General features: G+C 42.9%; 3 protein-coding genes across 5 annotated transcripts; 1 reads left to right on the top strand and 2 right to left on the bottom strand.

Moving 5' to 3' along the window:
• Positions 1 to 547: 547 nt before the first annotated feature.
• On the bottom strand, positions 548 to 14,648 carry TRAM1 (translocation associated membrane protein 1). Of its 2 annotated transcripts, none has more exons than XM_035125818.3 (11): positions 14,425 to 14,648; positions 11,559 to 11,622; positions 10,604 to 10,725; positions 10,328 to 10,444; positions 10,110 to 10,168; positions 9,709 to 9,793; positions 7,995 to 8,065; positions 7,369 to 7,473; positions 4,991 to 5,134; positions 2,969 to 3,126; positions 548 to 1,142 (listed from the first exon to the last, which is right to left on the bottom strand). In XM_035125818.3, exons 1-11 carry the CDS (start codon positions 14,545 to 14,547, stop codon positions 1,069 to 1,071), a joined length of 1,122 nt encoding a protein of 373 aa, XP_034981709.1. In that variant the 5' UTR covers positions 14,548 to 14,648; the 3' UTR covers positions 548 to 1,068. The 2 variants fall into 2 exon arrangements, with proteins under 2 accessions (XP_034981709.1, XP_088531725.1); XM_088675599.1 differs by lacking the exon at positions 14,425 to 14,648 and adding an exon at positions 13,706 to 13,904.
• Positions 14,649 to 16,460: 1,812 nt separating this feature from the next.
• Positions 16,461 to 27,880, bottom strand: LACTB2 (lactamase beta 2). Its single transcript, XM_035126069.3, has 7 exons — positions 27,746 to 27,880; positions 26,106 to 26,269; positions 23,798 to 23,924; positions 23,165 to 23,343; positions 20,890 to 21,038; positions 18,451 to 18,538; positions 16,461 to 16,706 (listed from the first exon to the last, which is right to left on the bottom strand). The coding sequence occupies exons 1-7, from the start codon at positions 27,865 to 27,867 to the stop codon at positions 16,663 to 16,665; spliced, it is 873 nt and encodes a 290-aa protein (XP_034981960.1). The 5' UTR covers positions 27,868 to 27,880; the 3' UTR covers positions 16,461 to 16,662.
• Positions 27,881 to 33,626: 5,746 nt separating this feature from the next.
• On the top strand, positions 33,627 to 47,513 carry XKR9 (XK related 9). 2 transcript variants are annotated; one of them, XM_035126018.3, is made up of 4 exons: positions 33,627 to 33,765; positions 36,434 to 36,945; positions 44,758 to 44,981; positions 46,795 to 47,513. In XM_035126018.3, the coding sequence occupies exons 2-4, from the start codon at positions 36,686 to 36,688 to the stop codon at positions 47,490 to 47,492; spliced, it is 1,182 nt and encodes a 393-aa protein (XP_034981909.3). In that variant the 5' UTR covers positions 33,627 to 33,765; positions 36,434 to 36,685; the 3' UTR covers positions 47,493 to 47,513. The 2 variants fall into 2 exon arrangements, with proteins under 2 accessions (XP_034981909.3, XP_088531726.1); XM_088675600.1 differs by lacking the exon at positions 36,434 to 36,945 and having other exon boundaries at positions 33,661 to 33,765.
• The last annotated feature ends 23,672 nt before the right edge of the window (positions 47,514 to 71,185 follow it).

Raw genomic sequence — 71,185 nt, forward strand, 5'->3', positions numbered from 1 at the left:
ATGTGGCTGGGGCTAAAAGGGTGTGTGAAAGCATGTCTCAGCATGCTTTCAGGTGCACACTTGAATATGGCTTGGCAGAACGAGATACGATGCCCTGGTTGGCGTGTAGGCACCAGGAAAAGGGTTTTGTAGCTGCTTTGCTCCTCGTCCTGGTAAGTTTGGCTTAGTGCATTGTCCAAACCCAGTCTTGTGGTTTAGCTTCTCCCTGACAAACCACAAGCCATAAAACAAACTTGTGGTTAGTCAGGAAAGAGATAAATCATGAGTCTGGATTTGGATGAGACAAGAAACCAAACTATGACTTAGCTCACCATGGCCCAGCAGAAAAACCACCAGGGAAGATGAACAAAGCAGCTGTGGTATCTTCATAGGGAGCCTTCAAATTCAGGAATTTGTGAATGTAAACCAGGAGGATGCCAAGTGAGCTGTTCAGCAGCAATCAATATGTACTCGCAGTGTTTTGTCACTGGCTATCCATGCATGCTGATGGAAGTTCTGATGGCAACAAAACTCACAGTATACTTGACAATATACATACACAGCAACATTTCAATCAGTCCAACTGTGTTTTAATAAGGGATTTTCTTGAATCATGGTAGAGATTGTCTACAAAGTAACAAGTATTATTTTGGTAGTTTACAAATTCTGTTCGGAACTGTAAAATCAAAATATACACCTAAGTGTTAAGAGAATATCTTAAAAAAAAATATGGCATTACTATTTTACTTAAATGTTCAATTTTTCCTTAAACAGGAATTTCATATTGTCTTTTTTTTTGGAATGGACTAGATTCATCACCGTAAAGCTGGAAGGAATGGCAGATTGTATCACTGATTTTTGGCAAGTGGATTCCAATCAACACTCACAACATTTTCAAAGATACTAAAAAAATAATGTGGCCCCCTTTTTCAGTTTAAAAAGCTGCACAAACGTTATGGTAGCAATAACAAAAAAGTATTAATTTTATTTTTTTTGTTAACTGTAGGAACTCGGGTGCTGAAGGACTTTCCAAAGTAAAAAGCAGTTCTCTTTGGGGATATTAGTCAATTAACTTAATAAAGTTCTGTTTTAAGAGGATTTTTCTTTCCTGCTGCGAGGCGAGTCTGCTCCATTTGAGGTTAATGTTCCATTTATTCCATTTTCTAAAAATAAGACAATATACATTGTTAAGCTCTTTTCTAGGTAACATATCTAGAAAGCATTAAAAAATATATAATTCATTTAGTAGAAAGCCAAACTTAAAGCAATACAAGACTAGCCCTGCTGAATCAGACCAAAGGTCAATTTTGTATAGCATCCCATATCCCACAGCAGCTTTAGAAGAAATGGTAAAATTATATCCAGACAACTTTATATTATAACCAGATTTTCAAAAATAACATTCACCATACAAGTTAGGTGGGGGGAACCTTTGACTCACCATATATTTTTGGACTACACATCCCATCATCCCTAGTTATTGGTATTGCTTGTTGGGGCTTTTGGGACTTGCTACAGTCCAGCAACAACTGGTAGGCCAAAGTTTCCTTACACCCGATACAGATATATGTTAATAGCGCCCAGAGTGGCTTAGGACAAATAGCTACAATAGTATTCTATGCTTGGCAGAAAGGCCACACTATCTGAAAAACACCATTGAGGGCTGCTGCCAAGAATTAGAGCATTGGCCTAGAAGTGGGTAGACTTGGAGAAGTGTTTCCCAAACTTGAGTGTCCAGTTGTTTTTCGACTACAATTCCCACCACCCCTGACCACTGGTCCTGCTAGCTAGGGATGCTGGGAGTTGTAGCCCCAAAACAGCTGGAGACCCAAGTTTGGGAAACACTGACTTAAGAGGCTCAAATCCCCCCATTCAGTCATGAAGCTTGCTGGGTGATCTTGGGCCTGTCACCAACTCTCACCATATCCTACTTTGCAATTGTGAAGAGGAAAGGAATTGGATCCCTGCACACTACCTTGAGCTCCTTGTAGAAAAGGGGAAATATAAAACTTAATAAAAAAAATCTAGATTTCCAAATAGGTAAAGCCCTGTAATTTATGTCATTTACAGAAGATCCAGCAGGCAATGAATGCCTGGTTGGGGGGGGGCGCTTTGACTACCCCTTTCCTGCCCTTCTTAACTTTTCATCCCAGGTCAGCTTACAATGCAATTAAAAATCCCAAACAGTAAAACGCACCAGTAACAATAATATATACAATAAATTTAAAAAGTCAACAAATGAAACTAGGTAACAACTCCATATGTCTAATTTTCAGCACTTTCATGACTGCATGCAACCCAAGAATCTAAAAGTAATAAAAAAAGGAATTGGGGCTTAATCAGTTCAGTGCCATTCTGTGATCCGCCCTGAGATCTTACGACGAAGGGCAGGAATCCAATAAATAAATAACTTAGCCAGAATTCTGACACCAGAAATTTCTTGCTTTATTTGCAGAGACCCCTGCTGTTTTCGTCCTTTATGCGCAGATACAAGATGCAGTACATTAAGATCACCACTCAAGTCTGCGGATTGTCTCTACACTCTGCAACTGTGATCACTAACCCAGGGCAAAAAGATAAATGAAAAGAGACAAGAGCTTCTTCCAGAGACAGAATACTATTAAAGATGATGTGTGTGACCCTCCCCCCCTCCAAAACCATACATTTAAAGCATTATTTCACACCACTTTTCACAGTCATGGCTTCCCCCAAGGAACCATGGGAGCCATAGTTTTGTAAAGGGTGCTGAGAGTTCTTAGGAGAACATTAACAAATGACAGTTCCCAGGATTCTTTCTGGGAAGCCAATTTTATCTCCCAATGAATCTGTATCGCCAATATTTGGTTACGTAAGAAATCAGTACCGCTGCCCTTGAATTCAGGGAACGTGGTATTGGCTTAAGTGTCACTTGCAACGAGGTTCCTCAATGCCTTGTGGGACTTGTTTCATTTCCCCCTCCTCCAAAAGGGCAAAGGACTGAAATACAAACCTCTTTCTTTTTTGGAAGGCTTGCTTTTAGTTGTTGCAAACTTCTTTTTCACTGGTTGGGGAGGTGAAGAATGTTCTCTCCACCTTCTCAGCTGGAAATTGATGAACTTCCACATCATAAAGGCCTGTGTGAAACAGATAGATGCCAGTACGCTGATTCTACAAAGAGAAGACAGATTACTAGGATTCCTGAAGTTCCGAAAATGACAAGCATTAGGAAAACTGTTCCCACTAGGCAGGATGTTTCTTGGCCATTTATCAAGCCTTTTATTTCCTTGTTATCTGGGAAAGTACATAAAAAGCCCAGAGAGATTAGGTTTAATGGAAGCATAGCAAAGCTCCAGGAATTTAACAAGGTAATAACACAATAGGAATGCATAGACTGAAAAGCATGTTCTGAAATTGGCAAATTCTCTCGTTCCCATGCAATAATTAAACTACACTTGGCTGTGAGTCCTGGAAGACCTGCTCCCTGCCTTGCAGGCCATTTCCCACTTGGCCTGGGAGGGCAAGGACCCTGACTGATTCCAGCTACAAAAGCTGAGGCTGCTGAACAGACTCTTGGTCTTGGGGTTTGTCTGTGGGGTTTTGTTGTGAGCTGCCTGGAGCACGGTTCGAACTGTGGAAAGGCAACATACAAATAAAAGTTCTGTATGTATTTTGGCAAAGAAGATAACATCCAATTCTCTAACCAGGAGGGCAACACTTTTTGCCTTCTGAGGGCAACATCTCCCTGTACGTTTTGTACTTTGATCTAGATGAAGATATTTCACACTTAGTTATCAGTGACATACGCTATGTGGCTAGATAAACAGCAGCCCATGATCTGCAGCTCACTGAAACAACATCCTTCCAGGAACTATAAATATAGTCACGGTACTGTGTAACTAGAAGCTGAAATTCATATTGAAACTGAGCCAAAATTCTTTGTGGAATGGATTCGACACTTTCTGGGGTCATCATCACAGTTAGACCCTAAACATCTACCCTAAATGTGAAGGAGTGGCACCAACAATGTCAGGTGGTCAACATGCTCAAGTGTTTAAATTTAAGAAGGATTTATCATTGAACTACAAAAAGAAACTTTTCCTGAAAAGACAGGCAGTGCACACCACACAGTTTTAACAGCATGTTTTACATCACATTTTATTCTGCAAAACATGTACACAAGGAAAGGTCTTATTTACTATTTTTCTAGTTATACACCTCAGCTAATTACCTAAATTCACCCTCAACATACCCTAATCCTGCATAGAGAGAGGTAAATTTCATCTATTTTACTATTTTAACTTTTGTATGTTTTCAAGTATGTTTGTGAATTTTTCTTCATTTTAATGTTTTATCTTTTTGTAAACCACTTTGAGTTTTTTTTATAATAAAGCTTAATAATTATTATAATAATATAAAGTTCATGAAATAAATTAAAAATAACTTTTTGACAGGAGCCAAATATGACCCTCCAGATCTCTGTACTCTGTCTTTGGGACACCTCTTCATCCCTCACCAACAACACTGCCCTGTGTCCTCTTCATTTTTGCCTAGCTGGCATGTGTCCCTAAACTACGAAAACAATTATTGCTTGCCTTGACAGAAGGTGAGAGATGGGGCAGATGGGGTGTAGAACACACAAATTAAGAGCCTCGGCCATGGCCCCACCCACTTGTGGCTCTAATCCCACCCACTTTTGGTCTCTTGCCTTGCCCACCAATGGGATGCAGCTTCTGGAAGGTTTCCCACCCCTGCCTTCCCCTGGTTTATGCAAATGCTGATTAGCTGGGAATTGTACAAGTTCTAGGTAAAGCCAGTTCATACAAAACCAGACTACTCAAACAAGTCTCATCCACATGAAGCTATGACTTTAAAGCACCACAAAAGCATGAAGATAGAAGCCTGCCAGCTGTTCATCTGATGCAGCCTCTTCTTTCAAACAGAAGCCCACCAGATGCTTTTAGGAAAGTGGTCCCCAAGCAACTCATGAAGTTTCACTGCCTCAAACTATAAAGCTGTGCCTGTCGTCTCATACCTGATGGGCAGCACATTAAAGTTCCCGGTACTAAAATCCAATGTTTGGTCTTCTGCTCTAGCAAGGCCAAATCCAACAGTAAGGACAGAAAGAATCAGGGTCAGAAGTCTTCCCAAAACAAAAAGGACGGCCCAGATTGAAAACCTAGAGGAAGGAGACCAGGTATGAACATATTATTACTGCACCTCAGTAGAATTCCATTCATTGTACTACTAAAAGCAATTATTTCAGAGGCAGATAAGATTAACATACGTATTGAATATTAAGGTGTCATGGGCCAAAAGTACTTGACTTCACACATAATAATAAATAATAATAATAATAATATATTATTTTTACCCCGCCCATCTGGCTGGGTTTGCCAGCCACTCTGGGCGGCTTCCAACAGAAAAATACAACACAATAATCAATCAAACATTAAAAGCCTCCCTAAACAGGGCTGCCTTCAGATGTCTTCTAAAAATCTGGTAGCTGTTTTTCTCTTTGACATCTGATGGGAGGGCGTTCCACAGGGCGGGCGCCATTACCGAGAAGGCCCTCTGCCTGGTTCCCTGTAACTTGGCTTCTCACAACATAAATTTTAGAACACCGTTTAGCCAGAACACTGTCCCTTCTCACACATCCAGGAAGGCATTCTAGAGGATACAATGTCATGGGTCTCTTCTGACATACCGTGTTTCTCCTAAAATAAGACACGTCTTATATTCATTTTTCCTATAAAAAACCACATCGCGGCTTATTTTCGGGGATGTCTTATTTTTTAATTAAGCATGGTACAGCATTGTTACCTTAACTATGGTACGGGGCTTTCTTGCGCTGCCCGCTGAGCCCACTGCTGGGTCCCTGGGCTTGACGCGGCGTGGTGCGGTGCGGCTGGGGCTGCTGCCGGCTCCTGCTGGCTGCTGTGGCTTTCTTGCGCCGCCCGCTGAGCCCACTGCTGGGTCCCTGGGCTTGATGCGGTGCGGCGCGGCTGCTGCCGGCTGCTGCGTCTTCGCGCGCCACCCGCTGAGCCCACTGCTGGGTCCTGGGGCTTGACGCGGCGCAGCGCGGCGTTGCTGGGGCTGCTGCCGGCTGCTGCGTCTTCGCGCGCCGCCCGCTGAGCCCACTGCTGGGTCCCGGGGCTTGACGCGGTGCGGCGCGGCGTTGCTGGGGCTGCTGCCGGCTCCTGCCGGCTGCTGCGTCTTCGCGCGCCGCCCGCTGAGCCCACTGCTGGGTCCCGGGGCTTGACGCGGTGCGGCGCGGCGTTGCTGGGGCTGCTGCCGGCTGCTGCGTCTTCGCGCGCCGCCCGCTGAGCCCACTGCTGGGTCCCGGGGCTTGACGCGATGCGGTGCGGCGCGGCTGGGGCTGCTGCCGGCGGCTGCGGCTTTGCGCGCCGCTCGCTGAGCCCACTGCTGGGTCCCGGGGCTTGACGCGGTGCGGCGCGACGCGGCTGGGGCTGCTGCCGGCTCCTGCCGGCTGCTGCGGCTTCGCGCACCACCCGCTGCCGGGTCCTGGGGCCCGTTCAGTCGGAGCTCGGCGCGTCGCTGTGCTGGGGCTCCCGCTGGGCTGGGGCGCGGTGCGCGCTGCTGTATTTGCCGGCTCCCGCTGGGTCGGGTAGGTACCGGTACCCCCCCCCAACATGTCTTATTTTTGGGGGATGTCTTATATTTTTTTGCCTTTAAAAGATCGTGCCATGGCTTATTTTAGAGGCACGTCTTATTTTAGGAGAAACACGGTATGTCTTCCATCTCTGAGGGCTCAGAAAAATGTGTGAAGCCATCTAAGCTTCAAATAGCTTCTAGATTAAGGAATTGTTTAATGTGGATATATATCTATAAACAGGTCAAGACCCTTCTTCAAAACTAATGAAGCTATTCCAGGTGGGGGGGAGTTTTTGTATGTGCATCTGAATGCACACCAATCTCAAGAAGTAATTGGTAACTGTTTTGTGCATAGGAATTCTGTGGTTGTACTTGAACAGCAAGTTGTCTTTATGCCAGAGGGGAAAGGAAGGAATATATCTGGCTAAGCTGCACTGATCCTTGAGTGCAGAAGGTGGCAAGGGAGTGAGAAATGCCTGGAACATGGTGTCAGAAGTGAAGAAAATGTAAGAGAAAGAGGAGTGGGGTGCACCTGACCAAGAGCTATACAGGTAAGTCAGGCCAAAGTCTGTGTACCTGAAGTAATCAGCCAGATATTTGCTTGCAGACTTATTTTTATCTTAAACAGAGAACTTAACAAAACTATCCCTGTTATTATAATATGTTATTTTAATGTACAGAAGAACAGGCAGCATTCGGTGAAGCAGCCCAATGTTAACTGTGCATGTTCAAGCATTAATCAGAAGTTGTATTTCCAGACATATTTTTAAAGGTTGGAAGTTACCGTAAAGTACTTACCCTTTCTGATATTTTTCGTCACTGAAGTAAAACAGTCTGGAGATGTGGAACAGAAACTCCACAAAGTAATGTAGCACAAGAAGAACAAGGCCAAGGTGGGTCAAACTGTAAGAACAAAAATGAAAGGAAATAAGTTTCTAGTTGGTAGAGGGACACAAGGTCTTTGATTAAACCCACTCATTTGAGCATTCAAAGTGAACTATGGACTTACAGCATCATTCCAGTGAGTGCTCAATTTCAAAGGGAGGGGAGAAATGCAATATATATATATATATATATATATATATTAATCTACTTTGGATATTGACATAAAGTTTCTGTGTGCATTCAAGATAAATTCAACAGTTCAGGTATGAGCTTGTCTCCTGCAGTCTGGTCAGGAAAGATGGAATAAACAAGTTATTGCAGGAAAAAACCTTTCCCTTTGAGGGAAACACCTGATTGCTAAACATCTACTGGACTTCTACAGTCATTTTCCAGGGTACAATGTAAAATATGTTGGATTGCAGTATCAGAACACTTGATACGGTGTTTCACTATCAAATTAGTTATTATTTAATTTAGCCCCTGCCCCCCAATCCCCTCTAACGGGCTCTGTATGGCAGCAAAACAAGTAAGCCACTTACTTTAACAGATAAGCTCCAGCGATATGGAAAAGGTAGAGTCCAATGTAAACAAGCTGGCGAGGAATGTCTTCCTATGAAAAAGCCACAGCTTTATCAATTCTGCAGGGAATTCTCATAATTTAAATACATTCACCAGTTTCTGAACATTACCCAATCAGGACAGGCATTTCTTGTCTTGTACTATTCTGTTTCTAATAGCTGATCCTGGAGTTTGTTCGTACCCTGAAATCTTACTCAAATTTTTAAAATAAATGCTCTGCTTGATTTATTTCACAAATACTTAAAAGACATACAAACAAGTTTCTATTTGTGCAAAAATAAGAAAAATGTAAAAGATTTGCATAGTAGTAATATTTCTACAATATGCAATCCTCAGTTCCCCACGTCTAGGTTTCAAATTGTAACAGGCCAGAAACTTCGCCACCTAAGAAGCAATAAATGTACTGTGCTAGTGTTGCTCCAACTATTCACTAGACGTTGCAACACTACTCTTGGTCAAATGGTAAAAACCACACACTGATATAATGTGGCCATTCAAGACCTTATTCACTGTTTGCTAACCTGCCATCTTTCAGAACATAATGACCAAATTACTCTTATTATCATTCAAACCATGAACTGTTCAACCAAGCAGAAAATTAATTTTTGTTAGCAGGAAATGAGAAAGATCTCACTGTATTTGTCCTGGTAGCTGCTAATAAGGCTGATTACAATGCTGAAAGTTGTAAACCTTTATACCGCGCAGCTGTTCTGCATCGAGATCATCATAAACCAGAGCTGACAGCTACTGCAATATGCAGAGAGGGGGAAATGACTGCGGTTGCTTTAAAAAAGGAAATGAAAGCTTCAGGTGCCCTCCTCATGACTATGCTGGAGGCTGGGTGTGTGCTGTTGCCGCTGCTGCCCTTGCAGGCTAAAGCTTGGTTTTGTGCTGGGTCTCAGCAACACAGCCTTCAGAGGTTTGCAGTTCAGCAACTACCGTATTTTTCCATGTATAAGACGCACCCATGTATGAGACGCCCCCTACTTTTGGGGACCCCAAATTTAGAAAATGGGCATATGCACTATCCGTGTTTAAGACGCCCCCAGATTTTTAACCTTATTTTAAAGTAAAAAAACCTAGTCTTATACACGGAAAAGTACGGTAGGTTTCCCAGGTGCAGTTTAGTGCTCCTAACTAACAAGAGACTCCCAGGCATATCTATTCACTTGTCCCACTAAGTTCACTGGCACTTATTCCTAGATAAATGTGTATAGCAGCAAGGAAGCTTGGGCTCTCTAGATGCTGGTGAACTCCCATTAGCCCTAGCAAACATGGCCAAAGGTTTTCAACACCTGCTGTATAGGGTTCCAGCCTAATCATTAGAAATACAGGGTGATTCATAATGAAGTATACAGTTTCCATTCACTATAAATGGAAACAGTATATTTTATTATGAATCAACCTGTATATCCAGGTAAAAGCAAAGTCCCTTGGAGAAGTAACTCACAGAAATCTTCCCTACCTCTCAGAAGACCCAAGTACAGTGTGGGAGAATGCTACAAATGTTGACATTAAGATATACAGAACTAGGCAACAAGCTTGCTTAAAGCATTGCCATGAGCAAACAGTTTGCTTTTAGAAGAATTTACTTTTTCTTTCCTACCAGCCAATTAAGATTTACACACACACACACACACACGCTTCTGAACATGAAACTAAAGGTGGACTTACTTTTTTTGTCTTCTGGAAATAGAGTTCTGGGAAAGCATGCAACCAGTATGCCAGTTGGGAGATGTAAAAAAATTTCATTTGGAACCTACAATACAGCATGGAAAAGGTCAAAGATAATGAAATAGCTCTCGAATAAGACCTTGTTTAAATTAGGTGTTACAATGGAGTCATATCTGAAATGTTTTCTAAGGAGATTAAGAACTAATGGTAGGATGGAAACTACCGGTCACACATTTATGAAAGAACAACATGCTTGGAATTGGCAACAGAAGACCAGGAAGAAGAAAAGAAGAAAAGAACTTGAAATACCTGCAATCAAGTTGCTGGTTGATTTAACACCCTGGGACAAGTTAAAGAAACTATATGACATATGCCCCACCCCGCAGCACTGATAAACTCACGGCAATGATGTATGTGGATAGTCCCGCCAGAGTGATGTTGGGTCAGCTACATAATTCTCCTGAAAATAAGAAATAAACATGTCAAATACCCTTTATGGTTAAGACTAAACTGTAACTACATGTCTACGGAGAAGTCAGTCCCATCTGAGAGTAATGGGGCTCACTCCTACTAAGTGATACAGAATTGCAGCTCGAGTATGTACAAGTGAGATACTCACAGAGACAAGAATGCTTGTTCCCCAAACACAGGAGAAAAGGTAGAACGCACTGAGTTGTCCAGATTCATTGAACTTGCTGTGCTTTGTTTTGGAAAAGTGCATTCGCCTGTTAATTTTCTATAAGAAAAGGAATCCGTGTTATTGATCTGCATAACAGCTTCCATAAGAAGTTATCTGTCACGCGAAGCCAAATCCAAGACTCATGTTGACAACACATCCATACACTCAATCAAATACCACTGTAGCAATCTTCAATATTGTCCTGACAATACTTACATCTAACACATATTCTTGAATGATAGCATGTATGATTATTGCAACCAGCATGTAGAAGAAAACCGTAGCCAAATCTTTGATGCCATAGTGATACAATGTGACTGTTTCTGTAGATTGTTTCTCTAAGAGAAGAAAAGACAGCAACATTAAATATACACTTATTTTACGAACCCGCTCCTAATTTGAAATTGGAACTGAAGAAATTAAAGAGTTATTTCAAGTTTAATGAAGACTGCAAGGACTAGTTTGTTATTTACTTCTCTGCTAACACAGCATTAGTTAATGCAAGTAAAAGTCTAAATTACAATATATGCAGTACGTTAAAATGTTGGAACAAATCGTGCCTTCATTATTTCAGTCACCAGATTCAAAATCTTATTTATCTTTAAGAGCAGCACAGCTCCATCCAGAGCTAAGCTCATACTGACAATAGGCAGGGTAAGACAATGCAAAACTGTGGTTTGGTGCTAGAGTAACAAGGGATGGAGGACTGTTGCATTTGTGTGCCCCTCTTCCTCCGGCATTCATGATTCCCTCCCTGGGTTTGTGATCTCTGATCCATTGTTTCTGATCCTGGTTTGCAGGGAGTAAGTGTAAACCATGTTGCTGGAGGAAAGACAAACTAGGATTTGCTGCAAATCAGGAAGGAAGGGATGAAATAATGGTATGTGATGAGTGGGGAAGGAAGGGGAAATTCTACAGCATTTCAAGACTCATCATACATGTTGCACCAAGCCATGGCTTGGTGGTACAGTACATTCAAACCAGCCAATAGGTCACAACGCAAACATCATTACTGGTGTTTCTCATTCTTCTGCTGTTCCACTAGTACAGTGTTTGCTAGTCTAGCAAGTTTTAGGACTAGCCTATCAGATGATATGGCAATGTATTAGCAGTGAATCAGTATTCATTTTCTATCTAGGACAAATGGATAAGATATTTTTTAGAGCTTTACCTGTGGCAGGAATGGTAACATTGTACTGAAGTGTAACAAAGACAACAGCTGCTTTTGCTGTAACCTGAAATGAAACAAAACCCAATTAAATAAAATTATTTCTACAAAGAACACACCAAGGATATGATTCTAAACATACTAACAGCACAACCCTAACCATGTCTACTCAGAAGCAAGGAAAATAACATTATTGTTACTATTATTGCTTATTTGTGTAGCTGAAGCCATTACAAAAGAAACATCAAACTAGAACATAGGAGGAGCGTCTCCACCCCCACTGTTCTACCTGAACACTGAGGTCCAGCACCGAGGGCCTTCTGGCGGTTCCCTCGCTACAAGAAGCCAAGTTACAGGGAACCAGGCAGAGGGCCTTCTCGGTAGTGGCACCCACCCTGTGGAACGCCCTCCCACCAGAGGTCAAAGAGAACAACAATTACCAGACCTTTAGAAGGCATCTTAAGGCAGCTCTGTTTAGGGAAGCTTTTAATGTTTGATGGATTTCTGTAATTTAATGTTTTGTTGGAAGCCGCCCAGAGAGGCCTTCAGGTATACTGGACCGAGGCTGTTTAGGGTTTTAAAGGTCAGCACCAACACTTGTGGCTGTCCAAATAACTCAAGTAAATGCACTGTTTAGAACACATAACTGCACATGCCACTTTTAAAACAGCTGTTCCCAAAAAAATGGCCTCAGGACATCACTTATGGGCAAGCTGGTATGGAAAGGACAGAAACTGCTGCAATCTTTAGCTTCAAGAAATAAAAATGCTAGACACATTATTATTTACCAATGTAATGCATGGAAAACCAACGACAACTATTTTAGAGAGGCGTTTGCATACATGCTGTTCAGATAAAGTTAAGTTCCCATGTGCAATTCTAATTCTGCTCCTTATAAAAGTGCATCTGCTCCTCGTGCTACTTTCCTCCAAAGTGTCATCAGAACTAGGGGCAGCAGTTTCTGAAGCAGGTTTTCAACAGAGCCTTAAAGTTATATGACTCAAATACTTCACAAAGAAGCACTACCATTTAAAACTGCTCTGGAGCTAGTCACTCGACTGCTTAAGTCTTCCATACCCTCATTAAGCTCTGGGGTTACTAAGTTCAGTTTCATGTTTTATTGCTGTATGCTTTAATATGTTTTTTTAATGATATATTTATAAAAATAAATATTTTTATAAGTCAGTTATTTAACTATTTCAAGGACAGCTTCCACTTCCCAGGTTCTAACCCAGAGCCATGGCATGCACACACCTTGACACGTGTCGCATCCCCTATCTGGAGGGGCGCCAGGCAACCCCATCTGGCTGCGACCAACAACTGCAAGCGACCGCCACGCTCGGAAGGCGGGCCGCGGGGTTCTCTCTATGTACACGTCACCGTCCAGCTCACCTTCCCTGGTGCCAAGAGGAGGGGGAGGAGCCGCTTCCCGCAGCGCCTCATGGGGCCTGTAGTTCTGCCCGTTGCACACAAAGGACTGCGCGCCCTCTCCCCTCCCTCTAGCCCAGGCAACCGGAGGCAAATCTCTCTCTACGCGCTCCCCGCTCCACACCCCCTGCCAGCACCTCCCGTCTCCAAAAACGTAGATTCTCCCCGCCCTCCCCATAGTGCTCCAGCTCTGAGTGCCACGTAACCTTGCCGAGACCAGGAACTACTCAGCAGGCAGCCAGGCAAGCGCACAACCCGGTCAGAGAGGCGTGCACGGCGGAGGCTCTTTCGCCATCTCCCCCCCCCCCAACCATACACTCCGAAAACCCCGTTTACACTGCGGCGATTGCTCCGCTTCGGAAACACTGGAGGCAGCAAAGGCGGTGTGCCTACTTCCCCTCTCCGACAGCGGGATGCTATGTGCAGGCTTACTCATGAGTAAGCCCCACTGTGCTCCGTGTGGATTACTCCCTGGTTAGGATGCTCAGCGCTGCAGGTCTGCATTTCAGCAAGACGGAGCTGAAGTGGGTGTGGGACATACCCGGCTCTCCAAAAGCGTGGTGGTGGGCGTCTGGGAGAAACGAGTGTGTATATTGGGGGGGGGGGCAGGAGAGACAGATGTCAGGCCCAGCAGACTTTGACTGAGGACGGAGACAGCCACATCTGCCGTGGAAGGATGGCTGCTCCTGCTCGCAGGATGTTGCACCGCTCGGGCTACCTACCAGCTGCTCCTCCGCGCAAACCCACAACAGCAACTGCTGACGCGGACACAAGGCGCATCCGCTTGCCTCGCTGGTGCCCCCCCGCGCCGCGCCCGCCTAGACACAAGGACCTGCTGACTTCCTACCACCCCACACTCTCCGTCTGCCAAGGCGAAAGGCTCGAGGAAGGACCGAAAAGCCTGCCAGATGTTTATCGGGGCGGGGTGGGTGGGTGGGTGGGGGAAGCCGCTGTCTTAACCACACAACTCCACCACCCACGCCACGCAGGATCCTGGTGCTTTTTAAGACCCACACAGCGCTGGGGAGGTTTGCGGTCAGGGAGGAACTCCAGCTCCCCACGACAATGTTCCTGGCAGCATTTGGACGAGGATGAATGGGTTTGTGGATGTACGTATACACTTAGTATACACACAATCGCCACACCACTCCCCTCCTCCCTCTCTTCACACACACACACAACACACACTGCGTACAACTGAAAAGGAAAGAGGAAGCGGGAGTGATCAAGCACTGCCTGCGCGCGACGGCAGGGACTAGAAGCTTGACCCCGTTGGAAACCAGTCTCTTTCTCCACCCCGCGCTTGCTTGCTGAGGCCAGGGAGAAGCGGACTTCGCTCCCTAACAAGGCGCCTGCTTGACCGTAGGAAGGAGCCAGCTTCCCTCCGCGTCCCCCCATCCCTCCTGGGCGCCCTGGTCCTCCTTCCTCCCCGCCCGCTCACCTCGAACATGAGCCCCAGCAGGAAGACCATAGCCATGCAGGAGACAATGTCCGCGTGGTTCTGCACGACGAACTCGTGGCTGAGCACGGGCGGGTTCTTGCTACTCTTCTTGCGGATCGCCATGGCGGGCAGAGCGCAGCGCGGCCACCAGCCCTTCCTTCCTCGGCCCCTGCTCCAGCCGCCGCTAGCCTATAGCCTAGCCCAGCCCCGCTCGCGCTCTCTGCGGCGGGGCCCCGAGGAAGGGGAGGACGCCTAGACAGCCGCTCCGCCCAACTTCGCCTTCGCCTCCTCCTCGGCTCCCTGACCCTCCCCCCACCGCCGCCTTCCGAGCCTCCAGCAGCTCAGCATTCGAAACCGCGACTCGTCGTTTCTTATCTCTCCGCCCGCAGAGAAGGGGCCTCGGCTCCATACCGGGAGGCGGCGGCAACCTGCGAGAGCGCCACCTTCTGCTCCGGAGGCCCCAGATCCGGAATTGGACGTGGATTGGATTAACGAGACGGCGGAGTGGGAGGTTGACCCCCCTCCCCGCCCCTTTTAGAAAGGGCGCCCGACCAATCACAGAGGCCGGCTCAGAGTCCTAGAGGTACGAAGGGGGGGGGGGAAAGAGAGAAGAAAAGTCTATAGTGATAAAAGTCTCGGGTCGCATGTAGAAAGGTGAGCTTAGGAGTTGCTTGGGTTCTCTGTTACTGAAAGAGCACAGTTGTCTGCAGCAGCCCTCGAGAACTATTTGTGTGTGTATGTGTGAGAGAGGACGGACTTTGTGCCCTTTTTAGATCTGAACGTTCTGCTTCTTAAGTACAAATGTGTGGATTTCTGTATCCCAGCTTTCTATATCTCAACTGCATCGGGCAAGGCAGGGTCGTCACTCAGGAACAGAATATCAGCTTTTGAATGCGTCCAAGTTCAGCTTGAAACCCTGCAGAGGTTTCAGATATCTAGATTTTGACACTTTGCGTCCCATTCACTTTCCCTTAAGATTTTACAGCTAAGAAACTTATGGCTTCGGCTTGCTTACCTCAAGTGGCACATCTGGAACAGACAAGCTGCTCAGTGCATCCGATTCCTCCTGTGTACAAAAGCAGGTGTTCCAACCCACCTGCACCCTCTCCATCACTTCACATAGCTGATAAGAAGCTTGCACACCTGGGCTAGTCCCCAGCAAGCTTTCCCCAAACCAACACTACTTGTATTCAACCGAGTTTGAAATGATATGGAACTATTACCACCATGTTGTTGTTGTTTAGTCGTTTAGTCGTGTCCGACTCTTCATGACCCCATGGACCAGAGCACGCCAGCCACTCCTGTCTTGCACTGCCTCCCGCAGTTTGGTCAAACTCATGTTCGTAGCTTCGAGAACACTGTCCAACCATCTCATCCTCTGTCGTCCCCTTCTCCTAATGCCCTCAATCTTTCCCAACATCAGGGTCTTTTCCAGGGAGTCTTCTAGCTTTTATGCATCTTTGTACAACCCTAGTTTTGGGGCCAGCCCACCTGTGAGGCAAGGTGAGGCAACCCTCTCGAGCAACAGGATCCACAGGGCCAGCAGATCTGGCCTCCACTGTCCACTGTGCTGCCACAGTAGTAGCAACAGCTGCAACATGCTTCTTAGAGGCCAGATTTGCCACCTCCTTGGCAGCCCCCACAATGCCACCTCTAAAGAAGTTTCTTGGTGAACAGGAGGTACCACTGGTCTCCACCTACCCTTCTTCCTGTTACATATCTCCACACCCCACTTTTGGCACCCACCTTGGCTTCGTCTCAGGTGTCAAAATGCCCTGTCTAGTAGTCTGCGTTTTCTCCCCCCCCCCAAAAAAAGTGCTTAACATTTTTTTCTAAGTGGTATGCTTCAATATTTATTTAAAGAATTTATTACCTCAATTGATGAGATGTACAACAATTTTTAAAAGAAAAAAATCACCACAAATAAAAATAATTTAAAATAGTTCTGCTATTTCACAAAATAAGACTGTAGACATGCCATTATTTAGGCCTGTATACAGTAATTAAGAAATTCTAGTTAAGACAACACACAGTAGTTTGTATGTGAATAACTGCACTTTATTCATTTTGCTGAAAAACAGAATTAAGTAACTTGGTCAATTTTTATGAATTTACTCTCACTATGCTGAAGTACTCAAAATATCTTTTGCCAAGTAAAAAATACTGTGTTGACAATTTGGTGCTTCTTCAGAGGGAGGACACAAGAACATCAGCCTCACACTTATTTTTGCGTCCTATCTATAAACTGCTTTTCAATCTGAAGCTGAGAGAATTTTCATTTGCTGCAAAAGAAGAAGAAAATATTAAATAAGCTGGTATCTGAAAACATTACCATTTAAAACAAACTTTTTTTTGATGCAAGACATTAAGCATAAAGTGATTTACAAGCACAACTTTAATCTCGAATTTTTCTGTTAGTATATTGCAGCTTTCAAAGATTAGCAATTTGGGAATATGAATATTAAAAAAAAATCAGGAATCTGATTTTTTTTAAAAAAGCCCATTATATCTATTTGAATATCAGAGTGAGGCATTTAAGTATTTTGACAAGTTATCCTCTATTAAAGTTCCGAAATGCTGTTTTTCTAAATACAGTCATACCTCTAGATACGAATGCTGCGGGTTGCGTACAACACAGGTTACATACGTGCCAAACCTGGAAGTAACGGAACGGGTTACTTCCGGTTTCGGCGATTTGCGCATGCACAGAAGCGCTGAATCGTGCAGGGAGCATGTGCAGATTCTGTGCTTCAGGTTAAGTACTGCTCTGGATGCGTACGGGGCTACGAAACGGATCCCGTTTGCATCCAGAGGTCATAGGTGCCAAGTTCCGGATTGAAAAATCCGGGATCAGCAGTGCCGTGGCACCAGACGTCGCTTCTACGCAATTCTGGACCTGCGTAGAAGCGACTTCCGATGCCGCTGTGCCCATTTCCAAAATGTCCACAGCGCCAGAAGCCGCTTCTACACATGTCTGGAAGTGCATAGAAGCAACTTCCGGCGCTGTGGACATTTTGGAAATGGGCACAGCGGCATCGGAAGTCGCTTCTATGCATGTCCAGAAGTGCGCAGAAGCGACTTCCGGTGCCGGCGCAGCACCAGAAGAACATGGCCGCTGGCAGGAGCTTCGTAATCTGGGGGAATACGGGGTATTTTGCCATTTGGGACACCTGCGGGAAATGGTAAGAAAATACGGGGGGTTTCCCGAGGAAAACGGGGTATTTGGCAGCTATGCCAGAGGTACCACTGTAGCAGGAAGCTTAACATTTACAGTTCAGAGATGTTCTATAATTATTTATGATCCAGTGAATTCTCTTGGGCTTTGTTTTGATGCAGTACACCCATAACCTAAGACTGAGTTGCCAATGAAGGCAGCAGAGATGAAAAAGACAGCATTTCCCCCATTCCATTGCTGGGGCGAGGATTCCCTTGTAAGCACCCTTTTCCTTACTTGGGAGAGGAACAGTGCTGTGTTCTTTTGTGCGCAAGCGTATATATATATATGAGTTTAAGACTGCATATGGGTGTGTGTTTGAAACAGAGTGCTGTGTGCCAGCATGTGTGGTGAGGATGTGTGTGAATGCTGGGGAGCGAGGAAGTGTGCTTGTGCCATCTGTACGGGTGGCGTGTGTATGTGTGGCATGTGAGAACGCACTGACCACACCCACAGCTGGCATATGGCAAGGTGACTGGCAGTCAAAGTAACCCTTGGGCTGAATACAGTTAGCCACCCCTGATTTAAATAAATAAAATATTTGTGTCTACAGTACTGATCTATTAAAAATCTCTGTGCAGATCTAGGCCTCTGAATTCAAGCAAAAGAAAACCCATTTGGAAACAAAGAATTGTTGCATTAAAAACACCTTATTGGCATGATGCACGGCTATAGTATACAAGCATCCAATAGCACATTCCAGATCTATCTTCTGCCCACCCCTGGCTAAGACACAGAAAAATTCTGGAAAACTGGATCATAAACATGCTGCTGGAATACAACAGATGTGTGTTAAAGACAAAGCCACTTACCGGTACACACTTTCCCTTCTTTTTCTAGTTTCTTCAAGTGATGGCCGAGGTTAATCTCTGCAGCTCTATGCAAGTGTTCAGGTGTGTCCTAGAGAAAAAGAATTAAAAACATATGAATCACACGTTTAGGAAGCAGTCTTATACACACTATCTTTAAGGAAGTTCAACTGGGATGAAAAAAACACTGAGTCTTATTTCTGAGTTGAGCTGTATAAGGTTGAACTGTTAACTGGCAACACTGTTAAAATGGTATCTTGGTAATTTCATTTCAGTCAGGATTTTAAAAAGTCACACAAGCACACTAATGCCAAGTTAAAGAACAGAACAGAGCCAAACTCTGAACTAATTAAAGCACTCTTGGGGGTTTCCATCTTCTTGACAAACAGAAAAGTGGTATGATTGCAGTACCTATTCATATAATTATTCGCAGGGAAATAAAGAACTACTTAGGCTCACACAAGAAACTTGTGTTAGCCCAAGGTAATTTTTGACATTTATTAATATTATTATTATTTATGATATATTCATACTCCGCCTTTTTCCCTGACAAGGCAGCTTACAGGAAAACAACAACCAAGAACCACTAAAAACACAGGAAAAATCCATAATTAAAATGCAAGTAAACATTGATAGAATTAAAACTATATACAAATATAAAAAATGTTTAAAACATACCAATAATTATAATAAAACAGCACAACAACAGCCCTTTTATTAAAAGCAGTCAATTCCCCAAGGCCTGTTGGAACAATAAATACTTCACCTGCCAACAAGGACAGCAAGGAGGGAGCCAGTCTAGCTTCTTTAGGGAGGGAATTCCAAAGTCTGGGAGCAGCCACTGAGAAGGCCATTTCCCATACCAAATGTGCTTGTGAGGGTGGTAAGACCAAGAGATGGGCCTCCCTATAATGTCTCAAAACCTAGGCAGGTTTGTATGAGAGAACACGGTCTTTCAGATAGCTTGGACCTAAGCCGTGTCATTTCCAGTGTTTTGAATTGTGCCTGGAAACAGACCAGTAGCCAGTGAAGCTGCTGTAAGAAGGGAGTCATATCCTGCCTATAACCAGTCCCAGTCAACAATCTGGCTGCAGCTCTTTGACTCCATTGAAGTTCTGAGCACTTTTCAAAGCTAGCCCCACAAAGAGCACGCTAACAGTAATTCAAACAGGAAATAGCTAAGCATGTGTCACTCCTCTCCACACCAGATCATGAACTGCTATTTAAATATTTCTCTCAGTTTTAGAAGCAGTAAGCGATCCAGCACTGGGGAGATGGGCGGATATAAAGAACCAGACACAAACCTGAAGCCCCCTTGGACTCACAGAATAAATTATACCATTATTTGGATTTGGGCTATTGTCATTATAATTATACTCCAGCTTCCCACGCAATATCTGGTAAATCACATGTATTATTATTATTTTATATTACAGACTTGTGTGTGTTCATAGTATTAAGTACATTAGCGCCTTCATCATGTCAATGTTACTGTCCTCAAGCAGCCTGTGTGTGAGAGAGAGAGGAAAGAAAGAAAGAAAGAAAGAAAGAAAGAGAAAGAGAAAGAGAACTGTGCAAATGTATTCTTCCCATAATTATAGTTATCATATAAAAAACACAGCTGAGCTTCTGCTTTTCCTCCCTGGCCAACTGGTAGTGGTCAACAGACTATGGATTGCTTGATATTGTGTTACTGGGTTGTTGTTTTTATTTTGATTATATATATATATATTGTGGTTTTATATTTTGATTTTGTTCTGTGAACCGCCCTGAGACCTCCAGGTATAGGGTGGTAAGTAAGTAAACGGTCCTAGTTCATATGCTTTGTATGTGGAAAGTCCAAGTTTAACCCCTGGCATCTCCAGTTAGGACTGAGAAAAAACCCTGCCTAAAGGGTTTGTTGCGCCATTGTTGCTCCGTGTAGACAACCCTGAGTAAGATGGACCAACAATCTGAACTAGAGATGAGGCAGCTTCTATGTCACTAATATTTTTGCTGGTATATCAGCTCAGGAATTGCAATACACAATTGTATTACACAATTGTAATACCAGCATATTGTACAAATTGCATTCCCATGCTGCATCTTATATGCTTTTCCATATGTGACATATTCTTTATCGTTTAGCATTTTATATGTTTAAAATGCAAGAGTCTGAATATTTGCTTTTCCTGATGAGGGTCTGCCAAAATAATGTTAGTTCTGGGGGAAAAAAAAAGGAAATTTACTGAAATTCTTAATGTCCCAACAAAAACAAGAAAGTTTAGATACAGGACAGCTTCCCAATTTGCCTTGCTACAGTGAACATGTACTCATGTCAGTTTTTTTCCTTGTCATAGAAACTACAATGTTTGTGAACCATTCATTTTATTGTGACTGCTTCTACTAGCGCAATTAAACATCTTATCCTAATTCAAAAGTAGGAGCCAGCTAGACAGCTACCTTGTATACAATTTTCACAAGTTCCTCTATTGTAAGAGATTTCTCAGCATTCTCTTTCAAGACATTGAGGATCTGCTGTTCCCGTGCATTTCGGTGAGAAATGTACTCCTGAATTTTAGCTCTTGCCCCTTTTACTACTGGGCCATGTCCTGTAAGGGGAAAAAGTGGTTAATATAGAAAAAACTACAACAACAATACTTGTTTACAATCTCTACTTCTGCTGCAGTATTTGTTATCATGATGTTCAAAGCAAGTGGCATAGCTGCCACGTATGGTTCCAGTATCTTATGATTTTGCCGCATGTCTGCACCAGTAAGTTCAGAGGTATTATTACTTTCTCACCCTAGCAGTTGCATTAGATCACCACAACACTAAAAGTTTGAAACAAAAACTTTTTGAAACAAAAAAAACCAAAACAGTTTAAGAGCAAAGCCAGTTAGTAATATTATGTTAATATTACTATGATTTCCAGTTCGGGTGTCATCAGACAAAGACATACTCAGAGCAGACTCACTGAAACCATGTCTATTGATCTCAACAGGCCTACTTCCGAGTTCATCAGATACCACCCCATACCTTTAACATCTCTTCTATAGTCACTTTTAAGCACTGAATTCTGAATACAGTTAGGTCAAATGTGAAGAAAAATGTTGGCCCTCTAGTGGCCAAAGGACTTTTCACAACTCAGACTATTAGTACAGTGGAACCTCGGTTTATGAACACCTCGGTTTATGAATTTTCGGTTTATGAACGCCGTGGACCCATCTGGAACAGATTAATTCATTTTCCATTACTTTCAATGGGAAAGTTCGCTTCAGTTTATGAACGCTTCAGTTTATGAACAGACTTCCGGAACCAATTACACCCATGTTTCAGTTTATGAACGCTTCAGTTTAAGTACTCCGCGGACCCATCTGGAACGGATTAATCCACTTTCCATTACTTTCAATGGGAAAGTTCGCTTCAGTTTATGAACGCTTCAGTTTAAGTACCCCGCGGACCATCTGGAACGGATTAATCCACTTTCCATTACTTTCAATGGGAAAGTTCGCTTCAGTTTATGAACGCTTCAGTTTATGAACAGACTTCCGGAACCAATTGTGTTCATAAACCGAGGTACCACTGTACACACCTACCCTAGGAAATGGTCATGTGCTATCTATGTATGTGGCAATTTGCAAAGAACAGGTACAGCCAATTCCTACCTCAATTGACTTATAAACTAAAATAGACACTGAGAGACAACAGAAGAAGCGAGGGGGGGGGGGTAGCAGAGGTATCAGTAGGTTGAGGAACAGTATGTGATTACTTAAATTGCACATATTTTGGCTTAGTTATATAGTGTGAGGCTTCCTGCAAGAGGTGAATCTCAAGGACGGACTTAAGGGAAGTGATTGCACAAAGGTATTCTGGGAGGCAGTTCTAGTCATAAGGGGTATCAAAGGAAAAGGACAAAGTAGTTGCAGAGAGCAGGAGCTCTCTAGACAGCTGAAGGTATCAGGCATCTGGTTGGCCACTAAGAGAACAGGATGCTTGGCCTGATCCAGCAGGCTCTTCTTTTGTTCAGTATGACATTTTGTCATCAGTAATTTGAGCACTGCAGAGATTCTAATGGTAGATGTTAGCCAACAAAAAAGTTATCAAAACACACCGAATCAGTCTGTGTCCATACGTTTTATTCAACAAGGATTAACAGAGAGATGGCACCACAATGCATCTTCTCCTTTTGGCAGTTATATTTTATGTATCCTCTCAATAATTTTCAGTAGATTCTAGGAAACTATGGGCGGTATCCAACAAAGTAGTTGGGTATCCAAGAGTGTTGGGGAGAAACCCAGAACAAATTTAGGGAATGAGAGGAGAGGGAATGCACAGCCAGAAGCCCTTGTGCCAATGGGACTATTTCACTGCATACTGCCCTAAATGATAAGGGCAATAAGGCCCATAAATCAAGGATGCACTCTGGCAACATACAAGCCTTAAAAAACAACAACAAATGTAGTGCAAGTTCAGACTGCAATTTCAGCTTATTATGAACAGGAAAGCTGATGCATCACAAAACACATTGTAAACAGGATTCAAGAGACACAGGAGACCTTCTCTATGCTTGCTGTAACCTGCCATGAAAGGACAACAACCGACAGAAGGATCAGAGGGTCCTGGTGATGAAGAGCAACTCATTAGGGATTTTGAACAGCAGTTCTAGCCATAAGAACTGTACCAGAGGAGGTCAAGAAGTGATGTGTTATGAATTCAGGTCAAATGTGGAACTAACCAGGGTAAATTAAATCAGCTTTCACTTCCAGTAGCTTTCCCAACGATTTCATGTAATCATAAAGGTCTTCAAACACTGCTGTTCCTTCTCCTAAAATGCAGTCACCAGAAAATATAGCATTTTCTTCTAGGAGATGTAAAGCCATGTGGTCATCTGTATGTCCAGGGGTATATAATACCCTGCAGATTGACAAAAAAAAAAAGATTATTAAACTCATACCTGACCTTTCCGTAATAGAGCCCTCATGGCATCTGACAACAAATACAAATACATATAAAAAGCATGAAATATATGAAGCTTTAAGAATCTGTGGTAGAGTTAAAACCACTTGAATAAGGCAAAGGCCTGTCTAAATATAAATTTTCATTTGTCTTTGGAAGATTCACAGAGACAGGCTTGTGTTCCTGCTAAAGGCACTTGTGATGTTTGTGGGACTTGGAAAAGCAGCCTTCCTGAAGATCCAAGAACCCAGACAGGTTTGGGTCCAATAGAAACCCACAGATACACACAACTTTCCAAAATATATAGTAGATAATACCATGATAAAATACATAATTGCGCCAAAATTAAAAATCTTGCACATGAAAGAGAAAATCTTCATACAGTGGTCAATGTGCAAAAGTTATCAGTTACCTCAGAGTAGCTCCCTCTGTCTTTAAAAGATCTCCATCTCTAAGGTAGGTATATTTTTGCTTTCCTTCTCCTATTATTTCTTCAGAGTGTGGGTTACGTGGAAGTTTGCTTATGCAGTACTCAGTAGCTAGTTTTGAAAAGAAATATGGCATTAAATATGTTTCAGCAGCAGCTTAATCACACATTTAAAAATTCCTGAAAAATTACAGTATCTTAGTTTTTAAACACAAAAATAAAAAAGCAGCATTACTTTATTTTACATGTTGTAACGTTGCTCCCCAAAGTGCATACTGACATTGTTTTACAGATGTTTGTCATACAAATTGCTCTTAAAACATGAATGAAATGATTCTGGAGTGAAATAAGGATAAAGTGTGCACCAGCGAATGCTTATAGGAGGAAAGGCAAATGAGTCATAGGACTTGGGCCAGCATTAGCACAAGGCAATGGGCTGATCCAGCTATGAGACATGACTGCTTTTGTTTAGATGCTTGGGCCAATAACCCAAAGCCTGGTGTGTTTAGGAGACTATTGCTCTCTTTAATGGAAAGGCAAACTGCTTCATCTCCCAGTGGTGCATGTTCTGTAGCTTCCTGCTGAAAGCCTGTAACTTTTCATATCACTCAGTCCCCTCCAGACTGGGGCTGGTTTTTGCAGGTGTATTCTGTAACACGTCATTGACTCAATCATAGTGCGTCAGTGGTGGATTTACACTGTTTCATCCACACAACATTCCAATTTGCTAGTAGTTCTGCAATGCTTCCCCAACACATAATTGCTGTCTGGAGGGACACTCTTGCACGACAGCAGAACAAACACTAGAATAGGCTTTTGGCAGGAATCTACAGGACATACTGTGAAGCAGTTTGACCACCCCAAAACTTTTGCAGAAGCAAACAGTACTGAAAGCAGGATTGCATAAAACTATCCGGGTACCATCATGAACTAAGATTATGAATGCACAACAGAAAGAGCATCTGGAGAGGCCCCAAATGTTCCCCACAGATGGCAATAATGCAGTAACGCTTGGGAACCATTGAAGAACTCCTAATGGAATTATGTGTGGACAGTCCAGTACAGATCTACTACTAATGCACTATGACTGTGTCAATGACATATTGCAAAAAGACACCTGCAAAAAACTCCACCAATCTGGAAGAGCCCTTGCCCTCCATGTACCCACACTGTCTCTTAGTTTTTCTTATTCCTCTGCAGGTTAGGGGTAATGCTAAAACTAATGGCAACTTGGCCATAATGACCAAGCAATGCCCTGCCAACAAGCTGCCCTATACACTTTACATTTGGGTTGAAAAGAATGGCATACATTTAGTAGTGATGGGTTGACAGATAAAGGATGTAGACGCACACACATTTAGTTGCCCAGGGCAACTGTCTATATCATTATGATGCTAACAAGAGAAACAGTTTTTATGAGTAAGCATGCAAAGAAATGGCTTTGCAAGAGGTCTGGCCAATTTAAAATGTGTAAGTTAAATTTCCTGACTTTATAAGCATAGCAAAGCAGTCTTGTTTTCACTTCATGAACTGTTTCCCATGAAGGTATCTGAAGAAGTGTGCATGCACACGAAAGCTCATACCAAAATAAAAACTTAGTTGGTCTTTAAGGTGCTACTGAAGGAATTTTTTTATTTTGTTTCCCATGAAACATACTGAAACGATTAACAATAAAACATTAACAATAAACACATACAGTTAAACCTCGGAACTCGAACGACTCTGTTGCCGAACGTTTCAGTCCCCGAATGCCGAAAACCCAGAACTATTCCAGTTTTCAAACGATCATCGGAATTCGAACGTCCAGTGCGGCTTCCGTTTGAGTGCAATAAGTTATTGCAACCAATTGGAAGCTGCACCTCAAAACTCAAACGTTTTAAAAAAAAAAACTCAAACGTTTCAGAAGTCGAACGGTGTTCTGGAACAGATTACATTCGAGTTCCGAGGTTTGACTGTATTAAAAAAACAATTTCAAATAGCTACACAGACTAATGTACTTTATAATGCAAAAACAGTTACCTTGCTGGTTTTACTTATACTGTAGCTAACTGGCCTCTGAGGTAAACAATCAACTATGTAGAAGTTAGTTGCCAGCATTCAGTGTTTACCAGCAAGTATTTTATTAGACATTGGTATACAATCCTTTAAATGTTCCTTCTACTTTATCTTTCTGCTATTTCACAGACTCACTCCATTGTCAGATTAATGTATTGAAAAACAGCTTGGATACATTTTGTATAAAAAACAGAATACAGACACTTTAGACAACAACAAAAATAATGAAACTGCTTACTAGTGGGAAAGTTTTTACAAATATCAGATATGCCTCCTGTGTGATCATGGTGCCAGTGTGTTACTAAGATTTCCTGGATTGAGATGCTGAATTCGTTGAACACTTGTTTCAAACAGCCAATATATTCAGGGACTGCTGGTTCTCCTGTATCAATAAGGATCCTTCTATAATAAAGACAGAATTGCACCCCCCCCCAAAAGACACACATAACTGGAAAAGTCAAAGCACAATTAATAGAAAAATAAGGGTGGATCCTAGAACAAAATGTCTGTGAAAGCAACATTTTCTTACTCCAGAACATCACAGCATCCTTTACACAAGTGGTAATCCTGATGGATAATTTCTCAAAAAAAGAGGAAAGGTTCCTCCTTCTCACTAGGTAGGTCTTCTGCGTTTTTCACAACACCTGCAGCTACTTTACATGGAATAACACCCTTTATCTCAGTCCTCAGTGCATCTTGGCTGCAAGTCCTGAAATACCTTCTCCCTGCCCTGCAGGCCTTTTCTCACCTGCCCTGGGAAGGCAGGGCCCAGACTGCCTCCAGCTACCAAAGATGAGGCTGCTGACCAGACTCTTGGGCTGCGGTGTTGTTTGGGTGGTTTTTTTTGCGGGTGTGTGTTGTTACTCTGTTGTGGTTTTTTTGTATCTTTATTTTAGATCTTGTCCTGGTTAATGTGGAAACTGTTCAGTTTGGTGGAATATTTTTTAATGTTTTGTTTGTTTATGACCACTTTTGTTATGTTGTAGTTATGCATTCTTTTCACGTTGAAAGCCACCACCTCGATCATGGTTTGAACTGTGGAAAGGCAGCATACAAATAAAATGATGCCTGTCAGTATCCACTGATTGGCAGCAACAGCCGCTCTCCAGAGATCCCATTGCGGATCTTTCCTAATCCTACCTGGAGATGTCTGAGGTTTGAACCTTGGAACTTCTGCAGGCAGTGTATGCGCCGTACCAACTGAACTCGTGAAACATGGGGGGCTCACTACATAAATGTGTGTGTGTGTGTGTGTTTATGTATGCGCTCACAAAGGTATGTATGTGCGGGTGGCACTGTGCTCTAAACCAGAGCCTCTTGGCCTTGCTGATCAGAAGGTTAGCGGTTCGATTCCCCGCAACAGCGTGAGCTCCCGTTGCTCTGTCCCAGCTCCTGCCAATCTAGCAGTTCAAAGTAGATACAGTAAATAGGTACCGCTGCAGTGGGAAGGTAAACTGTTTCTGTGCGCTCTGGTTTCCGTCATGGTGTCCCGATCCCATTGCGCCAGAAGTGGTTTAGTCATGCTAGCCGCATGACCTGGAAAGCTGTTTGTGGACAAACACCGGCTCCTTCGGCCTGAAGCGAGATGAGCGCTGCACCCCATAGTTGCCTTTGACTGGACTTAACCGTCCAGGGGTCCTTCCTTTACCTTTTTACCTTATGCGCGCGCGCACACACACAGGTATATGTATAGATACACACACATGCCTCACCAGAGGAAGAATCCCCACCTGTTGAATTTCTGCCTGCCTATGCAGCTATTACGGGCAAAGGAAGCCCTGCCCATGAAACAGTTATCTGAAGCCAGCTCCAAATCGCTCCTTTAGCACCAGGGTAAAGGGTTAAAGGTGAACTACAAGCCACGGGGCTGCTACGTACCTGGGACCGGTCCCTACCAGGTAGGTGTTGGTGCCCTGCAAGGTCATCGGCCCCGGGTTGCAGCCCAGCACGCGGACCACCCGCGACGACAGCCTCTCCACCCGCGGCAGCACAGACACCATCTTCGCGGCGGCTGAGCGGCGGTAACATAGAGATAGGAATTCCTACAGAGGGACTACCACTGGAGAAGCAGCTTCCTGGTTACCTCCGACACTACTTCCCACCTGCCTCCCTGGGCAGGAGTGAGAGGTTATAAGAAGCCCCTGGGTTTTAGGGTAGCTGTGATGGGTGTGTGTGTGTCTAACGCTCAGAAAAAAACAAAACAAAAAGCAGCTGCATGTTCATGCGCTTTCAAAACGCAGGCTTTCTTACGTACGAACCTCGTTTTCCTCCGAAAGAGTTTGAGCGTTTTAGAGATCGCAGCTAATATCGCCATATATACTTGGAGAGCGGGGAGATGCGGCGGAGACAAAGTGGCTTTTGACAGCCCCTGCAGTGTAGGGCAGCATATATTGTAGGTTAGAGGTTGGGCTGGTTTGGTTTTTCATCCAAAAGTCGCTGACACAAAAGTCTTCTCAGAGCGCAGGAAAGATCAGGCGAGCAACGTCCCGCGCGGAATAAGACGACCTATGTTGGAGCACGAATCCTATCTTCTTTGTTGTTTCCATTCGTGAGGGGAAGAAGAGAGGGGAGATGATGACAGGTACCGCTAAAAAATCCTAATTTTTCCTGTCACTTCAGTTCTGACGGTGAACAAAAATGGCGTCGGAAACTAACCCGGAAGCTGGCCACTCCGTGTGAGTCTAGAACTCGAGTCCCCGCAAAAAACGCTTCCCCCAGCGGGGTTTGTTTACAGTCACACGCTTGACAGAACTGGGCGTTCAAAGTAACGCACTGGATTTAACTGCGTACAGTTAGCATAGGGCATTTTTAAATTTATTTTTGCCCATTTCCTTAAATGTGCCTCTCTTCCTCCCCTCTCCTCTCCCAAGAAAAATACATAACGCTGCTCCACTGAACCGGGAAAGGAAGGAAAAATACGATTACACTTAAATTACTCCAGAATTAATTTCTGGAGATTTAGCTGTAGCAAAACAGCAAGGAGTGCGGTGGCACCTCAAAGACTTAAGACTCGTTGTTGTTTTTCCATTGTTGGTGATTTCAGGTTTTGCCCTGGGAATGTTTCTAAATCTAGGAACAAATTAACTTTTCCAGAGTGAACAACGGACTTTGCTTAGGAAAGGGTTGAAAGCTGCTTTAATATTGACAGAAGTGTATTTCACTAATGAGCTGCTGGAAAAGGCCACACATTTTTTGTGTGTGAACCAAAGCTGTTCTTGATGAAACCGACAAAATAAGACTAAACAAGTCCCAGCAGGGTCAGGGTCTGGATGGGTGAGCATATGAAACCACATTTATTCTGCCTTAGCTTCCACAACTGAAGAAAGGCGGACTATAAATGTAATAAACCAACCAACTAGTTAGCCAACAAACAACTTCCTAGGGGCCCAAGTTGGATAGCAACAATGAAGAAAACCCATTTGGTTGTTAAAAAGAAAGCAACACAAAGTGCACGGGTGGTGAGCTGCCTGCTGCCATTGACAATAGTAATGAATAATGCTACCGGTCAATTTCGAGAGTAGCCCCATTATCTTCACTAACAGTGAATGATGTATTCCGGCTGTCACCAGTGACAAAGCCTTGTCTCTTGTACAGTATATATTTCTCTGAGTGGGTGGAACAGCCACCACATACATATAAAATGCTGTGATACCACTTTAAATAGTGGTATCTCCCAAAGAATTCTGGGGGCTGTAGTTTGTTATAAGTGCTGTTAGGAGAAAACCCACCTTCCCCTCACAGAGCTACAATTTTCAGAGTAGGTTATGAATCCCTCTTCCCAGTGTTATATGAATTCTAAGGTCTTATATACAGTATATAAAATAAATGTTCATAAATGTACAAGGCAAACACATGCATACGTATATAAACCATGTGTCTGAAATAGTACCGGAGAACAATCCTGAAGCCATTTTGACTCTCCCAAGTGGACCTCAAATATTTCTCTGCAAGGAGGAAGGAAATAGGAAAAGCTTTCCAATTATCTTTGGACTGTAGAGGCTTACACCTCCCTGTAAATACAGTCTGGCAAGCTGAGCACACTATGATATGTGTAACAGATTCAGGAACTAAGTATTTACCATCTCAAAGGAATGGCCAGGATACCCAGAAAAGGCAACCAATAAGGCATTTTCAGGTATCCTGGCAGAAAGGAGAGAAGCAACACACTCAAATTTCTGCTGGGGACCACCTCTTTCTGTGATGTATGTATGATGTTTTGGGGGGTGGTCCTGAGCTACAGGGGAGGCAATTTCAAAAGTCTATATAAGAGCTTGCACACCAATGTTCTGGGTTCCTCTCCTCCCACCCTGCGTCGGGGGAGTGGGGGACCCTGTTGCAACAGTTTAATAAAGATCATGCTTACTAGCTGCTTTGCTTCTCAATATTATCTGGGTGGCCTCTGTTATTTTCTCCTACTTACAGAGAACCTACATAAGGACTCTATACGGACTCTTGTTGTTCAGTTGTTTAGTTGTGTCCGACTCTTTGTGACTCCATGGACCAGAGCATGCTAGGCACTCCTGTCTTCCACTACCTCCCGCAGTTTGCTCAGACTCATGTTCGTAGCTTTGAGAGCACTGTCCAACCATCTCATCCTCTGTCGTCCCCTTCTCCTTGTGCCCTCAATCTTTCCCAACATCAGGGTCTTTTCCAGAGAGTCTTCTCTTCTCATGAGGTGGCCAAAGTATTGGAGCCTCAGCTTCACGATCTGTCCTTCCAGTGAGCACTCCGGGTTGATTTCCTTCAGAATGGATAGGTTTGATCTTCTTGCAGTCCATGGGACTCTCAAAAGTCTCCTCCAGCACCATAATTCAAAAGCATCAATTCTTTGGCGACCAGCCTTCTTTATGGTCCAGCTCTCCCTTCCATTCATCACTACTGGGAAAACCATAGCTTTAACTATACGGACCTTTGTCAACAAGGTGAAGTCTCTGCTTTTTAAGATGCTGTCTAGATTTGTCATTGCTTTTCTCCCAAGAAGCAGGCGTCTTTTAATTTCATGACTACTGTCACCATCTGCAGTGATCATGGAACCCAAGAAAGTAAAATCTCTCACTGCCTCCATTTCTTCCCCTTCTATTTGCCAGGAGGTGATGGGACCAGTGGCCATGATCTTAGTTTTATAGGGCTCTTAGATACCCTATAAGGGAAAGGTTGGTATTTTTCTTATAACACCAGGTAACTCTGAACATTGTAGCTCTGGGAGTATTGGGGTGTATTAATTCACAAAATAGGCTTGTGATAGCCCAATTGTATTTTTGGCACACCCACACACCGCATATTAAACACAGAGCATGGGGAATAAATTGTATCAGTGCTGGACTGATTTTAGGCAGTCCTCCCCCCATAAAGCTCAACAACTCTGACAATGGGTAGATCACTGCCGGTATTTTTTTATTCTGGGAGTAGATTGTAGTCTCTTGGGAGTTGGATGTGCCTATTGTAGACTCTTTTTTAAAATAAAAATGGCTGCTAAGTCATATTTGGTCTGCAGATGGCAGACATAACAAAATTGGTGCAAAATGATGATGTAGCTAATATGGTGTGTTCTCAAAACAGGGTGCAGCAACTTCAGAGCTTATTTCCACATACAATCCTGAGCAAAGTTATGTTATTCAACTCCCATTGAGACTGATAGGACTGAAGCATCCTTTTAACTACACAATAAAGGTAAAGGGACCCCTGGCCATTAGGTCCAGTTGTGACCGACTCCGGGGTTGCGGCGCTCATCTTGCGTTATTGGCCGAGGGAGCCGGCGCACAGCTTCCGGGTCATGTGGCCAGCATGACAAAGCTGCTTCTGGCGAACCAGAGCAGCACACAGAAACACTGTTTACCTTCCCGCTGTAACCTATACGGTATCTACTTGCACTTTGACGTGCTTTCGAACTGCTAGGTTGGCAGGAGCAGGGACCGAACAACGGGAGCTCACCCCGTCGCAGGGATTCGAACCAACGGCCTTCTGATCAGCAAGCCGTAGGCTCAGTGGTTTAACCCACAGCGCCACCTGTGTCCCTACACAGTAGATTGTAGTCATTTGTTTTAAGACACGTTGGACACTTCTCCCGCCTTTGCATGCAAACAGTTGTCAGCTGAAACCCTGGCGGTATTTCTGAAGTGTTAGCAATTTTGTCAGCTCAGCTAGAGTGGTTAAAGTCAAATTCCTTTTCTCCGATTTTTTAGTTTAAAGCATACTTCTGTATTTTTATTCAAAACATACTGAAGATGGTTTACTTTTTTGGGGGGGGAATAAAACGACTCTGAGAGACCCCCAAGAAGTAATATATTAGCTTTTCTTAGACTGCACAGCAGCAGAGCTTTCTCCCACTACCACAGGGGGAAATCCAATGTGGCTAGATGTCTTTTTGTGTGTTGATTTGCTTTGACTCCCAACACCCAGTGATGCTCAGACAGTAGTACTGGTGCCCCCAAATGCTGGTGCTGTGCAGAAGGCCTCCTAACCAATCTCTCCTCTAGGTCCACCTAGTAGCAGCCTGCAGGACAGGACAGGGCCAAGGCTGGAGGAAAGTGAAGGTGGAGGGCAAAGGTTGGAGGGTGCCATTTGCTATACATATGTACACACTTGCGCAATAATGTTGCCTAAGGCAGGAATTATTGTCTGTTCTATCTGCACATGCAGGTGGGCATGTTTACGAAGCAGTGTGCATGTTCTCAACTCCCCTCCCCTCAATCAGTCTATGCAGGCCTCCTAAGCACTGGCAGAACTGATGTGTCTTTTTATATATACCAGAAGTCTGATAGGGCGAGCAGCACAGCCCTGCAACTTCACTAAGTCAATAGGAGGTGACCTAAGAAAACATTATCTGTGTACACATGGCAGCAGGGCAGTCTTGAGCAGGTCGCAGCATGGCTTTGCCGCGCAGCACCCTGCCTACCGACCCAGCGCCCTGGCACCCCGCACCACCAGGACTCTACCTAGAGCCGGCCCTGCATGGCAGCAGCAAGCACCTGAGAAGTGTATTCTTAGCACAAAATAGATTAAAACTGTTACTGCTTTAGATTAAGTAATAGTGTGGGACAGGGGGGACACTGGGATGACACTCTGTTTACAGCACCCCCCCCAAATGCACCTGCATCTAGACCTGAATACACATTATCATTTAGTGTGTACACACACCCATTGTTGATGGAGAAAATTGGCAAAAGGAGCATTCCAAACTGCAACATTTTGTTGCAGGACTCTTTTATTCCCTCTGCCTCTGATGTTGAGGTTATGAACTCTGTTGATTATGTATGCAGACCACCAATGCACAAGTGGGAGGATTGAGCAGGAACCCCGAGGTTTGCAGAAGTACAGAAGAAAAATTATAAAAGAAAAACTCTTAAGCAGGAGTGGGCGGGGAATCCAAAACTGTCCAATCAGGAGAATTAAGCATGCTCAGAAGTTATGGAATGATGATCCACTCTTGGGATCCACTCTTGGGAAATGGAATGGAGTGAACAGAATCCTGAAGTGAGAGGATTCTACACAGCAACACTTTGTTGCAGGTACCACTTGTCATCACCATTAAATACACAGAGCTTGTTATTTAAGCATGTGGTACAAAGCAGGCAAACAAAGGATTCATTTTTGTATCTTGCAGGGATTTAAGAAAGTGGTCACAGATGATTTTTTTTTAAAAAAATGATTAATTTATTTTTTTAAAAGGTTGACTCAGTCAAAGCAATGACAGTCCACGTAGCTAGAGTATTATTAATCGAATCACATGGCCTAGAGGAGATGGGCGTTTCAGTTTTCATTCTTTCCCACACCCTTTACCTTTTCCTGGTTGTAGATTGCAAAGTATCACAGTTCAACTGTATAAACATCCAGACTTTCAAGGCACCTCTCTCTATGGATTTGCTACTGGAATGTTTATTTATCTGGCAAGTTTTAAGGTAAGTCTTCTTTATGAGAGGATTGTTGCCTGTAGTTAAAAAAATCTAGGTGATCATATTCTACATCGCCTACAGTCTGAATGAATGAATTTACTTTATTCGGTCACAGACCAGCATAAGCAAAACATTTAAAGAAATAGCATAACAATATGAATCTAAGCAAATAATTATTAAATAAATAGGGGCAAAAACCAACTGTAGATTAAACATATACATAAAATACTTGGTTAAGCATAAATAATTGGTGGGTAAAACTAATAAGAGGGATTAAAAAGGACTTATTAAACAGTTATATGGGATGAGGCTTCAGTGATACAGATCATCTACAGTCTTACAATGACAACCCGGAAGCCAACCAAAGTAGATGTGTCCTGTTTACTTCAGTGGTTATAAGGCAGGGAAACAAACAAGTATTACTGTGGGTTCCAGAGCTGTTCAGTTCTGGTTTGCTGTCAAGAAGTCTATCAAAGGATGTCTGTTTCCCTAGATCTTGGAAGAAAAACTAGAGGGATTTTTTTTGGGTCTAGAATAATAAGGGATATGTTTCTTCATGTTGATTCTCATTAAATGCTCTCAACGTTATTGAAGATGTTATTGTAGGTGAGAGATGAAAAATTGACACTGAAGGCATTTTCAGTTTGTTTCATTATCTGCATTTCTGTCATGCTTATGTCAAACTTACGTTGGGTAGAAATAAAACACATTCAGTTTAAAAATTCCCAATTCCCACTTTCTGTTCCACATAACACACACACACACACACACACACACACACACACACACACACACAAAAGAGGTGCTTATCTGGGAGTAAGGCTCTTTGAATAATAGTTACAGGTAGATAGCCGTGTTGCTCTGACGTAGTCAAAACAAAATAAAAAAATCCCTTCCAGTAGTAGCACCTTAAAGACCAACTAAGTTTGTCATTGGTATGAGCTTTCGTGTGCATGCACACTTATATTAGGCTTACTTCTGAGTAGAAAAGGTTAGCATTGCACAAGTGCCTGAAGGAACTGGTTATGTCTCTTTGAAGAGATTAAACAGCAATTGTTTGCCCCTGAACCACACAGACTGCAATTGTCTGCAGGGGTGTTTGTGACTATTGTTTATCAGCATCCAAAGCCCTAATTTAAATTGCTGGGATACTGGGATTCTTGCTGAAGCACATACAATTAACATTTAGCTGTGTGGATGGCAGTTGTCCGAATGCCATAGGTGACTGTCAGATGCCATGGACACTATGACGCAATTGCAAGCACCTTCAACCGTCTACCTGTGGCATTTTAAATGGCTTGTTAAATTGTTCTTCTTTTGGGACTTCCCCCTTCTTCTTTTTTCCTCAGAGACCACCCTCTCAATCCTTTATCTACAAACATATTACCATATCTTGTGCCTTCTCACAATGCCAGCCTTTCACCCTTTTAAAATGTAATGGGTATTGCTCCATATGGTTATCACTACCAATGAGCCATAAAAACAGCACATTGCTGCGCAGGAAAGGATTTCCCCCTGGAAAGGGTCTCAGAGTTAAATTAAGCGAAATGCTTCGGAAAAGAGTGGCCAATCTTCTGACAAATGTGCCAGCGATTGGGTGCAAAGTACAAGATAAACATGCCATTGAGGCGTGCAGAGGGAGGAGAGGAAGTAGAAGTCCTGTTACACCAGCAGAACTCTGCTCACACAGCATTGGATATAATACTTTGTTTCAGATGTGTCTTCTTCCCATCCCAATCCCCTAAGAGAGAACAGGGAGTGTCTGCCCTAAAATGCTGCCTTTCATCTTTACTTTTTTGACATACCTATATTAAAAACAAGCAACAAAAAACAACAACAAACATGTTCCCTATTAATGTCTTTTAAATCATTTGGAAAGGCTTTTATGGATTAATCTATCTGATTAGTAGCTTAGGGCTGCAATCTTATGCACAGTTATCTGGGGGTAAGCTCATTGATCACTGCAGATGGTGACAGCAGTCACAAAATTAAAAGACGCCTGCTTCTTGGGAGAAAAGCAATGACAAACCTAGACAGCATCTTAAAAAGTAGAGACATCACCTTGCCAACAAAGATCCGTGTAGTTAAAGCTATGGTTTTCCCAGTAGTGATGTGTGGAAGTGAGAGCTGGACCATAAAGAAGGCTGATCGCCGAAGAATTGATGCTTTTGAATTTTGGTGCTGGAGGAGACTCTTGAGAGTCCCATGGACTGCAAGAAGATCAAACCTATCCATTCTGAAGGAAATCAGCCCTGAGTGCTCACTGGAAGGACAGATCCTGAAGCTGAGGCTCCAATACTTTGGCCACCTTATGAGAAGAGAAGACTCCCTGGAAAAGACCCTGATGTTGGGAAAGATGGAGGGCACAAGGAGAAGGGGACGACAGAGGATGAGATGGTTGGACAGTGTTCTCGAAGCTATGAACATGAGTCTGAGCAAACTGCGGGAGGCAGTGGAAGACAGGAGTGCCTGGCGTGCTCTGGTCCATGGGGTCATGAAGAGCCGGTCACGCCTAAACGCCTAAACAACAACAAGCTCATTGAACACAGCTAAACATGCATAGGATTGCATTGCATTTGTTGCTGCTGTAATAATTATTTATGCTGCTGTTAAGAGGTTTTACACTCTTCTGAACCAGCTAGTTATCTACCTATTTCTTTTCTTTTCTTTTCAGGACTTATCAGGAAGAATCAACTTTACCAGTACCATTCAATGGGCATATGGATATGTACGCAAATGAATCTTTAGTACTGAAAGAGAGCTAATCTATTTGAGTATCTGTGGTTTTGATTTAATTTGCCACTTCAACAAATACACACCCCAATTTCCCCAAGGAGAAATACGCTCACATATTTCCTTAGTATGTGATGCAATGAGAAACGGCATATTTTGCTTCTGACTTGAGATGAAATGATCAATCAAGACAATGAGATATACAAAGCAAGAGTTTGCTACGATGGTTCTTGGAATGGTGGTTTATGTTGCGGATGTTGGAGCAGATCTCTGGGCAGCAAACAAATATTTCCATGAGGGACAGTACCTCTGGTGTGCCTTGACCCTGGCCACAGGGCTTCTTTCATCACTAGTTGTCCAATATTTCAGTTACACTTGGTTTAAAGATGATGGCACTGACCAGCTGAGTTGGATTTCTTCATTACATCTCTTACAAGCTGGAATATTTACAAGGTAAATATAAAACGTAGAACATACAACTAGCTATGCTTGTAATGTCCTAGATGACTTTTAATGGGGAAGAAGATGATGGTGACTCGTTAAACTTCCAAAATTTCAAATGTGTGCAGGTGTGTGAGGCATAGGAGCCAACTCCTAGGGGCCAAGGGTTCTTCACCCCCACCCCAATAAAATATTTGAGGGGGCCAGCCTCCCCCAAGTTGATGGGCATTGTCATTCAAATGGTGTGCATGCACTGCATCATGTGATTGATTATGCGGGGCAGGGCTTACCTGCCATCCTCCATGTTTTATTCAAGTTGATACCCCTGGTGTAAGATAAGTAGAATGCGTTGCCTAGCTGCTATTTGCTGAGTTGCTTTATCGGATCTGGAGTGATGTACTCATGAATTTGCTGGTCCTGTTGTTCTTTTATTTTTGTCTAATATTCTTTCACCCCCCCCAATAATTAAGGATGTTAAACACTGACAAAGGGGCATCTATGTACACAGCATCCAAGTGACAGTGTAGCAGTTGCTTTGCCAAAATTCCTTTAATGACTGACATGAGAACTTGTGTGATTTAAAATGTTCTTAAATAATTACGTTTCTCACAGTCATTTTAGCCAAAGGAACTACGGTATTAATTAGACAAATTAACTTTTCCTCTGTTCCAGGCTGTGGATGCTGGAAATGCTAAGGATGCTTGCTTTCTGTACTTGCCACTAAAATGTTTCTTTGTCATCTTAAGAAGGCAACTAGAACAAAAGAACTATACATTTGCTATCTTTCCCACTATATCAGCCATGTCCAAAGTGGTCAAATGCTCCCCAGGCAATTTTGAAAAAGCAATCTCTTGCAGGCCCCCGAGCACCTGCCCACCAAATTTCATTTTCACAGGCTTGTCACAAGCTCTCCCCTCTGTGGGGGGGGCATGGCTAGCCCCCCCATTAGGGAGTCCCAGGCTGTGTCATTTCTTGGGTCAACCAATCTGGTTGGCCGGGGGGGGGGGAGCATGGCTAAATAAATAATTAAATACTGTAGTACACGTTTGGGATGTTGCTGCTGCAGTGATGGTGGTGGCAGAGGGGCGGCCGCCGCCTTGACCCAGTGCCGGATTTATGTATAGGCTAAGTATGCTGGAGCCTAGGGCCTCTAAATCTAGGGGGCCTCACCAGTCCCCCCGCTCCCCAGCAGGCAGTCTCCCCTCTCCCCAAATTGCAAACCCAAGACTTCATGCAAGGGCAAGGCAACTCAGGCCCAGCAACTATGAGACTCAGGGCTAGCCAGTGGGGCCCAATTTGAAGCAGTGGGGTGCAACTTGATTTTTTTGTTTTGTTTTTGGTAAGGCCCCAGTTCACAGCCAAAGTCTGCAAAATCTTATAGATATAAGTAAAATCCATCTAGATTGCCCTGGTGCGGGGGGCCCCTTAGGAGCGGCATGCGGGGCCCAATTTGGCCCAATTGTTCCAATTGCCTTAAGGTCAGCGCTGGTGAGACTGGGCAGGGGTTGGACTGACAAGCCCTACACCTTCTAGGTCCCTGGTGTCACTATTCAGAGTACAGACTCAAGGACTTGTTATGGAAATAAAGGGGGGCACTTATTGGAAATCAGTTTTGTCACCTCTCCCCCCCCAAACCCCAGCCACCTTTTATTCACAGTCACATAAGCACTACACTACAGCATAGCCATAAACCTGTACGTTCAACCGCTGAAATATACACCAAATATGTGGCAATGGAGATTTATGTTACTGCTTTATGAATGAACATTGTGTTTTATGAATGGACTCTGTATTTTGTGAATTACCTAAGAGCCACCAATAGGGAGCTCTAGAATTTGACAGCTAACCAAATCCGCTCAGAAGTCAGCGACTGATAAGACTTGTCAACCAGTTCTTCCGAAGTCTTCCTAAATTATAAAGCTCCAAAATACAGGCCAAAACAGAGCAGGTCTGGGAAGAGCAAGGCATACAATGGGCACCACCAGCGAAAAGGCCCTGCTCTGTGTAGCTCCTGCCCTGTCATTTGATAGGGTGCCCACTTGCCCTCCTTATTGACATGGAATGCTCTCTATTGGAGTCTCCAGGTCCAATACAAAGACCATAAGAAGGGAGAGCAGGTACCTTGAAGTTCCCAACAGCTGTTAATCAAGCAAGCAAGCAAGCACACAGGTCACCTTTGTCACGGTCAGGACGCCTATGTCCTGGCCAGGCCTGCACCCAACCTTGTTTTTGTACAGTCTTGTTTGTCCTCGGTAACCAAAATTATATTATCAACATATACAAGCAGAAAAATTGTTTTCCTTCATTTCCTTCATCGTACAAAACAAAGCGGCACTAATAAAGAAAAGTTCCAGGGTGGCAACAGAAAGCAAACTAAAAATGTTTTTGCAGTTCATCAAAACTATCCAGCAATATCAAGTTATAGGAAAACTGGTGCTATTAACAGTAATCCTTCTAGTTGGTTAATTGGTTCGGCAACTTCCATGCACACGATGACGTGTGATGCTAATTCTTTCCCCCAAGAGTTAAATGATGAGAGGCAGCTACAGTTGCAAATGGCAACAAAGTATCTATGAAAGGAAGAGGAACAGATTTGCTCAAGTGTGTTGCAGGTAGAAATACTGTTTGTAATGAAGTGAGAGCAGTAGTTTACTTGCTCAAATTAACAAATAAGAAAGTTTTAAGAAGGGGATTGTAACAAAAACACTGGGGCCTAATTTGAATAGGAGAGTGCCTGGTATCTGGTGGGCAGACCAAAGTACTTGTCAGGAGAGCTATGAGATTCAGGTGAGGGTCAGATAACTGTTAATAATAATTATAACTCAGTAGGGGATGATGTGGTGCTGCCACTCGCCTGACCTCTGGTTGGCTGCATTGCTGTTGCGTACCAGGAGATAGATGGAGAAGGGCAAGGGTGGTGCACTGCGAATGCACCAGCAGAGCCAATCTAGCCCTCCTACTGGTGCATTTGCACCATGCCAACCTCCTTACCCACTTTCTACCTTTCAGTAAGCAGGTCAGGGTGAGTAGTAGTACTGAGCAGACTTCAAATTCCTAACATGTTTGTTGGATGGTGGTGGCGGCAAAGGGGGAGAATGATACTCTTTTATTATTTGTGATGTAAAAAGCGTTGTGGAGCAAACCGTCTAACAGGCCAGGCATTCGTACAATATTTTTCCTTACATAACAGTGTGTCTTTCAGATCTTCAAAATAATGTGCTATTTGTAGAATATGAAGTATTTTTTTTAAAAATTGCTCTTTATTTCTATTTAATATTTTCCCCATCCAATCCAAACATATATTGGTAAAACTTTTCTTTTTTAAAAGTGGTTAATGTATTTAATTTGGCATTAATACAAGGCCCAAGAGCAGGTCATATTTATATGTCTGTCAAGAAGCAGAAGCTAAACATAACCCAACAATTTCTCCCTAGGTAAACGCCAAGTGATATTCAGTAAGCACTTTACTTTGTGAGAATCCTTGCCAGGAGTCCAAAGGTCACCTCACACCTTATCAAGCTTCTCAGTTGTGAACTGGGGAGGCTTCACATAAAGCTGTGAGCTTGCCCCAACACACAGCTTGGACAACCACAAGCTTAGGTGTATGAGTGTGTGTGTGAGGAACAGATTGATTTACTCAAGCAGGTTTTCTGAAAAATACTGGACTACACAGATGCCTCAATCTAGGATACAAGAACCAGATGTTTGCGTTCCTGATTGTTTTATAAACTGAGAATACTGCAGGGCTTTTGTCATTCAGAAATATAAATGTGTGTCATCAGCACCACACAAGGAAGCAGCTCTGTAATAGAACTTTTCTTCCTTGTTTTTACACATTAAATCCAAAGCCATGAATGGGATCTCTACAGTTTCTGTCAGTGCTGCAGGCATCCCCGAAGGAATAGGGAGCAGGTCTTGGATTTTTACATACTGCTCATGTATCTTAAGGGCAGCAATGAACTTCCATGAAAGGAATATGCACCCCTCTTTAACTTGCATCTGCCTCAGCCAACATGATTAATGATAAGGGAAAATGGGTGTTGTAGTCTATTAATTATTATTATTTATTAAATTGGTATACTGCCCTATACCTGCAGGTCTCAGGGCAGTTCACAACATAGAGTCACAATATAAAAACACAAAATACATAATAAAAACAAGAACAATCAAATAATCCACCCTCCACATGTTGCTAGGTGTAGTCTAGCAACATTTGGAGGGCCACAGATTTTTTGGGGGGGGAGGAATAGATATAGATAACCCATGTGGGATAATTAATAAAAGACTGGCTGGATCCCTAGATCCAAAGTGCAGAGTAAAACATGGGCGTAGGCAGGGGGGGGCAGGAGCGGGCAATTGCCCCCCCTAGAAGCAGGGCAGCTGGCCAGCCTGCCCCGCTGCCCGCCCGGTGCCGTCTCCCTTCTTCCTGGCTGGCTGTGGGGCGGGCGGAGGGAAAGCCCCAGAGCCGTGCAAAGCGTTTGGCTGGCTTTCCCTCCGCCCGCCCCACAGCCAGCAAGGGAGAAGGGAGACGTGGTCCTCCAATTTATCCATGCAGCAGCAAGTAAACACAGGCAATAATCTTAGGATACAAAATATAATAAAATAGCTCATGGGCTGAGCTCCTAGTGAGCAAACTCAGGCACGTCTTATTTTGATGAGGTCACATGGTGATAGAGAGCTAAAAGAGGAAATTAAAAAAGGAGGCAACTGGCAGTGATGTGAGGCTTTGGGAAGTTAGGTCAGTAATGCAACTCTGCCCACACCACCAGCTGCTACTGCTTCTAGGGCTGGAAGGTGGGGCAAGGCAGTCATTGATGACACCCCTTGATCACAAACACAGGGTCTCTCTGCCCTGTGGACTACATAAGCATGCATACAGTAAGGTTTCATTAAACATCCAGTGCAATTGTCAAGTATTTTAAGCCATTCAGGCACACTGTGCATGGAACTTCTACCCTTAGGTTAACCTTTGCTATAATTATCAGAATTATGAGGGCATTCTGATACCCCAAAATCTATTTTAAGGGGTGAAAGTTGTTTCCAGTGTTCTGCTAAAGCATCGTGGGGTAAGCCACAGGTATGGAGGCCACCATTGATGTTCTGTAGGAAGATATTTATGTATAAATTTACCCAAGATTTCTGCAGGGTACATTGGAGCTTGCCACAAAACTGCCAGCGTGTGAACTTCAAAACATTATTCAGAAATTCCCACAGGGGCAATTGGTGCTTCTTGGGATATGCTCTTGTAAGCAGAGCTTTTAAAAACAACAAACTGAAGAGGAGCGAGCAAGTGCCCTGTCGTTTTGAGAAACAGCAGAATAATGAGGCTGGTTGAAATACGTTTTAAGAGGGGCTTTCTATCTTCCTTTTATATCCGCTTGCAGTTGCTTCCTTGTTAAAATTTGAGATGCAGAGCAAACACACCTTTGCATTTGCTCAAAAATGTGCCTTGTGCTCAAGTGAGAAGACACCTCTGTTTTGAAAACAAGCATCCAAATCAGCAACTTGGGTATTGGGTGAACATAATTCTTGCAGAAACCAAGGACTCAGCTATACAGCTGCAAATAAAACGTTTTAAGTGTGTTTTACGTGCAATATACAATGTGACACTGGATGGTGACGGTGAGCCTTATGGAAAATTCAATGTATTTTAAAAAAACGGTTTTTTTTTAAAAAAAAGCATTTTCAGAACTTAAAAAAAATATGTTTGTAGATTTCAATCAAGAGTGTTTCTCTGAGTTTGGCAAATTCCGAACATCTTTTCTTCAGTGATGTACCCGTTCCTTGCCAGACGATGTATGCTGTGCTGTGCTGTGATAGTGAGAATAAAAACGGCATCTCCCCAAATAAAATAGAAATATTTTGAGAAGCAAATGTTCTTCATGAGGCAATGAATTAATCCCCCCTGAAATGTTTAGTGTGTTTTCTGTCTATGTTTTATTTTATAGGAAATTACTTCATACCCTTAAGGACACATTATTCAGTGTAAGGCTGTGGGAGTTGAGATATAATGCAGTAGTAAACATTAGCATGCATTAGCTCCTCATTTTCCAACTTCTACCAATGAAATGCATGTCACCACAAGAAATTCATGTGCCCTAAGAATTACAATAGAATTTGCACGTCTCTTTATATGGAGCAGCAGGTGCCTTCTGTTACAACTTTTAAATGTCTACAGAAAACATTTCAATTCCTCCAGGCTTATGCAAGCAGTTAAGAATACATCTTTCTATAATAGTTAGCTGATCTCTGATTGTAAATTTTTATGTGGATTTATGTATCGTTGTTGTAAATAGCTATGATATCCATTTTGTGAATTGTGGTATATAAATAGGGTTCTTAAAACAAACAAACAAACAAACAAACAAACAAACAAACACGCCTGCTCAAAAGTAGGTCCCATTGAGTTCAATGGAGTTTACTCTCAGGTAAGGAAATTGAAGACTTTTGGTGTTCCTTGTAATGATAGCACAGGAATTCAAGGCTTATTTTTGAAAGCAGACATGCATATCTGAAGATTGTGGTGGTATATGGGGTTTTGACCGCTGGCTGTAACAGATAAAGCTCTGCACATATATATGTCATTTTGGTCCGCAACTGTCATCACTTGGAGGGCTTCCCTCGTGAAGGAGTTATGTAACTGGATTGTGGCTATACTATATATATATAAAAGAAAAGCACAGGTGGAAGGTGCTGTTACCAATAGGATTATAGAAGCAGGGACTGAATATAAAATTTTCTGATATAAGTTTTAAACCCCCAAAAACTGTTATTTTAGTATTATTGCAAGCTATATTGGATTTTTTCTTTAAAATGGAAAGTAGTCAATGATTTTAAATAAACAGATAAGGGTTTGTTTCCATGGGGTGGGTGGGTGGGGACACAGCTTTTTATAGTCCTCAGCAAGTCATTTGCCCTATCTAGTGCTCTTGTTATAGGAAATAAAGTTGCCGTCAGCAGAGAAAAGCTTAGCATGTGCCTCATGAGCCCTATCTGCATTATATATTGAAAGCAGTATCCTACCACTCTAAACAGTCATGGCTTTCTCCAATGAATCCTAGGAACTGCAGTTTGTCAAGGGTGCTGAGACTCCTGTTCTCCTCCCAGAGCTATAATTCTCAGAGTGGTTTTACAACCAATCCTTATTCCCTAGGAACTCTAGTAAAGCAGCTAGCCCATTTGCAAAAGCTAAGCAGGGTCCAGTATGGTTTCAAATTGCATTCTCTTCCACCTCTACAATTCTATGATTCTCAGCACCCTTAAGTTCCGATTCAGAAGATTCTTTGGGGGAAGCCATGTCCATTTAAAGTGATATGATACTGCTTTAAATGTATAGTGCCACATTCTCCCATATTTTTGTATTCAGTTGGAGGGGGGGGGAGATTATGAAAAAAGAGGGAAAATAAAATGGAAAGAGGGAGGGGGGAGCAATAGTTTCCGTGGGATCTGTCACTACGGCAACATTTTTCTTCTTTAAAATTTCAGAACTTCCCTGCTAATTTTGTGTTTCATTTAGATGCTTCTTAGAGGTTGAGTATCCCTCACTCCCTTTGTGTGAATGGGTCTGAATGTGAAGGAAAGGGATGATAAGTCAATTGTGCACATGGCATGATGTGTTTCACGCTCCCATTGTGAAATCCAAAGGGCAGCAGAAGAGTGGCTGGAAGAGACAGACTTAAGCAACCCTCTCCCTTTCCGGTCCTCCGTTGCTGCTTTTCATTTGAAGAAACAAACACCAGGAGATTGTTAACCACACCTGTTGCATCATGTTTACTTTGGCTCTAAACCTTACAAAATGGCCGACTGTGCCTTTCTCCATTGCAGGTACTGGGTTGCACTGAAATGTGGCTACCAGGCAGCATTTAAAATGAACAACTCAGAAGATGGCTTGATTGATGGTTGCACCAGCCCCATTCACAAGAGTGCCATTTGTGCAATGACTGATATAAGTATGCTCAGACTATTTAAGGCATTTCTGGAAAGCACACCCCAGCTCATTCTTCAGATCTACATCCTGATGACATGTGACAGTTCTACCCCCAGTCAGTGTAAGTCTGCTTGTGGTGATGGAAGCCATCTCCCAACAGTGTGTGGAAGATGCGATGGCACAGAATGTTCACAAACATTTAAACTGCTCAGAGAACTGCTTCAGTACATATGAAATACACCTTCTGTGCCTTAAGACAGATCAGTCACCACCTGTTCAACCCTTGATGTATATGTGACATTAGATTATTGTTATTTGTCTCAATGTGCATCACTTTAGACTCACATTAAATAACCTTTGCCATGTTGTTGCCCATTCACCCAACTCCATGGTTGGAGTTTCTTTAAATCTATGTCTCCATATTTCTTCCATTTCACCTCTTGATCACTTATTACTTCCTGTGTTTTCTGCTTCTTAGTCCACTGCCCCTAGTCCTACTTTCTTTAGCCACTTTATTTCATGTCTTCCCTTGTACCTCTCCTTCTCTCTTTTCCTTCCTCCACCATCCACTCAGCTTAAAACCTTTCACACCTCAGTACTCTCTTAGTTACACCTTTCCTAGTCCATACTAATCCCTGGCCCTCCTTCAAACCCTCCTCCCATTCTTCTTCTTCTTCTTCTTCTTCTTCTTCTTCTTCTTCTTCTTCTTCTTCTTCTTCTTCTTCTTCTTCTTCTTCTTCTTCTTCTTCTCCTCCTCCTCCTCCTCCTCCTCCTCCTTCTCCTCCTCCTTCTCCTTCTTCTCCTTCTCCTTCTCCTCCTTCTCCTCCTCCTCCTCCTCCTCCTCCTCCTCCTCCTCCCATTCTTCTTCTTCTTCTTCTTCTTCTTCTTCTTCTTCTTCTTCTTCTTCTTCTCCTCCTCCTCCTCCTCCTCCTCCTCCTCCTCCTCCTCCTCCTCCTCCTCCTCCTCCTCCTCCTTCTTCTTCTTCTTCTTCTTCTTCTTCTTCTTCTTCTTCTTCTTCTTCTTCTGTCTAGGATGTGTCTTTGGACTATAATATTTTTATAATAATTGCTTCGATGGAAATGTGGATGCATAGATTCTATGCATCCCTCTTGGCCCTTTGGTGGATGGACTTCTAGCTTATTCCACAAGGTTAACAGTCACACCCATTGTGCCACCTAGTGCTGGTATGTGGCCCCTGGAAGGTTGCCCACTAGGCGAGACTGCCATCAGGCTGAGAAAGGTTCCCTACTCCTGAGATAGGCCTTTGGTCTGATCCAGCAGTGCTCTTCTGATGCTCTCAAAGAAGGAGCTAAGGAAAAAGGAGGACTTTAGTAAAACCTCATGATGAGCCTGGAGGCCAAAGTGGCTTCGTGCATTCAATAGGGAGGGAATAATCAGGCAGAGTAGTTGGGACCGTGGGTAGAGAGCCAAGGGGCCATTTTGTCTACTGCTGAGAACCTGCCAGGGCAGCTGTACCTTCATGAACTACGTAGAAGAGATATTCTCCCTCTCAGTGCTATTTTTCTAGAAAAGGAGGTGCTGGAACTCTCCATGAACGCCTCCCTTGTTCTTTTATAATGGCAAAGGTTCCCACCTGAGAGATGACGGAACTGAGTTCAGGTAAGTACTGGCTGGGGAAAAACCTGCATCCTACTTGTGATTTCTGTTGACATCTTTCCTCTGGGATCTGACAGCTTTCATAGGGAAAACAAGTTATGGGATGGGACAGGCTGAATTGATATGACTTCACCACCAGCCAGTTATTTGCCCCAAAGCTTCCCAGTACCGTAGTTACTATATCTAATTTCCATAGATTCTAAGAGCATGTCTGTCTAGTTCAGAGTACTGTGCAATTTTTGTGTGAATATTATTTAATAGAAAAAACACTTCTTTTTCTAACAGGGCTAACAACTTTTTTATTTCCTTTTATTTAGATGTAACCATTGCAACATCTTTCTGCAGCATTTCCTGTGCAACTGTGGACTATCAGATAGCTTTACGAAAATCCCTGCCTGAGAAAAAGAACTTTCCAGGGATATTTTCCAAATTAATGTATCTTTTCTATAAACTGTTGACTTTGACTTCTTGGATACTCTGCATCGCTCTGGTCACCATACTAAGTATAGCGTCTCTTGTTCTACTTGTGTTTCTTTGGCTTTTGAGTATATGTTGGGTCCTGAAGCAACACACGGCATTTTGTACATCTAAAGGACCAGAAATTGTCTACAGGACTATTGTGGGAATCATTCTTATTTTTACCTTTTTTAATGTCAAGGGAGAAAAGACCAAAATACCTCTGACTGTTTATTATACTGCTCGGGGGTTTATAACTGCAACAATAGTGTGTGTTTGCGTGTCCTGCAAATCAGTGTTTAATGGGAAAATACATTTGTTATCTGTAATCATGGTGGTCGTTATCACCCTAATATTGGGCATTATTTTTCTTATTTCATATTATGCATTTTTTCATCCTAGGAATTTTTACACACAAGATGTAGTTGATGGACCAGGAATTTATTACGCACAAGATGTAGTTGATGGACCAGGAATTTATTACACACAAGAGGTAATTGATGGACCAGGAAGCGAAAGGACAGAAAACTGTAGAATGAGGGGGTTCCTGATGCAATAAATCTCACGACAATTATCCGTTGCTGCTGCTATGCTTCTTTTTATTTAATAAGATATGATAGCCATCTTCAAATATCTAAAGGGCTGCCACATGGAGGATGGAGCAAGCTTGTTTTCTCCTGTTCCGGAGGCTAGGACCTGAACCAGTGGCTTCAAGTTACAAGAATAGAGATTCCAACTAAAGATCAGGAATGATTTCCTGACAGTAAGAGCTGTTGGACAGTGGAACAGACTCCCACGAGAGCAGGTGGTCTCTCCTTCCTTGGAGGTTTTTAAATAGAGGTTGGATGGCCATTTCATATGTGTGATCTAGTTGAGATTCCTGAATTGCAAGGGGGTGAACTAGATTACCCTTGGGGTATCTTCCATCTCTAGGATTCTATGATTCCCTCAGTGCAAAAAGTCACTGATGCAGTTGTAGTGCATTGGAGGTCGATTTATACTGGGCCATCCTGTTTTATTAGTAGTTCTATGATGCTTCCCCAATGTTTCCACATTATTTGTGTCTGGGTGAGTGCTCTTGCATATAATACAACACCAGTTGAAAGATAACCCAGAACAACTGTGGCATATGAAAAGTTACGAGGATTTCAGCAGGAAGCTGCAGGACATGCACGGATTGGAAACAAAGGACCCTGAAACTTTGGCAGAATTGAAAGTGTGATCACATACAACTAGTACGCCAATATCATAATGAGCCCAAATCAAGAATGAACAATAAAATACATTTGGAAGGCTCCCGAGTTCATTAGACTTGCAGGCTTGCTTTGCTCCTTGTCATTCAGGTAGGAACTATAACTAAATCCTTTCAGTGACTTCATCTGGAGGGGAAAATGCAACCTTTCTTTCAGTTTGGTCTTGACAACTTCATTCATGCCTTTTAATGCCAAGACTTGATTGCAGGAATGTTTTCTACAGTGTGTTTTGCCTGAAGATTGCAGCTGATGCAGAATAATCTGGACAGTGCATTAGTAATCCAGGATGTTCAATGGTTTCTTATGCCCTTATAATACATCGTAATTTGTGATGCTAGTTTTAATCTGTGAATATGTGAACACCTTGAGCCTTACATGACTTTTCTGTGAAATGTCATGTTCATGGCAGGCTGGCATTTCCTGGCTGGAATTATTGTATGTACAAAGCAATTTTCAGCTATGGTATAATGAGCCTTCATATCTATATCATTTTATTTTATAAAAAAATTCCTTCAGTAGCACCTTAAAGACCAACTAAGTTTATATTTTGGTATGAGCTTTCGTGTGCATGCACACTTCTTCAGATACACTAGAAACAGAAGTGTCAGACCCTATATATATACAGAGGGTGGTGGGGGTGGGTGGGAATGGGAGATGGGCTGATGGGAGTGGTAAACCTGTAGATGGGTGTTAATGGCTGCTGATGGCTGCAATTAGTCCTGGGCTGAGGTGCTAAAGAAAGCTTGATCATGCATAATGAGATAAGAATCCGATATCTCTATTCATCCCAGGTGCTTCCATGGTTTTAAGCTTGGTAATGATTTCCAATTCAGCAACTTCCCTTTCCAGTCTGTTCCTGAAATTTCTCTGTAATAAAACAGCTGCTTTGAGATCTTGTATAGAATGTCCTGGGAGATTGAAGTGTTCTCCTACTGGTTTTTCAGTCTTATGGTTCCTGATGTCAGATTTATGTCCATTTATCCTTTGGCGTAGGGTTTGGCCTGTTTGTCCAATATAGAGAGCTGAAGGGCACCGTTGGCATTTGATGGCATACACAATGTTAGAAGATGAGCAATTAAATAGTCCTGAGATGGTATGTTGGATGTTGTTGGGGCCAGTAATGATGTTGTCCGGGTGTATGTGGCAGCAAAGTTGGCATCTGGGTTTATTGCAGGCTCTGGTACCAGTGTCCATGTTAAGTCTGGTGGTTGTATTATTGTGGGTGAGGAGTTGTTTAAGATTGGGTGGCTGTCTGTAGGCAATGAAAGGTTTTCCTCCCAGAGCTTGAGAAAGGGAGCTGTCATTGTCCAGGAGAGGCTGTAGATCTCTGATGATGCGTTGTACTGTTTTAACTTGGGAGCTGTATGTGATGACTAGTGGTGTTCTGTTATTTTCTTTTTTGGGTCTGTCTTGCAGCAGGTACCTGTAACTAGATTTTATTTTATGTGTTTTCTGTTTTGTTATTTTGGGGTGATTTTCTATATACTCTTTACAGGGAAATGTCCCACTCAAGATACATTTCTCTGCAATTCCTTTGAAATGCATCTTATAAGCATGTGAAACTGACGAAAGGCTACGTTAGTTCAGCAAATGGAATTCACATGCTTACATGTGATATGTTTGACTTTCACCCCACTGCAAAGAAAAAGCCACAGGTGCTATGAACGGTATGTTGTACAAAAAAAAGGGGAATGTTTTATATAGCTTGACCAGGAAGCTCTTTGTGAAGGCAGAATCCAAAGGGCTGCTCCACATATTGTTTTGATTCATGACAGAACCACAAAATCAGGAAGTATCTCTTAAGGTGGTACTTCTTGTTGGAAGGATTAAGAGCTACCATAACTGTTGTTATACAAGAGTAGCTCGGTCTCTATGCTGTTTATGCTAGGCAGGGACTAAGTCTGCATACTTTAAAGTGTATAACTTCCCCAAATAATCCTGGGAACTGTAGTTTGTTTATGGTGCAGGGAACTGTAGCTCTGTGAGGGGTAAGCTAGGATTATTTGTGTTAAGTTATGCTTCAAATGTTCTGTGCCTGTGCAGCCAGGGACTGCTGCCGCCAGGAGCTTGTGGTTAGTGGGTGATTAGTTTTCTGCTTCCTGGGACGCAGGTGGCGCTGTGGGTTAAACCACAGAGTTTAGGGCTTGCTGATCAGAAGGTCGGCGGTTCGAATCCCTGCAGTGGGGTGAGCTCTCGTTGCTCGGTCCCAGCTCCTGCCAACCTAGCAGTTTGAAAGCATATCAAAGTGCAAGTAGATAAATAGGGGGAAGATAAAAGGCGTTTCTGTGCGCTGCTCTGGTTTGCCAGAAGCAGCTTTGTCATGCTGGCCACATGACCGGGAAGCTGTACGCCGGCTCCCTCGGCCAATAATGCGAGATGAGTGCCGCAACCCCATAGTCGGTCATGACTGGACCTACTGGTCAGGCGTCCCTTTAACTTTACTAGTTTTCTGCTTCAGGTGCCAATTGCCTGCAAAGTGCTTTGTGTGGAAATGACCTCAGTAATACTATTGGCATCTAACAACAGCCGGTGGTAGGTTTTAGAGCAGGAGCAGCCCACTTTGTGTCCTCCACATGTTGTACTGCACCTTCCAACAGCCCCAGCCAACCTGGCAAAGGTCAGGGTCCAACAACATATAGAAGGCACCATATTTGCTGGCCTTATTTCAAAGAGAATGGAAGTTTTAGAGTGAACTGTCCCCAGCACAACATTTATAAAGATGTGTCTATCTTTTTTCACACATGCCACATAATGCACCATTGAACCTCTCTCCTATTCTTGTGTTTATGTGAAAAATAGTAATGCAGCTCAAAATAGTCTTGTATCAGGCTTTTAAATCCATTAATAGTGGCGTCGAAAGGTGGCGTTGCAACTGCTTCATAACCTTCTTGCACTTTCTGCTACCTCTGAACAGCTGTGGTCTGTCCGAAGCACATTTTTATTTTCCACTCATCATTTCTCTGCAGCTTTTCCTATAACACCATCTCCCTGTTTGCAATTGTTGTTATTGACTGGCATGGCCCCCTTATCAAATTCCTCTTCATTTTCTACAAATCTGGCCTTCCACAGTATGACTGTTCTCTTCACTCTTTGTTCTTCCATGAAGCTTATACAGGTAAGAGAAACTCACTGGTGCAATTGTTTTCTTCTTTAACACGTCAGCAGCTCAGGTACAACCAGCAGCTGTGACAATGACAACCTTTTTACCTAATCAGTTTCATGGAGAAGTGGGAAATAGTAGCAACACTCATTAACTGTTGCAGTGGAGATTCCTAAACGTTGATTAAAGTACTGTACTTAAAAATGTATGCATGATTTCAGTCTCTCTCTCCATCCATCTTGCAGGACAGTCCTTCCGTCATGTTATATCTTGATTTCACCACATGAGGGCTTCTTTGTAAGAAACAGGAACGAGTAACAACAGAATTACAGCAAAATGTAATGATAGTGTTTCCTGTAAACATTGCCTAGAATAAACCCTCAGGCTATAAAACTCGAATGACTCAGATGTGCTTAAGCCTTCTCGTGTCAACTGAATGTGTCTAAATCGGTACCAGTGTATCTGAGGTCAAGCAGAACATGCAAATGTGCATATCATTAAGGGCGATATTTCAAATCAAAAATGGCCACCTCGAAAATAAAATGGTAAAGGCCTCCTCTTTGGATTTCAATCTATTACAGATGCTCACGCACACTTCCGCTTTCTATTCTGGGCAGTCCTTAAAATCCAGCTGCCAGTCAGACCGTGGATTGTGCTTGACCTTGTCATTTTAATCTAACTGCAAATTGAAAGCAAATGTTACCCGCCACATCCCACCCCCCCTTCCCCAGTATGGCCATGACATCTTGCAACAAGTATTTTAATAAGTTAAATGAAAGATAATAAACAATTTCATCCTGTTTTGACTACTGTCAGTGGTGTGGATGAGGGGGCAGGATCCCACCAAATTATTTTAATTACTCTGCTGGTCTCATCTGCGGCATCTGGTGGCACTGGCGAGCTTGCCTGATGTGGCACAGAGAGTCCTGATTTATGAAGCTGTAATTGGCTTTCCAATAAACATTTGTCAAAATAATGTACTCATTCAAACCAAAGCCTGCTTTATATGTTCATATAAAAGAGCACTTAACTTTCAGCAAAGAATTGTCTGCCATCAAAAACACTCTATAAAAGGGGGGAATTTATGAAGACAAAGTACTCGAGGGTGATCACTGGAGGACTAAAGTTCACTTTCAACCTTTGGAGTGTTGAGTTCTGCTGTATGTTAGTTACTGATACTATATGTATCTCTCCCCCTCTCTCCAAGACTTATACTGAAAATCCAGGGTGCCTCCCCCCCCCATCCTCCATTCTGGCATGAAAATAGAAATCTATCTTTTCAACATAAATTATTTACTGAGCAATCTGTAGGTAAGTAGGAACATAAAACATAAAGGATAAATGTAATTAACTGGAAGGAGATTTCACCTTAATTACTGAGTTTATTTAAATAGATGCATATCCCATTGTTTGCAAGGAACTGCTAATATTTCTATTTAGAACTAAGTGGCTGACATTTTTTTTTATGTTACTGGTTAGCTACAGTTTTTGCGCAAGACTATTGATAATGTGTTGCAGTGAAAGGAGCACCTGTTTAGAAATGAAGCTCCTTCCCTGGGCTTGGACCAAACATCATCTCTGTTACAAGCATAGCTGCCAAGTTTTCCCTTTTCTCGCGAGGAAGCCTATTCAGCATAAGGGAAAATCCCTTAAAAAAAGGGATAACTTGGCAGCTATGGTTACAAGCCTGTACTGAAATAACAGAAATATCACTTTAATACCAGAAATGGAACAACTTTGTAGATAATTCAATCTTAGCCCAAGAGGCAAGATGTTCTATGTATGCCTAGAGAAGTGGCGAGGCATCTCCATGGACTACAATTCCCATCATCCCAGATCATTGGGGCTGATGGGAGTTGGAGTCCAACATCTGGAGGACCAAAGCTCCCCCATCCTTGGTCTGCTCTAGAGCTTCCTTGAACACTTCTGAAAAACTCCTGCTGAAGGAGTTTGTAAACTGTCAGGTCAGCATCTTCTCTTAGAAAATAGTTTTGATAGCCAGGAAGGAAGGAACTGACTTCCAGTGATCTAGACCCTAATGCATTTTGTGTTGGTGAAGAGATGTATGCATGAACAGGAGGACCGGGAAGATCCATGTTCAAATCCCCACTTGGCTATAAAGTTCCCTGATGACCTTGGGCCAGTCACTACCACTCTGCCTCTCCAACCAGCTCACAGAGTTGTTGTGAGGAAAAAATGAATGGGGGGTGGATGGGAGGAGAACCATGTACACTGCCTTGAGGTCCTTGGAGGAAAGGCAGGATATAAATGTAGCTAAATAAGTAATTAGTACAGCCCCTAACTTGCATTGCTTTCTGACTACTCTGCTATCACACAGGAACATAGGAAGCTGCCTTAAAATGAGACAGACCATTGATCCATCTAGCACAACCTTGTCTACACTGATTGGCAGCAACTCTATTGCAGTTATTAATATTGCACATATGGAAGCAATAGGATGAATAAAAGCTGACTCTTCCTGAAATAAAATTGTCCAGATCAAAAACATGGTTCCAAAGCTTTTCTAACAGAACTTGTTCCAAAACAGACTTTCAACAATAATGGTGCATTCATACAGTTGCGTAAAATCATGTACTTGTCCAAGCACGGGTTTAGCACCTTAAAAAATATGAAATTACTTCAAACAGAAATTGAAAACCTTTCTCTCCACACAGACTCCATTCCAGCCTGAGGCATTCCAGGAGAGACATCATTAGCACACCCTTTGTATATTCAGTGGCTTGAGAACAAAGACCAGCTCACACAAAATGGAGTTTTGCAATTGAATACCCCTCCCATGTGATCTAAGTTAAACACCAGGGGAAAGCTAGCAGAGACACATTCTTAGTTAATTATGAACCTATTAGGCACCCAGAGAGCCTCACTTAGCTTCAGTGGCATTTAGCAAGACACATCCAGAGTTATTCTCCATTTCAAGGTACAATTAGGCAATTATACCTAACAGGCTCTCAAGGGTTTCAGACAGGGATTTCTCCCAGTCCTACCTGCAGTTGCTGGGGATTGAACCTGGGGCTCTACCCCGAGCTACAGCCCTTCTCCACCACAGTGTTCTAAAACCTGGATTAGCAGCCTGAAGGGGTGGAGGAGGACATAATTCAGATGAGGATTAGATCAAACTGTTCTCCATTTATTTGCAGTTCTGGTTAGATCTTGTTAATGAGATGCAGTATTTCTGGCCCTGGTCTGGAGTTGTGATATGGGGCCCTAGAAGAGGATTCATCTAGACTGCAGGAGAATTATTATTTCCAAAGCAAACTAAACATTTAACTGGATGTATACAAACCAGTTATTGACATTTACAGAGAAGACGCTGCCATAAGGTCAACCTCGCTTGTTCCCTATTGCAACATTAATGTTTACCCGGACTGCTACTGGAATTGACCTCACTTTCATGCTTGCTCGAATCGTTATATAACACTGGGCAGAACAGTCAGTTGGGGCACAGTGTGTGAAAAACAACTCCCCGAATAACATGTAGAACATTGTTTGGGTTGGCCTTTTCAAACCTGCAGCCAGAATATATGGCATTGGTTTGAGCATATGCAGCAGTGCGATGTTTTGTATCTATTGCATTTTCTGCTAAGTGCATTTATTCACTTAAAATAAGAGCAGTTAGTAAAACACTCACGAATACTGAGAGGAAATGTCTGGTTTTCATGATTAGACCATTCAATGAAGCAATATAGAATTGCTGTTATGTACTGGTCCCCTTCTATGATGTGTGTGCATTTCATCCAGTCCTAAATAAATATCACTGAAGTCAGTGGAATCTTATGTTGAATAGGTGTGCTTCAGATTGCATGCTTTGTCAAGTCCTTTGTTATAATGATTGATATCATTTATTTGCTGAATACAAAGGCTATTTGTGTTTCCTATGTATCTTGATATGCCAACGCAGAACCTGTTTTGGAAGGTAATCATATATTTTAAAAAAATAAAAATAAAATAAAATAAGTTTTTATTAAAGTGATCATATCTGACACTTTTGATAGGACTTGCACAGGCGGCCCCTAGGGGTGGATGCAAAGTGGCCTTGGAAGCCTCTCATCTTCCCACCAGAAAAAAGGCTCTTGCTGTGGATCATGCCCAATTAATTAGGATCAGCATTCTGCAATCCCATGCATACTCATCTGGGAATAACTCAAACTTCTGCCTGCAGCTAGTAAAGCGTATTGAGCTAAAGATCTTCAGCCAGCTGAAATGCAAACTTTAGCTGTTCAATGAGAAATGCAAGCAATTTTGTAAAGAAGTGTTACAATTTAAATTGCTAGCAGGAAGCTGGAACCCCATCAAAGAACAGGAAAGACGTATTCAGCCTCTGCTTGATCATTTCTCTCATTCTCTGATTTCTTCTATGCTGTTCTGTCACAAGCAAACCTCATTTACTTGCCAGAGCAAGGCCATTCTGTCATTTATCCTGGCACTCTGATAGATGGCACTCTTGCTTGTTTTAAAAAAAACCCCTGTGTTTTCAATCAAAATTGGAGGAACTTTAAAATATATTTGAAAAGTTGTGTCATGGCTGTCCCACTTCACAATGTTTTTGGCCCTAAGAATACAGCTTTGTTTGTGTGTGAATGTAGACACATTTTTGCTGTTATGGTTACCCTCTGTTTATTTAAAAGCAGAAAGAAATTCTTTGTGGTACATGTCAAAAGCTTATTATTTATTTAACAAAACGTATACACTGCTTGATTGTGAGAAAACCTTTAAGTGGTTTACAAGAAATATCGCAGTTACTAATAAAAACATTTAAAAAATTATTAAAATTAACAATAGAATAGATTAAAAATATCAACATCTACGTGTCTGCAGAGGCTTGCCGAAAACAAAAATGTTTTAAGCAGGCAATGGAAAGAGTTCAGTTTACGCAAATACAGTTCTGAACATACGGAACCATCTCCAAAAGCTTTCTTTAAAAGGGAATGTGACTTCTTCAGGACTGTTGTGTTTTTAGTAGCTATGCAAAACAGAATTGCTCAGAGCTGGTGTGTGCAACCTGTAGGCTGTCTCCACTAAGATTGGCCACTTGTCAGCCTTTCTGCGTAGCTTTGGTGACCAACAGTAAACAAAAATCATTTCCTGTCTCTTCCAGTTACAGCCCAATGTCATCATCCTGAACCAATCAAAATCATTTAGCTTTTCAGATCAGCTGTCGTCATAATATCATGTGATTACATATAATCATTTTTCAGGGCCTTTCTTTATTAAGACATTCAACTACAAATTTTCCTGTCCTTTACCTAAATGTCTCCCAAGTCCCTTTTTCATCTATCTACGAAACAATTCAAGATTAATCACAACCGCCATGTCTAGCCGATTCTCTTTTAATGCATGCAGTTTCATGCATTTTAGCAGTTTATTCTTTTAATAAAAAGAATTAACATCTGTTACATAACGAACCTGAAAACAGCTAGTTCTCTGTTATAAAAGGTAAGCACAGCCTCTCCAATTTAGGCTCAAAATTAAATGGAATCATCAAAACAATGCAGCTTTTATGAAATGATAATTTTATCCATTGCTTTCATTTCAGAGATCAGGGATGCTCTTGCAATGCTCGCAATTCTAGCCTCCCTCATTGTGCAATTCCCCGTTGAGCAGCGTAACTTTCAGAAACCAATGCAGCGCAAGAGTTGAACATAGAACCCTTTCCAGCTTATTGCCTAGGAGTGTCCTGGAGAAAGAGCTTCTTGACATTCTTGCTTATGCACCCCATACAGAGGTAGCCAACATGATGTTCTTCAGATGTTGCTTAACAATTCCTATCAGCCCCAGCCAACATGGCCATTGGTCAGGGACAATGGGAGCTGGAGACCTGCAACATCTGCTGGGTACCACATTGCTTGCTTGCTTTGAGACAATGGCAAGAGCAGGCGTCCCCAAACTGCAGCCCTCCAGATGTTTTGGCCTACAACTCCCATGATCGCTAGCTAACAGCACCAGTGGTCAGGGATGATGGGAATTGTAGTCCAAAACATCTGGAGGGCTGAAGTTTGGGGATGCCTGGGCAAGAGGGTAGAGCGTTGTCAAATATCTACAGAATCACTCAAGAGTCTCATTTGAACTTTCTGCTAAATGAACATTCGCAACAGAGTGTAGCCTATCAGCAAGTCAAGTGTAAGAGCAGGAGACTCTTAAGTTCAGGGCCATGTGTTCGATCCCTGCGTTGGGCAAAAGATTCTTGCATTGCAGGGGGCTGGACTAGACGACCCTTGTAGTCCCTTACAACTCTACAATTCTGTTTATCAGCCCCATCTGGTACGCAGGCTGAGACCCTACTTGCCCGCGGACTGTCTCGCCAGAGTGGTGCATGCTCTAGTTATCTCTCGCTTGGACTACTGCAATGCGCTCTATGAGGGGCTACCTTTGAAGGTGACCCAGAAACTACAACTAATCCAGAATGCGGCAGCTAGACTGGTGACTGGGAGCGGTCACCGAGACCACATAACACCGGTCCTGAAAGACCTACATTGGCTCCCAGTACGTTTCCGAGCACAATTCAAAGTGTTGGTGCTGACCTTTAAAGCCCTAAACGGCCTCAGTCCAGTATAACTGAAGGAGCGCCTCCACCTCCATCGTTCTGCCCGGACACTGAGGTCCAGTGCCGAGGGCCTTCTGGTGGTTCCCTCGCTGCGAGAAGCCAAGTTACAGGGAACCAGGCAGAGGGCCTTCTCGCTAGTGGCACCCGCCCTGTGGAACGCCCTCCCACCAGATGTCAAAGAGAAAAACAACTACCAGACTTTTAGAGGACATCTGAAGGCAGCCTTATTTAGGGAAGCTTTTAATGTTTAATAAATTATTGTATTTTAATTTTTCTGTTGGAAGCCGCCCAGAGTGGCTGGGGAAACCCAGCCAGATGGGCGGGTATTTATAAATAAATAAATAAATAAATAATAATCCTATAAACTAAAGGCAACAGGCTTCTATCAACCATAAGAGCGTGCATCAGGTATGGGAGTGGTGAAACCTGGGTTCAAGGCTCGTTTCCAGTCTTTGAGGATGCCAGATGACTATCGCCATCTATGAAATTGGGGAGGGGGAGGAACCATTATGAAAATATATTTTTTTAAAAAACCCACACAGTAATTGACTTCAAAGGGAAAATAGATGTTATTCATTATTGACCGAGCTGGATTTATTATGAAAACTGGTTCCTATGAATATCTGTCTATATCCATATTGATGAAACTAACATGCTGACAGAGATTTCTTGTAACATTAAATTCCCCATTTCCCCCCTTTTAAAAAAAGGCTTGGTGCATGGAAGGGGCGAAACAATGATTTATTCATTTATTGAGTGGTTAGCAATGACCAGAACATCAAAGAAGCCTTGTTATTGTAAATAAGTGCTCCTTGCCAAAAAGATGACTAAAAATTTAGTTGTAACCAAACACTTACTGGAAATCTCTTGCTTGCACACGCATGCCTAAAATAAGAACTCTGATCAGAATTTGTATGACAAGAAGTATGCATTAGGAAATCATCAGTTTCAGATTTCTGTTTTTAGACAAATGCCTACTGAAATGAATGAGGGCTAAAGGAGAGGATACATTAGCTATGTATCTGTGCAGTGATATTTGATTTATTTTAAAAAGGGCAAATTGCTACTTCAGGGCCCTTAATCTGGATGAAGACTTTTTTGTGGGGCGCCTTTAACTTTTTGACTGCTACTATGATGCTGATTTGGATTGAGTTGTGGGGCGGGGGGAAATTGCAATTTGCAAAGGTAAAATACCCCTCTCATTTGCTTCATTGGAAACTGTTTTCCTTATCTTGATTGAGGATGAAGGAAAATACCGGGACCTTTTCCAGTAGGGCTCCTAGATTTTTGGAATACATTCTCTGGGGTAAGGGGAGTTAGCTGCCTCTGCTCCCATTCCAACTAAACACCAGGAAGAACTCTCTGAAAGAAAGAGCTGTTCAACAGCGAAATGGACTCCCTTGAAAGTTGGTGGACTCTTCTCCACTGGAGGTTTTCAATCAGAGGTTGGATGACCATCTGTCATGTATGATGTGGTTGACATTCCTGCATTGCAAGGAGTTGGATTAGATGACCCTTGCAGTCCCTTCCAGCTCTGTGATTCTATGATTTAATGTTTTAAACTGGGCATTGAGAACTGTATTAGCCCAGTGGACATTTTGAAATGCACCATCGTCAATAATATTAATATATATACAGCTTAATATGCAAAATCCTGAAGTGGTTTACATAAAACACAGTAAGATAATAAAGAAAAAGAAAGCTGTAGCTATATACAACATTTAAAACCAAAAATACCAAGAAACACATCAGTAAAAATCAGAGAAGCCATTAATAAAACATTCAGTTAAATATCAATAAATAATAGAGCAATGCAATGAATCTTGTGAGTCTGAGACACTGGCATAGTAAGCTGCTGGGGCACCCGGAGCGGCAAACAAGACACGCACCTGGGGGTGGGGCGCCGCTACGTTGCGCACATATGCAGTATTGCTACGTACGACGTAGGCGTCACTACATACGACACACGTGTCTCTACGTACGATGCATGCGTCGCTACGTAGCAATGCTGCACATGCACGCTACATAGTGGGGTGCTGCTGCTGCTGCTCATGCTGCCCCCCTAAAGATGGATCTGGGAGCGGGCTCCCCCTTGCTACGCCCCTCGTCCGGGAATACCTTCTTAAATAGATGGTTTTTTAGGTGGTGTTTAAAGTTTGTCACTGTTTCTGCCTCTTGCACAGCACATGGGAGCAGATCTGGAGTTCTTGTCCCCACAGTCCACTCTCATGCGTTAAATTCATCCAGAATCTGCACACCTGAGGAGGGCTTAGGCCTGTGCCATTGCTTCCTGGGAGGAAAGATGCACACCCTTGCTCTGGTACTGCTGCCATTCAGGAATTGTTTTCTCATGGGAATGTGGTTTCTCTATAAGCAGGCCTTGGGCTGATTGAACATTCTGTCAAAGGTACAGTAGATCTAGGGCAGCGAGACCGTTTTGTTCGCACCGGGTGTGGAGCTTCTGGGAAGCTTCAGCAGACACCACAGTGACGTCCAACAAAAGGGGACAGAGGAGTGGCACCAGATTTTGGCATCGTACAGGGTGCCACTGAAATATGAGATGTCAAGGTCTGCCACTAATTCTATGGCCGTTTAAATGTATTTATGGGAGGGGGATTATTGGTTTGTTTTTGTTCTGGTTTTATTATGCATTTTGTGTTTTCATTTTGTATTTTTATGTTGTGAACCACCCTGTGATCTTTGGATGATATGCACATGTAATAAATAATAGTAGTAGTAATAATGGGAATCAGACCCCCATGTTTCTCTTAGAGGCTCTGCCTATCCACAAGCAATTAATTCTTCACTTGAAAGCTGTTTTCAGGGATGAAGCAGCTAGCAAAGGTAGTTCCCCGGAAAAGCAAAACTCAACATCACATGCTCCTTTGCTGTTATATGCAACTTCCTTAATTACTCCCAACTTTTAAAAGCTTGTCAGAATGAAAGCAGTACTAATCTGATTAGTAACTGTGATAGAGTAAATCTACTGTAAAAATGGATCATACTCCAGGTTTTGAACATGATATCATTCAAGTCACTTGAGACTTGCCACTGTGAAACAAAAGTCTCTTTGATGGAATATTTATTTCAGGATATATATATTTTTTAAAAGCATAAGAAACAGCCTTGTTTTGTGTTCCTCTACAAAAAAGTTGCTTGTAAAATTTTATTAGCAAAGGAGGCAATATTACAAACATGAATGAATACACTGTACAATGCTATAAGACGGAGATAAACAGTCAGCAAAATAGAAATTCAAGTACTGTACTAATTTACTTGTTGCATTTACATATCTCCTTTCTGCCAAAGCACTTTGTGATTTTTTTAATTAATCCAATTGGCAAATAGCCATTTGCAAATAAACCATTGTTTACAAAAATATATGTCTTTCAAGAGCCTTACATTGGCATAATTACACTCCAGTAATTGATAAAAAAAGTCCATCTCTCTATAAACTAATCAATCCAAAATTTTCCATCTCCATTTGTCCATCTCTGCCATCTCTAGATGTTTCAGTAACCACTCCCTTATGGACAGATCTGCTATTAACATAATTGGCATTAAGAAGTTCGAGTTGTTACACGTGTTTTCCTAAATCACATTAAGCAAGACAAGAGAATTTCAACAAAAATGGAAATGGAAATAGAAATTGCCAATATTTGCATATTTGTCCCATGCCCAGAACGGAAATCAATCCAGCAAATATTGATTGATTGTATTTAGTCTGCAAAGATATGTAACTAATGACACCCCACCCACCCCATTTAAATTGCATGCCCTCTTCACTTAAATGTAGGGTATGGGAATAATGACACCATTAATTATATTAAATTTGTAACTAACATAATTCTATTACCTGTAAATTGACAGCAAGAAGAATAATGTAATATTCAGTGGAATCTGAACTGCAGCAGAATGGAAACAGCACTGACGAGAGATGAAGACAAGTTGGAACAGAAATTACTGCTTTCTTACATCCCTAACTAAGACTAGCACTGAAGGGTATCTTAATTTGCAACCTATCATTTTCACTATAGTTCTGACTATTTTCCTCCCAAAATCATAAACCGTCTGACGATCCCACTGCATATGTGACAAAGGTGCATTTATAGCTGGGAACTCCCAACACTTAAATTGTGCGTCTGAATGAATTTTATTCAGCTTAGCTGGCATAGCTGCCAAGTTTTCCCTTTTCTCGCGAGGAAGCCTATTCAGCATAAGGGAAAATCCCTTTAAAAAAGGGATAACTTGGCAGCTACGTTAGCTGGAGTGAAATACCAATGTAATATCAGCATAATTTAAAATATTAACACAAACAAACAGTATAAAATATTCCCGTGCTGACTTCAGGAACAGACGACACTGGCTACATGGGTTGGGCTTCTCCTCTTCTGCCCTCGCTCAGGGCACACAGGTCTTAATCAACCCCAGGAAAAGTGGAGCTGGGGCTGGCCCATAAGCATAGCTGCCAAGTTATCCCTTTTTAAAAGGGATTTTCCCTTATGCTGAATAGGCTTCCTCGCGAGAAAAGGGAAAACTTGGCAGCTATGCCCATAAGTCCAGGAGTTGTTGAGTATTTGCTCTCTGGCCCCAGGTGTCTTCTCCTAGGAGCATTCCGCTGCCCCAATTTCTTGGCAGCATCAGCTGCATTGAAGTTAAAAGGGGGAAATACTTTGGACTCTGTGTTTGTTAAGTGGAAAAATCAGCACATTTCCTTACGTGGAACTTGGAAACTCTCTGTGCCTCCATCCCCTTCTGTTTCTGCATGTCATTCTGGCACTTGCAGCTACTCATTTTCAAGCAGCGAAGGCTCTTCATTCCTCATCGCGTGTCATATGCAACTCCTATTAGATTTATTATAAAATGACAAAAACTCTCTGGCAGCTGCAGTTGGGGCCAGAGATATGTCAGCATCGATGATGAATGGGCTCCCTGAGAGGAAATGGAGAAAGGCCTGAGTAGCAAAATGTAGCTCTGGACCTACGTGTTGAAAGCCCCAATCTGGTGCTTTATTTTGGACAACTGAAGGCACAGGCATTGGTTTCTACATTTGGTCAATATTCTATTTTTCTGGTGTTGCTTCTTTTGGTTTTTTTAAAAAATGCTTTCCTGGAAATTTGCAGAATTGCAAAGGTAGAAGCGACCAGGCAGTCCCATAGTCCCACTCCAGTGGCCCAGGCTCACATCTCAGCTCAAGAAGGACACTCAAGCAGTATACTCATGAGTAAGTAGGGCAGGCTGCCTGGGAGAGCAAGGACGAGCATTTTCTCTCCATCATCTTCCATGAACTGGAGGCGTACTGTCTGCAGCTCTACTAGTGTAGAACCCCTATGAGATGCAAGACCATGGGAAATCTACGCCATACAGCAGGCATGTCCAAAGTCCAGCCAAGGTTTCAAACGGCCCCCTAGGCAATTTTGAAAAAGCAATCTCTTGCGGCTCCCGAGCGTCTGTCCACAAAAGTCATTTCCTTTTTGTGGGCTCGTCACAAGCTCTCCCCTCTGCATGAGGGGCGTGGCGAGCCCCCTGCGTCATTAGGGAGCCCCCTGCTGTGTCACTTCTTGGGTCAACCAATCTGGTCGGCGGGGGTGGGGTGGGGGCGTGGCTAAATAAATAATTAAATTCTACAGTACACGTTTGGGACGTTGATGCTGCAGTGATGGCGGTGGCAGAGGGGCGGCCACCACCTTGACCCAGTGCCGAATTTATGTATAGGCTAAGTAGGCTGAAGCCTAGAGCCTCTAAATCTAGGGGGCCTCGCCAGTCCTCCCGCTCCCCAGAGGGCAGTCTCCCCTCTCCCAAAATTGCAAACCCAAGACTTCATGCAAGGGCAGGGCAACTCAGGCCCAGCAACTATGAGACTCAGGGCTAGCCAAGAGGCCCAATTTGAAGCAGTGGGGCGCAACTTGATATTTTTTTTTGCAGGGCCCCAGTTCACAGCCAAAGTCTGCAAAATCTTATAGATATAAGTAAAATCCATCTAGATTGCCCTGGTGTGTGTGTGGGCCATTAGGAACGGCACGTGGGGCCCAATTTGGCCCAATTGTTCCAATTGCCTTAAGGTCATATACACAATAACCGCAATATACCCAGAGAGCCAATGGCAGGTGGAGCTGGAGTCCATGACATGCAGAGCCAACTAATTCTAGTTGTGTCCCCATCGTTTCCCCTGCTGGGTTCTACAAGAGGCAACACTGAGACTAAGGAGGAAGAAGCTGACAGCCACTGCGAGACCCTGGATGCTCTACCAAGGCAGGCAGGCAGCTGGAGGCTGGAGGCCAGCTGAGGTTGGTGAGCCTGACATCCGCCTGAATGGATTAGCCTCCGCTAGACGATGTCGATTGGACTAGTGTACATGCCACCTGGGTGGGGAAAAAATGTCAAGACCTGAGCCTGTTTTCTCCACCAACTTTGCATCTTCTTCTGCAGCTAAGCTGTTTATACCAAGCCAACAACAAGATGATGTTAATTTCCTGGATATATAAATCTCCGCATTTGTGTTTTTCCATACACAAATTGTGCCTGGAATAACAATGATGCAATTTGCCAAAAAGTCCACATGAGGGTATGCACCCATCACTGTGTGTGGCTTGATGCACAGACTAGATAGCCAGACATCCAAGAACCTCGTGTCTGGGTTTATGACAAACTGCTCGAAACCTTGCAGTGATAAAAGGAAAGACTGGGTTAAGGCAACTTAAAAAAAAAGAAAGAAATTCAGCAGCAAATTCATTTCCCAGAGAGCTACAGTCCAACTTTGGCTTGAATCAAATGTTCTGTGGTTAACATTTTTATTTCACTGCCAACCATCCGTATGTGATGAGAACAGCAAAATGTTATATAAATCATGATCGGGATTGCTCCCCCCTCCCAATTGTGGTCCTGTTATTAAGATGTATATCAATGGATGCAAAGCTCATTTTATTGGCAATGTAGGCTTAAATTTAGATCCAGTACAATAGTAGCTGCAATGGAAAGAGAGAAGACAGGTGAGGGGCCTCTTATTGTGCACAAAGAGTGCTATCCCACCTAGATGTAGTTAGCATGGGAACATAGGAAGCAGCTGTACCCCCAAGTCAACCCATTGGTCCATCAAGCTGAGTAGATTGGTAGTCTGGTTGGCAGCAATGCTGGACGGTTTCAGGCAGGGGACATTCCCAGTCTTGGAGATACTGGAGATTGAACCTGGGACCATCTGTATATAAAGCAAATGCTCTACGACTATGACATAGTCATTCATCATTGGGCCACATGACATTTTCTCAGGAAAAGCAGTAGGTGTTGGCACCCTGAGTGAGACTGGAATTAGCCGTGCCACATTTCTGAATCCACGGAGGCTCCAGACCAGCTGACCTTTAAGGTCATCCAAGAAAAGAACAGAGGAATGGCATTTACCTTATTTTCCTATGCTAGAGAATTGATACAGTAAGCGGAGGCCTAAAGGAAGACCCAGAGCAGAAACTACAACCAGCCTTACTGTTAATAAGAACAACATGCTGCATCTCCTGCAGAGCAGCAGATTAAACTCGTAGCCTCAGTGGCGTATGAAGATGGGTGGGGTGCAGCTTGCCCCAGGTGTCATACCTGAGGGGGGTGACATCGCCGCAGGTGGCGCCCCCCTGTGGGCGTCGCCATCCCCGTGCTCACCGCTCCCCCCCTGAGATGCTGGCAATGGGTGGTGCCGCCCCCGGGATGCTCGCTGTGGGCGGCACCGCTCCTGTGGGGCACTCGCCGCAGGTATCGCTGCCCTCGTGGGCGGATCCTTATCGGTGAGTACTGTCACCAAAAAGGACTAATATATATTAATATATATAGTATTAATATATATATATATATATATATATATATATATATATATATATATATATATAAATACTAGTTACAGGTAGGTAGCCGTGTTGGTCTGACGTAGTTGAAACAAAAAAGAAAAAAATTCCTTCCAGTAGCACTTTAGAGACCAACTAAGTTTGTCACAGGTATGAGCTTTCGTGTGCATGCACACTTCTTGCACACGAAAGCTCATACCTATGACAAACTTAGTTGGTCTCTAAGGTGCTACTGGAAGGAATTTTTATATATATTAGTGTTGTTGTTTCTTAAGCCTGTTATTCTTATTCTTATTACCCCACTTACTAATTACCTTCAACACATCATCTGGAGACTGCCCTTCCTTTACTTCCCCCAGTGAATACTTCCTTGCCTCCTGCCCACTTTTATTCAGTTTGCAAGGAGGTGCTGGCACTTCAGGCAGGTGACCACCCATACTGTAAACAGTCTACAGCAAGAGTAGACATCTTCTGTCTGGGATTCCCCTAGTCTCCAAGAAGAATTCTATGACTAACACACCAGGCTGGATGAATACTTTTCCTACCAGAAAGAGGAGAAGGAGAAATATAAGAGTGCTACTGCCTGTGAAACACTCACACAAGAGTGCTATTTTTCTAGAAAAAGAGGTGCCAGAACTCACCATGAACACCTTTCTCTTCCAGTGGCAATGGTGCCTACCTGAGAGGTGCTGGAACTGAGTTCTGGTGAGTTCTGGCTGAAAAAAAACCCTGCACACAACCTCCCCAAACCAACAACCTTCAGCATAAATGTTTGTTGCTGGCTACTAAAGTCTGGCTATACTTTAGTTCTGTACAAAAATATATGAAATCTATCTGGAGTGAAATAAGCAACTTGTCACATTGAAGTTGCCAGTGGAACAGGCAATCCTGATTTTTTGTTGATGTTTATGATCCTGCATTAAAACTTTCCCCACAGATATATTGCTGTTGATAGCTATTGATTATCTGCAACTGAATTAATATCAAATGAGAACACACTAACTAACTTAGTTTTGCAATGATCATTTAAAATGGTTGGGTTTTGTTTTTTGCTGCATATATATTTGATTATTCTTATTATATATAATTTGAATGTTTTTGTTAACAATCAAAATACTATTCATATAGCTTGTTTGGACTAGTACTTCTTCAGGGAAAGGAAATGGATTTTGAGGTGGTTTCGGGGTGGCGACGCATCAGGTAGGGAAAGTGTAAGATTTCCCTGCAAGTTCTACACTTCAAATCACTATTACCGTAGCTAATTTTACTTTAGAAAAAGCAACCACTGCGAGTTCATTACACATATTGGTGTGAGACACATACTTGGGCTCTCATGCAACCCCATTCCACTCACAGGCTTGTACTATGTGGCAATATGAAGTGTTGATTTTATGCCCCTTTGACGTTACATGGTTTTTACAACCCTTACACAAAATGAAAACAAAGAAGCTCGGCCCTGTAGCATATGTGGTCTTCTTCCCCCTCTGCCTCGAAAATGAATTCCACATTTCATCTAAAGGATGAACAGGATGCGGAAAACAAAGATTCTGATACAGAACAGCCCAGCATTCATAGATAAATGCACCACCGTCAAAAATGCAAAGCAACGGTCAGGCTGTGCTCCTGTCCTTCAGGAGACTGCCAGCAGATGGCACTAGTCCTGCGTGCATCTCATGTCCTCATCCTCAAAACAAACACCTTTGAGCACAAAAGAAACTGATACCCTAGTGAGGTCACATGCCACTTCAAAGAAACCTGATAGTTTTAGCATACTGGGAACCCATTTAACATTATCTTTCTGACTATTATCTCATCTCTATATTTTATCTGACAGTTTTCTAACTCAGCATTTTATATACATGCACTACGCCATCCTAAAGGTCAAACATCACTATGTGCATTCCGAGCTTTCTTCGCAATATGCCAAGTCGAGCAAACCACGTCAGCTTTTTAGCAGTAGGTTATTATTTAGTGCTTTCTGCAGTGACCTTGACAAGACAGGTTGCATTCACCCTGCTTTTTTGTTGTTGTTTATCATTTGGTCTAATTGTTCATTCAAACCCATGCTCACGTTCAATTAACCTAAATTTGAAAATGCAGGCAGCAGGCACCGTGCAGTGTTTTTTAACAATGTATTTATTATTATAAGGAGCTAAATTCAGAGAACATCAGCCTAAATCCTAGCTTGACGGGACAAGCACTGGATCAGATCCCTTTTGATCTTTAAGTACCCGAATAAAGCCAACGAAGGAGTACCATACCAAATGAGCCATGTTATATAGACAATAATGCTGTGAATGAGGTTTGTTTTCCAGTGTTTAAGGGACAGATAACAAACACATGAAAATTAACAGACTGGATCAGACTAGTGTTCTGTCTAGTTGACTATAAATAACCACCACTTCAAGGAAGGTTCATCAACGTTGTGACAGGCTCGGGTGCTCTAAACAAATACAGTTTGCAGTGAAATGGAGGCTGAAATGGAAAATCACACTTCAGACTGAAATTATCTTGCGGATAATGCCATTGGAACATATACAATTGTGCCACGTCAGGAGGCAAAGAAGTACCTTAACTTGCACTGTCTGTATGCCACATTTTGCTCTTTACTGAAAAACAAGGGTTAAACCCGCAGCTTTCCCCGTAAAAATAAGAATAATATGAGATCGATCGCTGTGCCCATGAGATCCAAATTTTTGCACTGGGGGGGAACAATTTTTGCTCTTGGGAAGAAAAATGGCAAATTAGGAAATTCTGACACACACACACACACACACACACACACACACACACACACACACACTGCGACCTGCAAACAGTATGACCGAAAATGGAGTGTTTTTCTTTCTTTTTTTGCATGCAGTGGAACTAGCTTATTGGTGTATAAAGGAATGATATATGTAAGATATTGTTAGGCCACAGAAGCGCCATGATTGGAATGATGTCTTCGTGAGGTTGCACAAAAGGTTTGCAAAATGAAAGGCCTGGGCAACCAGGTCTCAATTCCCTACAACCTTTCCCTTTTCAAAGCCCTGAGCAGGAATTGCACATGTGCTTTTAGGTTTTCTATGGAATGACGAGGGCAGCAATTTACTTTAAAAGAACAGACCATTGCATTCCAAATTATCTGATGTTGCTAAAGAAGCATGGATCGGAGTCCAAATGTTGCATTGTGATAATGATAATTGCTGCTCGCGTACATTCCCTGGTAATCCAAGCTCAGATGTCCACGTCCTGTTTAGGCTCACCACATACACAGCCATTTAAACTTGGCTCAGGCCACAGGCTGCCTTTTTCCACCAGAACGCACGTGCTAATCACACATTCCTCTGCGAGGTTTCGTGACTCTTACCTTATTCTGAGTATGTTCATGCCACCCTTCAAACATTTTAATGCCCATGTGTTTCCTTTCGCAAAGATTATTCCCACTCATATAGAAAAAATGTCTTAAGTGGGTTATTGATTAGCAATGCATTAAGAACAAGGATGGCCCATGAGACAGTTGGCTCAGGGTTACCACTGCCTGTCTGGCAATGAGGGGCAAACAAGATAAGACGTTAAATGTGCCTCTGCATTTAATGTGCATTTTTAAAGAAGCAAATAGCAGCCAAGGTGTGATAATTACTGGGGTCTAAACAGTTTGGAAAGGGAGTTTTTCCCTTGGCTACAATCCCACCACAAAAAATTGCTCTTTTGAAGCTCCTTTTTGCATTGGAAGGAAAAAACCCACTGGCACCAACAGGAGCTTTCCTCCGAGTGCAAACAGCAGCTTCAGAGGAGCAGTTTTCATCCGCACTGAAGCATGGGAGAAAAAGGTTAAACTGCCATCCTTATTGTTGTGATCCTGCTGAGATCCTGTGGATATCCTGCTATCATCCCAGCACACCAGCGGCTGCTATTTACAGGGGGGGGGCATTAAATGCAAAGACTCATTGAACACCTGCTTGTGTTACTGCATGATGTGGAGGGCAGTGCTGTTGTTGGAGGGCATCTCAAGACAGTAGAGGAGGCATAGGGACTGTTAACTTGACACTATGAAACTGTGCATGTGCTGAGTGGGGAGCAGTGACCAGCAGTGACCATGCTAGTGCCTGCCAGCTGCTCAAAAGTTGCCGACTAGCATTGCAAAAACACCCTGGTTCTGAATATCCAGAACTGTTACACTAAACTTTGGGATTTCCTAATAATGGAGAAACTAGAATCTCAACCTAACCTAAGAGGGACCCAGGTGGCGCTGTGGTTAAACCACTGAGCCTAGGGCTTGCTGATCAGAAGGTCGGCGGTTCGAATCCCTGTGACGGGGTGAGCTCCCGTTGCTCGGTCCCAGCTCCTGCCAACCTAGCAGTTCGAAAGCACGTCAAAATGCAAGTAGATAAATAGGAACCGCTACAGCGGGAAGGTAAACGGCGTTTCCATGTGCTGCTCTGGTTTGCCAGAAGCGGCTTTGTCATGCTGGCCACATGACCTGGAAGCTATACGCCAGCTCCCTCGGCCAATAATGCGAGATGAGCGCGCAACCCCAGAGTCGGTCATGACTGGACCTAATGGTCAGGGGTCCCTTTACCTTTACCTAGAATCTCAACCACCACAACATAGAATTGCAGTGTTGGAAGGGACCATGAGTTTCATCTAGTCCAACCATATTTATTTTATGAATTGTGAGGATGGTGAGACGCATATATCAGCCAGGTACTGGTATGCATGAATATGGGACCTGTAGGAGTTTCTTTCAAAGTCACAGTAGCATTCTGGAGTTGGGAGGTGTCACTTTCTAGGACAAGGCCTTAAATGTACATGGAATTTAATGCTATCACGGCTATAATATCTAGGTTTAATGTTTCATAACTTGCTTTTTTCAGTTTTTTTAAATTAAAGGTTGAGAATTTGCTTGAAAAGCAGATGCTAGCAGTCTTGTCTAGTGAGTGACCTCATGAAACACCACTACGAAGAGGGCAAGGAAACACAGAACAGGTACCTGTATATGGTTTACATCAGGCATCCCCAAATTGCGGCGCTCCAGCTGTTTTGGCCTACAACTCCCATGATCCCTAGCTAACAGGACCAGTGATCGGGGAAGATGGGAATTGTAGTCCAAAACATCTGGAGGGCCGAAGTTTGGGGATGCCTGGTTTACATCCTGGACTTGATTTGTATGTTAGAAAAGTAACCAGTAAATAAATTTGTTACAAACATTGCCATTCAGCCTGTTGCGCTCTATATGTTGTAACTATTGCACCTGTGTAATAAGGTTTTGTATTTGTTTTGACTGGCAGTAAAGCAGCATCGCTCCCTAGATGGAATCAAGGAAGATAGCTGGATGGTGAATGATTTTTAGTCTTGCTATTGTCACTCAGAATCCTAACCTGCGCAGTCCTGGCTCCCATATTCTGTCATCAGCCTACATCAGAGTTGTGAGAAAATGTCACTTGTTTACTGAAATGGCATAACCAGCCCAGCTTATTGCGCAATCTTTAATTTTTTTGGCTGCGATAACTGTTGTGTAGGGAGTAA

The sequence above is a fragment of the Zootoca vivipara genome, chromosome 8 (assembly GCF_965207765.1).
Source record: "Zootoca vivipara chromosome 8, rZooViv2.hap1.1, whole genome shotgun sequence".
NCBI lineage: Eukaryota > Metazoa > Chordata > Lepidosauria > Squamata > Lacertidae > Zootoca > Zootoca vivipara.

Bases quoted from the DNA above. Each gene is read 5' to 3' on its own strand.
- TRAM1 (XM_035125818.3), bottom strand. From the start codon at position 14,547: ATGGCGATCCGCAAGAAGAGTAGCAAGAACCCGCCCGTGCTCAGCCAC. The intron at 11,623-14,424 runs GTGAGCGGGCGG...GTTTCATTTCAG, and splicing joins TGCTGGGGCTCATGTTCGAG to GTTACAGCAAAAGCAGCTGT. The intron at 10,726-11,558 runs GTAAAGCTCTAA...TTCTTCTCTTAG, and splicing joins TGTTACCATTCCTGCCACAG to AGAAACAATCTACAGAAACA.
- XKR9 (XM_035126018.3), top strand. From the start codon at position 36,686: ATGAGATATACAAAGCAAGAGTTTGCTACGATGGTTCTTGGAATGGTG. The intron at 36,946-44,757 runs GTAAATATAAAA...TCTCCATTGCAG, and splicing joins CAAGCTGGAATATTTACAAG to GTACTGGGTTGCACTGAAAT. The intron at 44,982-46,794 runs GTAAGTCTGCTT...CCTTTTATTTAG, and splicing joins CAGTTCTACCCCCAGTCAGT to ATGTAACCATTGCAACATCT.
- LACTB2 (XM_035126069.3), bottom strand. From the start codon at position 27,867: ATGGTGTCTGTGCTGCCGCGGGTGGAGAGGCTGTCGTCGCGGGTGGTC. The intron at 23,925-26,105 runs GTAAGCAGTTTC...TTTCAAAACTAG, and splicing joins TTGTAAAAACTTTCCCACTA to CTACTGAGTACTGCATAAGC. The intron at 18,539-20,889 runs GTAGCTGTCTAG...CTTTTTCTCTAG, and splicing joins TTGTGAAAATTGTATACAAG to GACACACCTGAACACTTGCA.